The sequence below is a fragment of the Pteropus medius genome, unplaced genomic scaffold, assembly GCF_902729225.1.
Source record: "Pteropus medius unplaced genomic scaffold, Ma_sr-lr_union100, whole genome shotgun sequence".
Taxonomy (NCBI): Eukaryota; Metazoa; Chordata; class Mammalia; order Chiroptera; family Pteropodidae; genus Pteropus; species Pteropus medius.
The window spans coordinates 1,802,039-1,862,986 of record NW_024350924.1 but is presented as its reverse complement, the minus strand read 5'-3'; the positions used below and the strand labels follow the sequence as shown (position 1 = coordinate 1,862,986).

Sequence of the window (60,948 nt, the reverse complement as noted above, 5' to 3'; positions counted from 1 at the left end):
TCCCGGATTAATTGAGATATAATCGACATATAACACCGTTACTTTTGGGTGTCCCCCCCTTTAAAATTAATTGTTTTCTGATTTAATCTATTTCTTAGAATTCCCATCGCAGGTGTGCAACCACCCAACTCTCTCATTTTTGTGAATAAAAAACAGGCCCAGAGATGAGTAGTGTCTGTGGAGTCACAGGAAAAAGATATCTGTGTGAGATAAAGATCTGCCAGGCAAAGCCCGACCTGGAGCAATTTCCTGGCAGCGAGAACCACCTCCGGGGCAGTGAGCCAAGGCTCCGAGCTAGAAGGGAAGGGGGCTTGAAGTGAAGTAACCTGAGCTCAAACGGCCCCTGAGAGCTGACGCTGAAACCCACGGCTTGTGGGAGCAAGCTCCGCTATCCGCACCCCCTGACAGCCGGGACCGAGCAGCATTCTCAGCCCAGGGCCCACAGCCCTTCCCGAGACCCACCCGCAGCCCTTGCACTTCCTGCCCGCCCTCGGCCGCGCCAGGCCCGTCCCTCCCGCTTCTGGCGCAGGCCGGCGCGGGGCGAGCTCCTCCCCGAGCAGCAGCGGGCGCGGCCCCTCCCAGCGCGCCGAGCCGGGCTTGGGTGGGGTCTCGGCTCTGCCTCCTGTGCACCCCGAGCCCCTTCCAGGCAGGCCCGCGGCCGACGCGCGGCCCCCCGGTGTCTGCCCTCAGCTGGGCCGCCCCGCGCCGCCGGGACCATGCTGCGCTGGCTGCGGGGCTTCGTGCTGCCCGCGGCGGCCTGCGAGAGCGCGGAGCAGCCGACGCGCTACGAGACCCTCTTCCAGCAGCTGGACCGCAACCGCGACGGCGTGGTGGACATCCACGAGCTGCAGGAGGGGCTCAGGAACCTGGGCATCCCCCTGGGCCAGGACGCCGAGGAGGTGGGTCGCTGCTGGGCGCGGCCAGCACGCTGGGCGGCGGCCCGCGCGCCGCCAGGAGGAAGGAGGAACTGGGGCTCCCAGCCCGCGAATGCGCTCAGACGCTGCGGGGTGGGGCGCGCGGCCAGGTGTCCCCGTACCAAAGGCGCGTCAGGATCCGAAAGGCTACGGGTGTTTTTCCAGATGAAATTAGGGCAGTGAGCACTCTGGCCCATTGCACCACGATGCTTTTGGTCTGAACGCATCCCAGGTCCTTGACCCGCCTTTTTGCGCCTTTGCAAACATTTAATCAAACTTGAACGTTTTAGCTCTCGGATTTCAGTGGGCCCCAACCTCTGTAAAAAGGCTCACACTTTGTATCCCTTCGAAGCTGCTTGGTTACACCAGCTAGTTTTGTCTGTTTCAGATCTGTTTGAAAATCAATCTTACTTTTCTCTCAACTTCCTGTTGGGAGGAGACATGCCATTGATTAAGACAATCTCTATGCCCAAAGTACATAAATTGAACTCAAGGGTTGGCCTGTCGCTGAGCAATTTCAGCTTCTCTGAATCATTTCTTTGTGATCCTGAAGTTCAGCCTTTTTTAGCGGGGCCGAGGAACTTGGAACCTTTCCAATCCCACTGAAACGTAAGAGGACACTTCAGCATTCCCTATGCCAACAGGGAGTGTGATTCAGCCACAAGTGCCAACAACTGTTTTACAGTGAAGTATTTTAAGCTACCCATCCAGTGTCTTTAGTAGTGACCGCCCTCTTCAGTTTACTATTTCTTCTTGAGTCAGATTTAGTAAGTTACAGTTTTTAGGAAACTGCCCATTTTGTCCGAGGTTCATAATATTCACTGATGATTTAAAAAAGTTCTGATTGTATCTGTAGTTATGTTCTCTCTCATTCCTGATAGCTGTCTTCACCCCTCCCCCCCAACCCTTGTTGAATCTTGCCAAAGTTTTTTTTTCCTATTTATACTTTGAAAGAAGCCATTTTTGGTCTTTTTTGTTGATTGTCTGTCTTTTTTCTTAATTTCTGTTTATTTCCTTCTACTTTCTTTGGGTTTATTCATTTGCTTTTTCTAATTTCAGTGGAATGCTTGATTCATTAATTTTGAGCTACAATATGCCTTTAATCACTTCTTTAGTTGCATCCCACAAGTTTGTACTATTATTTAGTTCCAAGTATTTTCTAGTTTCCCATACGATTTCATCTTTGACCCATGAATTATTTAAATGTGTGCTTTAAATTTCCAAATATTTGCTTTTTTTTTTGGTTGGTTCTTTGAAAATATGAATAAAATAACCTCTGGCAAGATTAAGGAAAAGAGAGAATGCAAAATTAGGAAAAAAAATGTCTTTAGTTTTTAAAAATTTATATAAGAACAAATGATAAAGTAAGTTGTGTAAAACTGTGTTTGCAAACACATAGAACAGGATGGCATATGTTTATCACTATAATATATGTATTTTACACAAATACATAAAATATACCTTATATATACATATACACATATATAATGTGACTCCCTGTGCTCATTCCAGATGTTATTATTCCCAGCACTACTTTTTGACAGGTACATTCTTCAATAAAAGGTTAATATGGTTATTTCTGGGTGGTAGGAATTACTTTTCCACTTTTTTCTTTACAATTTTGTATTATTTCAGGTTTTTAAAAAAATAATGATACATTACATTTTTATTATTAGAGAAAAAAAGTCTTTTTTTTTTTTTTAAATAATCTCACCTCTTCTGGGATGAGCCTTTCTGGACTCCCCTTTACAGAAGAGCTGATCACACCCTACCTATGTGTAGGTTTTTTGTCTCACATGTCACAGCCATTATAATTTTCAGGTGGTATTATTTTTATTTGTTAACTGTGCCCTCCACCACGACCAAATATCTTGAGGATGAGGATCATGTCTTATTCATCTAAGCAAAGAGAAGAGAGAAAATTCCTGAGGAATATAAGAATATGGAATGACAGTAGAATGTAGTCTGAGGAACAAGGTTATAGAGGTCATTACTAACTTTCCCTTAACTAGTAGTCTTATCAGCTTTTTAGAGGATTTTCTGTCTCTTCCTTCTCTTCCTTCTTCCCCTCCTCTTCCTTGGTTGTTTTTCATCAAGGCCACTTTAGGACAGTCTAAAAGACAGTCCCAGTCCAGTGTTTGGGTGTCATTGGAGGTGCTCTGAGGAAAAAAAAATTCATGATAGTAGAGAGTAGAGGAAATAATGTGAATTTTAATTTACTGAACTAGAAATCATGAAAGTAAACTGATGGTGAAGAGTCGGCGGTTTTAGCTGGAAGTACGCTTATTTTGTTTCAGTTTGGGCTTGGAAGACTTTGGAATAGTTGTAGCCCCCTCCCTCAAATCTGAATTTAGAATTAAGGCAATAAAATAAAAACAGAGGATCTTGCCCAATAGGGTTTTACAAATATTTTTTCTTCCTTCTCGAATCTCAGCATCATTTAATGGCAACTCTTTTATTAATACACAGAGGAGAAAGGAGGACATTTTGTAGAGTGTGAAGCTATTTCTGCACCCAAGTTCAGGGCTAGCTGATTAACAAATGTGTTCAATTAGCCCGGGAAATTATAAGCAATTTTAAAACTAAGTTGTTTGCCCTATTTTCCCAGGCACAAACTCTTGCTGGAACTTTCGTAGGGGAGGCTTGGAATCGTAAGGGGCATTGCATTCTTGCAGCTGAGAGGGTTACTGAGAGCAAGAAGGGAAGCAGCTCAGAGTTCCATACTCGGTGCAAACTGACCATGTAACCTTGGTCAAGTCATTTTACCCCTTGCTTTACTTTCCTTATTTTTGAAATGCACACATCTACCCTGCCTCCTGGAGAGAGCTTTAGATCCCATGTGACTGGATACGAAAGATCATGTGAAATCACCCCTTTAAAATGTGATGCCACACGTACTACATGGCCAGCTCCTTGAGGGCCTTCTGCCCCCGTGGGTATCAGGCATATGCTGAATGATTCGGCAGTGTCAGAGGAGCAGTTAGACTGGGTGACCTGATTTAAGGGCTCTTCTAACTCATATTCTATGATTTTTTGATGCTCCGTCTTTAAATTTCATATTCACAACTACAGATGGAATAGGATCTCATACAAAAACAGTAGCTCAACACTGTTTATTACTTTGAATGGAATTTCTTTTTAGGGTTTCTCTCTGTGTAATAATTTCTCTGGTAAGAAGGAGGATTGTCAGAATTTCAGTTATCAGAAACTTTATTACCTAAGGAAATACAATACGGAAGTCACAGAGGTACATTTCTAAGGCATCGTAGCAGGGAGATTATGGTATAAGGAAAACAGCGGAACTCTAGCCACATTTATTTCAAATGTTCGGAAATGTAACATATATCTTTTGTACTTTCTCCTGACGTATATTCCAAAATCTGATGTTATCCCTTCTTTGAGGCTCTTTATTTTTGAAAAATAGGAAAAAAAAAAAAAAGGAAGAATTCCTTAGTAAGACATAAAATACTCTTTCCATTTTGGTGGCAGGCTACTCTTCAGTCTCCTTCCCAGACCCCTGACATCCTGTTCCCCCAACTGGGCCACAACTATGTACACTTACCTCTTTATTTTCTTCTCTATGCTTTTCATTAACCTCTCTCCCCCTTTTCTGCCTGGTAAGTTATTACCCATTGTTTAAGGCCTCAGTTCACATTTATAGTTTTACCCTAGCCCAGTCAGAATTCCTTCCTTGATCAGTATTCCAGTGAAGACGTTTAGAAATGAATACAGGACAGCATTCTGTAAGGGTGCTGCTTAACACCCCGAGTTCAAAAATCTTACCTTCTTAAGGGTCAGATAGAATCTACCAAGATACCTATATCTGAAAGATTTGTGGAAACTACAAAAAGATTTGTTGAGAAGGTTTGAAGCCTCACTCTGAAATGCTGACAGTGGTATTTTCTACACTAATTGGTGGTGTGTGTATAGTGGTTATTATTATGGGTTATGGAATCAATTAGACCGGTTTTTGCTGTTTGCTACTCTTGTGACCTTGAGTAAGCTATTCAATGCCTGGAAACCTCAAACGTAGACTAGAAATGGTAAGAGCTACCCAGTAGATTAGCACAAATATTAAAGTCATTCAGTTAATGTTTTCGAAGAGTGCCACACACACACTGTCCAATGAAGTGGAGGTATAGTGGTGAACAAGACAGGCAAGGTCCTTTAACTGTGTTCTCAAAATCTTCCCTGTAGGAATTCTGTGTGTGTTGTATGGGTGGGTGAGGGATAGTTAATCAGCCAGTAATGAACAGAGAATTTCAAAAAATGGAAAGATCGAGTCAACACACATAGCTGCCTTTTTATTAGATGAGACTGTCAACTATATTTTGCTCCCTCCTGTCAGTTCTGTGAAATACTGTCAGTCTGTACCTTATTACCCTGGCCATGACCTCTGTCTCTTCTACGTGGTCCTGTGGACTCTTGTGTCCTGCCTGGGTGTCTGTCTTCTATGACTCTTTGTGACTACTTGCATTCTCTGCAGTGTACAGGGAAGGACCATTCCCTTTGGACTGTAAAATTCTCTTTTGTGGGAGAATTTGTTCTTGACTGGGCCACAGCACATCTTGTGAAACAGCATTAGACATTTGCCGCTGCTCAACAGCTCTGGGGGAAGTGTTTATTGTGAAGCCTGCAGTAGGACTTATGACTAATCATGTACAAACTCTTCTTAAAGGCAAACCCATGGGCATTTCAAGGACATGTGATGGGCTTCTTTATGTTATCAATACTGGACACGATGAGTGAGTCGAGCAAGAACTAACACATAAGGGCTTAAATTTTCTTTATGAATTTTTAAAAAAGGATTTATTTTTTTGGAGCAGTTTTAGGTTCACAGCAAAATTAAGAGAAAGGGATAGAGATTTCCCATATCCTTCCTGTCCTGACACATGCGTAGCCTCCCCCATTATCAACACTGGCTCCATATTGGCACTTTTGTTACAATTGACGAACCTGCATTGACATCTCGTTATCACTCAAAGTCCATAGTTTACTTTAGGGTTCACTCTTGGGGTTGTACATTCTGTAAGGTTGGGCTGATGTATGATGACATGTATCAGTCCTATAGTATCATGCAGAGAAGTTTCACTGCCCTAAAAATCCTCTGTGCTCCGCCTATTCATCCTTCCACCGATTCCCCCAAATTCCTGGCAATCACTGATCTTCTTTATTGTCTCCATAGTTCTGCCTTTTCCAGAATGTCATATGGCTAGGATCATGCAGTATGTAGCCTTTTCATATCGGCTTCTTTCACTTAATAATATGCATTTACAGATTCTCTGTGTCTTTTAATGGCTCGATAGCTCATTTCTTTTTAGTGCTCAATGATATTCCATTTTCTGGATTTACCACAGTTTATTTGTCCATTCACCTGCTGAAAGTCATCTGTGTGCTTCCACGTTTTGGCAGTTATGAGTAAAGCTGCTGTAAACATTCGCGTGCAGGGTTTATGGACATAAGTTACATAAATTTTTAACTCCTTTGGGTACATACCAAGGAGTGTGATTGCTGGATTGTATGGTAAGAATGTGTTTAGTTTGGTAAGAAACTGCCAAACTGTCCTCCAAAGTGATTGTACCACTTTTCATTCCCACCAGCCATAAATGGGAGTTCTCGTTGCTTTACGTGAATTTCAATATTCAACCTTTTAAAGAGTGCTCCATGTTTAGGAAAATCAATTACATAAAAAGTGGTGTTTTTACTGTGAAACTGCACCTTCACAGTTCCAGTGGAGCAGGATGAGGGCCCTTCCTGTAGGTGTTAGGGGGCCAGAGCCCTCTGTGGCCCCAGAGAGTGGGGATAACAAGCCACCAACATTGTTTACGAGTTTCTCCTGACTTCTTTCTGGGACTTTTCAGTTGACTTCTGCCCACTTTGAGATTATCCTCCCAAGTGTACTGCCAACACCTGTAAGGACAGAGCTGGGGCCCTGGTTTTTCGAGCAGCCACTGCGATGCTGAGCGAAGATAAGGAACAGGGGGTGGGGGTGGGGCGTTGGGGCTCAGGGGAGACTCACAGAGGGAAAGGCCCAAGGGACAGATTTCCATTAGGTGCCCACTTCCCAGTCTTCACTACAACTCTTAAGTGACCCAACCTTAGAAGAAGAATTCCTTGAAAGGTGTGACCAAACAACTTAAAAAAATGTTGGATTTTACCACCAGTCATTGTGGCCCCACTATCCCAACACTCCCCTACCCACTTTTTTCTAAAAAAGAAGCTCTTCTTTTAGAGACAGTCGTGTGCAGTGAGTGGCCCTTCCGGAAGTTTTCGGAGGAACCAGGGCTCTGCCCCGCTGATCTGGGAGCGCAGCCGGAACGCCACCGCCACGCACTCCAGGGCCGGGCCCCCAGCGTGGCCTCCACTGAGGCTCCAGGGGCACCTCGCGCCTCCGTCCTGGAGCCGTTGCGATGCGCCATCCCCTTCCTGCGCTTTACCTGGCAGAGAGCCTTTGTCTTTCATGCCTCAGAGGACGCTGCTCTCTTAGATTTCTGCCAACTGGACGTGTGGTGGGCAGAGTGTCCCTTCCTCCCTCACTTCCACGTCTGGGAAACTCACGGGCCGCAGTGTGGACCACACCTGCCGCCAGGGACATCCTGGATGGACGCCTTCTACGAAGAGCTCATTCGGTACCTGGACCGTAACAAAGACGGGATCCTGGACATTCTTGAGATTCAGGAAGGCCTGGAGTCTCTAGCGGGCATTTCCTTACGGGATGAAACGAAGGTGGGCCTCAGTGGGGCCAGTCAGAGAGATGCTGGGGCCGGGAGTCCTGCGGGCCTTGGGCAGAGAGGGGTACGCCAGATTGACACCTGGGCCAGGGGCCTCACCACAGTCTTCAGGTCCATTACCCACGTTCCTGTGTTAAGAATAACTCCACACAACTAATACTCTCCCCCAATTTTTCTGTTTTCCCCCTGATAATAAGACTTCCAAATTCAAATTGCTCTCAAGATGCTGGCTGCAGCCTTGTTTTGGGGGTCATCTTGTTTAATGTGCTCACCTGTTATGAGTAGCCTAGATGAGTATCTAGGCCAAAGATGCTCTCTCTCCACTTCGGGGATGTCTTTTAACTTGTAATGTCCCAAATCATTATTGTTCACTAATATTTCTATTGACCACAATATAAATTTCTTAGATGAAACTCGGTACATAAATGGCACCCTGGAATGCTGCGACGTTTTCTCTTGGATTATGCAGATCTCGGTGTACATGCTGAGAAATCAGGAAATAATTTCTAGATGAAAATTATCTCCAATTTAATTTGTAATAGAGGTTGAATAGCAGTAATTATTTTCAGTGATAATACAGATATATTTGCTTTTGAAACTAAGTAAGAATCGATGGTATTTGAATGAAAGCTATTTAGGTTGCAGAAAAGAGAATGCTACTCACACTCGTTTTACAGAAAAGGCTAGAATTCTTTGTAGATGACTTTTATTAGATTAATGAAGCATCACTCCATTCTTGGTTTGCTAGAAGTTTTTAACCATGAAGGATGTTGAATCCATCAAATGTTTTTCTGTATTTATTTAGATGATCATATGACTTTTTTCTCTTAATGTGGTAAATAACAAGATTTTTAAAAAACATTAACCTAACCTGGCATAACTGGATTAATATATATACATATATATGCATACATGCATTCCATTTTATATGCTGCTATTCATTTTATATATTGTTTATCATATATATTATTTTATATTTAGTATTATCTGTTTTATATGCACTATTATCTATTTTATATATTGTTAGATTTGATCTGATTTGCTAACATTTTATTTAGGATATTTGCATCTATTTCACAAATGACATTGCTTATAATTTTCTTTCATGGGAATGTTTTTAAATTACAGATTAAATTTCTTTAATTCTTATAGGACTACTCAGATATTCTATCGACGATTCCATTTTTGATAAATTCTCTTTTTCTAGGCATTTTATCTCAATTTTCATACTTTTCGATGTAAAGTTGTTCATAATATCCTTAATGTCTATAGTATCTAGTGATTTTCATTGTTACTTTCTGACACTGATTATTTGCTCATTTCAGGGGTTTATCATTTTTTCGTTTTTTTCCAAGGAGCCATCTTTTGATATTGTTGATCTTTTCAATGGTATATTGTTTTCTTTTTGATTACTTTTTACTCTTTATTTCTTTCCTTCAACTTAAAAAATTTTTTTCTAATTGCTTAAGATTGAGATAAGTCTTAATGATGCTTCATTGATTTCTTCTTTTCTAATTATGCATTTGAAACCATCAATTTCCTTGTAAGCTTTTGTTGCATCTCACGAGTTTCAGGCCTTTTTCTCTCTGAATCCAGAGCTTAGAGGTCTGATTTTTGTATATCCTGCCACCGTGAGGCATTATTTTTCCAGAAGAGCAGGACTGTCAAACTAATAGAATTTGTAAGCTTCGAGTGGGTGATTGCAAGTGTCTTAACAGGCAGAAGGTTTATATTTTGGGTGGCAGCGGGAGAGGGCTTACATGGAATAACAGATACCATCATTTTTATTTCTTCCTCAAAGGCAATAGTTGAGATAGACAGTTTGATATGACAGCTTTTTAATAAGCATCATCTTTGGGGAAAGATTATTTAATTTTGGAAGTCGAAGGGAAGATACTATTTTAGATATTTAAATCCCATGCTAGGTCAAGTGTTTTTCTTCTATTTGGTATTAATAAAATACATGTCTTATGAGAAAACAGCCCATCTATTTGAAGTATATGTACAAATAATTTAGTATTTTAGCTCATATTAAAATCTCTCTTTTCTTTTTTTCATAGAAAATTTTTACTACTGGTGATATCAACAAAGATGGGAAGCTGGATTTTGAAGAATTTATGAAGTACCTCAAAGATCATGAGATAAAAATGAAATTGGCATTTAAGAGTTTGGACAAAAATAATGATGGTGTGTCTTTATTTTCTATTTGTCACCAGCTATGAAGAAACACTTCTCATACTTCCAAGAGTCTAAAACAATGTTCATTTAGTCTCTTTTTGTAGATGATAATTATTACAAGTGTTAATACGTGTTTTTCTTAGTAATGTGATTTTATATAGAATTCATGTTTTTAGTGAAGAAAACTTAGATAGCTGTGTCCATTAAATAAAAAAACCTGTGAGTTTTAGGACTGTTTCTAAAATGTTAACTATGGAACCTCTGCTGATTCAACTTAAAGGTCTGGGTTAAATATAATAGTTATGTTTCCTTGCTCTCTAGATAAGAGGGATTTATTTTTTTTCATTTATAGGCGTAAATATTATATATTCTAATATTTAAAGAACTTTCAGATTATCTTCTAGTTGATAGTTTTTTCGAAAGAAATAATTTAGAGCAGACACTCTCGGATCCTGAAAATTAGAAAAAAAATAGCATATAGACATTTAAAGAAATATCTTCTGTCTGGAATTATGGTTTTTCTATTTAGATTAATTGCTTGGAGTTAGAGTCCCAGTTGTGTAGAGCAAAAAGCAAGGGCCACAGCAGGAGAAAGAGAAGACTCATGGAACTCTTATTACCAGAAGCCATTCTTTGATAGGAAGAAGGAATTTATTTTAAAAAATTAAAATGCAGCTTCCAACGCCTCCCTATATATGAGTAATCAGGACCATTTTATTCATAGACTTATTGTTCAAAAAGAAGTTAAACCAATAGATTGAGAGAAAATATGGTTCAAATCAGGGGTTGGTAAACTTTTTTGATAAAAGGACAGATAGTAAATATTGTAGCTTTGTGGGCCATACGATCTCAATTGCAGCTCTTCATCTTTGCTGTAACAGCACAGAAACATCTATAGACAATATAATGAATGGGCATGGCTGTGTTTCAGTAAGACTTTATTTACAAAAGCAAGCAACAGGCCTTCTTTGGTCAGTGTGTTATAGTATACCGGCCCCTAGTTTACACGGAACATTAAGTTCAGTTACATTCAAGGCAGGTCCCTTCAAACAAACAAACAAACAACTAAAGCCTTTGAATGGTTTTGAAGACTATACAAGTCTGTGACTGTCAGCCAGGAACAGCTGACTTTGTGGTGGAAAATAGTGCAGTTATAAAGGAGAATATGCAGAGCCGCATTTAAGGAATTTCTTTGCTAGCAGATGGATCTCTCTGATGGTCTTTAACTTGCGCAGATTCTCATGCTGCTTCTTTGCTCTCCTCAGGAGAATTCTCTCCAAACCCTATCATTTCTTCAAAGTCCTTCCCTTAAATGAAGCCTTTCTTTTCACTACTAACAGTAGTTTTTGTTTTCCTCTTTTCCTAGAGAACATTGCTATTAATACTGGTTCAGCATCAAATCCTCTCCTACTCTGTTGTTTCGTCCTGTTGCATGCTACTAGTCTTAGAATCCTCACGAGTCCATGAGCTGCTTGTGGGAAATACAGTATTACATTTATTGCTTATATTTTTCTTTTTGTCTTCTGATTCTCCTCCTTCTGTGTACAAACATGCTCTAATTTCTCTAGTAGTGATAATTTTCCCCTTCCTGTCATCCTGCTATTTCTGCTCTTTATTTTTATTGCCAGATTTCTCAAAAAAAAAAATAGTCCAAGTTCATTTAGTCATTTTTTACTTCCTTTTAACCCAATGTAATCTATTTTTATGCATAATAAATGCCTAGTTCTTTATTAAAATGTAGATACGTATACTTGTAAAATAAATAGATCCTAGCTTAATTGAATGTACCTCAAAATCAGGGTATCTTGATTTGGATCTCAGTTTTGTTGCTTATTAATGTTGTTTCTTGGTAAACCCGCTTAAAGTCTTCTCCTTGAGATGGAATATCATTATTTAACTACAAACAGGTTGTGATTTCTGAATGAAAATTTGTGTGTGTACTTGTTTAGTGTATTTGTTAAATTTTGAGTTGGTGTTGCACTATGTATTTAAGCAAACCTAATACCTAAATTCGTAATTTTACCTTAATCAGTTCAAAGCTTTCCCTTATAAAATGAGGCATTTGAAATTCATGATTTCTAAGGCTCTTACTGGTTCTGAGTCTGAGTTTGTGCTCTTTTTATTTTTAAAGGAAAAATTGAGGCTTCTGAAATTGTCCAGTCTCTCCAGATACTAGGTTTGACTATTTCTGAACAACAAGCAGAGTTGATTCTTCGAAGGTAAAGTCTTCAGCTGATTGACAGTTGGTTTTTTTTGACTTTCATTTTCATAGACTGCATGAGAGCGCTGTGTTTGCAAGTGTGGCTTAAAGCGACTCCCTGCGCCTCGCCATTCCTCACTGTGTGTGTGCAATCTTTCTTCCCTTTCCCTCCCTTTTCATTCTGCATACACACATGCATCCAAAGTGCAGGAGTGAGAAACAGAAGTGCACCCAAGACTCTTTCTTGCAAGGCCTCAGGGGGCCTTGGAATGGCAGTGGAGCGTTATATCCACAGAGAAGGCTTAAGAGTTTCAGTGCTGCCATCTTTCCCTTTGGGTGTCGAATGGGACAGTGGAACTCATTGTTTCAAGATAAGGAGTCTGGTGGATTCCTTGTATTATTTAACTTGTATGTGGCTGGATGAGAGGGAAATTTCAAAGCTCCCTCTGCTGACTGACAGAGAAACGTCACGGATTTAAAACTGCAGAAAACAGAGGTGCCAATTTGAACAGTTCAGCTATTTCATAGGTCAGACCTTTACAGAGTTAATGTTTTATTCACAGGATAGAGCAATAATCTCTGAAGTCTTATGTGTCCTTGTAGACTCTTTTGTTATAGACGCGTCACAGGGACTATTTTTAAGATGATAACAGAAAACAGAAAAGGGCGGTTACCTTACATTAATATTCTTGTGACTGTTTTCAGTCTTCAACATTATCTAAAAAGTTTCTTCTAAATGGCTTTGTTGTTGAATTTATCTCCTTCTAAATGCACCAGGAGCATTTTCCTCCTTTCTGTCTGTTCACAATTTATAAGCAGCTGCTCTGTAGGGAGGCCCCGCGTCTCAGAGCTCGGATGGTGTCACTCGTGTTAGCATCGGGAGAGAAGGGCTTTCCTGAGGAAGTGAAAAGCTGGAACAGCCGAAGGAGATAAACGGCATTCTGACAGTGGGATGCGGACTGTGTCAAATTCTACTTCTAAAGTCACATTCTTCAAGGAAGGCTTTTTGTTTTGGGGGTTTTTATTTTGTTTGTTTTTCTTTGTTTTTGTTTTGGTTCTTAGGCCGGAAGTCCTATTTCTAGATTCCTTTCGATAGCTTTAAGGATAATGCAGATTCTAAGCCCAAGCTCTAGAATAGACCATGGGTAATGACAACTTTATCGATATGTAATTCCCATACCATAAAATTCACTTTTTAAAAGTATGCAATTCAGTGATTTTTAGTCTGTTCATAGAGTTGTGCCACCATCACCACTGTCTAATTTTGAACATTTTCATTGTCCCAAAAAGTGACTCTGAACCCATCAGCAGTCATTCCGGACTCAGCCCCCAAATGCCCACGGCAACCACTGATTTACTTTCTGTCTCTATGGATTTGTCTATTCTAGACATTTCATATAAATGATTTCATATACTATGTGACCTGTTGTGTCTGGCTTTTTTTCACTTAGCTGTGGTGGCTCAATTAATATCAGATAAGATTATGAAGTAAAAACATGAATTTTTGTCAGAAGACAGAGATTGTCAGATGAAAGAAAAAGTAAAATGAAATCCTATTAACTAAAAATAAAGCTGGGGTAGCTAAATTAATATCAGATAAGATTATAAGGTAAAAATTATAATTTCACATGAATGAAAATAGAGTCATTGCATCTTAAAATTTGCCACAAAGACATAAAATTCTTAAGCTAGCTGATAAAATTAGCTAGGAATAAATTGAGAAATCTGTCATAGTTGTGAGAGATTTTAACATACTTTTTCTGTATTTGATAGGTCCAGCAGAGAAAAAATTTGGTCAAGACAGAAATGATTTAAATAAATGAGAAGCTTGATTTAATGGGCACATGATAGAACCTTGCACTAAAAAATTAGAAAAAAAATATTTTTTTCCTTAGGTGCATATGGAACATGTATAAAAATAGATTTTACAGTAGGCCATAAATCCAGGCTCAACACATTTTAAAAAATTGGTATCACAAAGACCACTTTCTTTGATCACTCTGCGTTAATTTAGAAGTCAATAACAGAAATAAGTTGTAAAAATTTCAGTGGTTTTTGAAATGATATACACTTCTCAAAACTTATGGGTCAAAGAAGAAATTATACATGGACATCGAAAAGTACTTTGACTGAAAAAATGAAAACATTACATATAAAAGGGTAAAGGGTGTCAATATATACGGTGACAGAAGGAAACTCGACTTTGGATGGTGAATGTACAATGCAATATATAGATGATGTGTTATAGAATTATATACTTGAAATCTATACAATTTTATTAACCAATACACCCCAATAAATTTAATTAAAAAAACTTGTGAGATATAGCTAAGATGGTATTTAGGGAGAATTATATAACCTTAAAAGTTGTATTGGAAAAGAATTAGGGTAGAAAATTAATGTGCTAAGTTAAGGGGAGAAACCTCATAAAAGGTAGAAAGAAGGAGATAATAAAGACAGCAGTGGAAATAAAAAGCAAAGACACAGTAATAGGATCAACAGAGACAAATGTTGGAAAAGACAAACTTCTGGAGAGATTGATGAAGAAAAAAGAGAAACGAGTTGTAAATAAATTATGTCTGATCATACACAGACACACACACAGACATTTTTAAAAGATAATAAAATGTTATGAATAATTTTGTGCCAATACATTTGAAAACATATGAAATAGAATTTCTAGAAAAATATAATTTGCCAAAACTAAATCAAGAAGAAATAGGCAATAGTACTTAAATAAAGAAAACTTTGACCGCAGATGGTTCTTACAAACTGTCAAAGATCAGATCTACAGATATTTGTAGAATATATAGAAGTACCCTGTCCAGTACATTCTGTGAGGCCATGATAACCATTATAGTAAAGGTACATAGTTAACGAAAGAGGGAAATTGCAGGCTAATCTCATTTATGACATAAATGTAAATATTTTAAAGAAAATATTAGCAACCTGAATTAGCTGTAAAGAAACATAATACATCACAATCAATACTTTTCTAAGAGCCACTTCAAAAATTTCATTAGCAGGTGTTAAAGAAGACTCAGTATGGAAAAGATGTACCTTCTCTCCAAAGTGATAATGGTTCAGCGCCATTTAAAAAACATGTCAAAGTCTATGGCTACGCCACCTTGAACAAGCCTGATCCTGTCTGATCTTGGAAGCTAAGCAGGGTCTGTCCTGGTTAGTACTTGGATGGGAGACCACCTAGGAAGACCAGGTGCTATAGGTGTTAAAAAAAAAAAAAAAAGGACTGTAAGCTGACAAGGTCCTTGCAATCTGTGAGGTCAACCAAGGGTTGCCTCGCCTAAAAATAAATAAATAAATAAATAAATAAATAAATAAAATAGAGGGGGGGAAAAAAAACACGTGTTAAGCTGTCTCAAACTTAGATTGATGAGCAAAGGCCCGAGAATAACCAAGACAGTCTTGAATGGCTGTCAGGATCTGGGGGCCTGCCCTATCGTGTATCCAGGGTAATTATTAAGCTGTAATTATGACAGTGGTAATGCTATACCAACTGACAAATGGAACATAATATCCCAGAAACAGAGCCATCCACACTTGGGTTTTGTGACAAGAGAGAAGTAGCTTTACAAATCACTGGGAAAAGGAGGGACTGTTTAATAAATGGTGCTGGTGCCCATGGTTATCTATGCAGACAAAAATGAAATTGGATACTTATGCTATACACAAAAATTCACCTAAATGTGAAAGTTAAACTATAATACTTTTAGGAGGAAAAAAAGGAAGTGTCTTTATGTCAATATAAAGAAGAATTTTTTTTAAGTCCACAAAAGACAGTGACCATAATGAAAAGATTGATAAATTCAGCTACATTAAAACTAACAGCATCTATTCATGGACACTGTAAACGAAATGAAAAGACAAGGAGAAGGTATTTGCTAATTTGTAACTTGAAGGATTAGAATCAAGTATGTAAAGAACTATACATATATAAGAAAAAGACACACAATCCATTAAAAAAATGGGCAAAAGTCATGAACAGGCATTTCGCACAGAAGGAAAAATGGGTAACAAATGAATAATGGTAAGAGATGCTCAAGCTCATTAATAATCTGAAAAAAAATACAATATAAACCCACAATGAGGCCATCTTATTTAAGAAGTTTGTCGGTACTAAGTGTTGTGTGGCTTTAAGGTACAGAATTTAGTATTCATTTATTCAATAAATATTTATTCTGTTCAGGCACTGTTCTAGGTAATATCAGTGAACAAAATTTACAAAAAACCTTGCCATCTTTGTTCATAACTTTTCACACAAATTATAGAATAAAGTCTGGAGGCAACACCAAAACTTTTTTTTCAGAGACATTTATTAATTGAAGAAATGAGTACCTTCTTTATATGCCAGCCACTTTAGGTGCTGGGCATATAGTCAAAATCCTGGTACAATTCAGAGTTACTCTTAGGAAGAAGCAGGTACAAATGGCATTAGTGCCAAGAAGCTTATAAAACAAAAAAGTTAGATGAAAAATATCTAAGGCCATAATATATTAATTTTAAAAGTTGAAGATGAGGTGCCAGGATTTCTTGACTCAACAGAACCAATCACCAAGTTTGATTTTTTTTTTTATCATCACTACTTATTTTATTAGCTTAGAGAAATTTGGAGAAGGAAATTAATAGCATATTTTGAGTATATTGCAAAATCACATTCAGATGTTACAACAGAACGTTTTCTTGCACTGACTCAGTGCAAGAAAAAACGGATCATGAACCATTCATTACTACCTTTTAATATTTTATCTTCCAGGTTTTGTGTTTGATAGCTCATTGACTTAAAATTTGACAGTGTGCCAAAAGTAGTCTTAGTGAGATCTCTCTGATTTTGGGATCCATTTTATCTAAATGATTGAAACCATCTAACAGGCCATCAAATGCTTGCAGCCATTTCCAACCATCTATTATTGTGAGTTGGAATTTTAACTTGATAAGAATATTAAGTTGGAAAAGAAACTGTCATTCTGCAAAATAGCCAGTAATGTTAGTTTTATTTGTAAATTTTGTTTCGTTCCTTAATTAGCTTTTTTTTTCCTTCTTAGCATTGATGCCGATGGGACTATGACTGTGGACTGGAATGAATGGAGGGACTACTTCTTATTTAATCCCGTTACAGACATCGAAGAAATCATTCGTTTCTGGAAGCGTTCTACTGTAAGTATACTTTATGTATTAATTTATACACATTTGGAGCTGTAAGCCAGAGGTGTAGTTGTCACCTGAGAACATTCTGTAATATTTATAGCTTAGGGTGCCCAACCAAAGGATAAGCTGCCCAGCTTTTATTGGCATTTAATTATTCTGCCATTGGGAGTATAAAAGTCATAGGCTTTTACATTTTACAGATACTATATTGCCTAAATAATTAGCACCTCATGGTTGCTGAGCATCTATGTCCTTGCCCATTGATGATGGCCGAAGATCCCTTCTGAAACCTTTGCTTCTTTAGTCAACTGCCTGGGTTTATCTCTGGCATAGGCACTTAATAATCATTGAAGGTTAAAAAAAATCTTTTTGGTTTATCCACTCAGCATTTCACTCCTGTCTGTCTTTATTCCGCAAAACTTGCGAATTTTAATTAATTAAATTTTATTAACATTCTGCTAACATAGTGGTGTAAACAGAGTTCAAATTATTGTGCAGTCCACTCCTGAAACCAAGAAGAATTTTTTTTTTTTTCCCCCATGGGCTTGACATCTATACTATTCATGGATTTCGGTAAATTTTGTATGCACTAAATGAAGTCTCCAGTTCATGCTGCCACTGATAACTATGCCTAAACTTACAGAGTGTTGTAGAAATATTGGTGATTAATGCCTTTCAACAACAAGTATAATATAATACGATATAAATAGTTAGCTGCCGAGGTAAATTTTATACTTATGTGAAATCGTATTTACATGTTCATATTCTTACTGTATCTTTGGAGATATTTGATAACAGTATCCAATTTACTGACAGTAAAATGAGGAAAGAGAAGGTTATTACTGTCAATCTATGAACATCCAACCCCGTAGAGAATTGTTATAAAAATTTGTTTGAGCCGAACAGAAGATAAGACATGGAGCAAGATCTCAACAAAGGGAGATAAATGCTTTGGGTGGTAACAGTTTGCAGTTTAGATTAGGGAGGGAACGTAAGGAAGATTACGTGGAGGTGGACAGAAGCAAGGATGGATGGGATTACGGGATAGGTAAATTTATGCGCTCTTTTGAGGGGCCTCAAAGGGGGCATTTCAAAGGTGTGTTAACCTGGGTGAACAGAAATAATGGACACTGCTCGCTTGAGGCAAAAATAAGACTTTAAGTTAAAGGAATCGTATGCCTAGGGAGTGACAACCCACCATGACCTACCCAGTTAGGAATTTATGATCAGGTCAGCCTGTGAGGTTACTTTCCACAGAACCCCGTTTTTCATCTACACTACTATGGATCCGTACCCTTATACTCTTACCTATAAAATCTTTTGTACCAAAATTATTTAGAAACTAAAGCTGTAAAAATATTATCATTATAGAACTTTGTTTTTTTCAAACTATTTTTGTAATCTGTAATGATGTTTAGAATAGATTAGGGGGAAGATCACTCTAAGTACCTCCTGTTAGCTAAATTTTGTGTAGAATCTATGGCATGCTTTAAATGACAAATCAGGTTTATAAAAATATTTATAGACAATATATTTATGAAATCAATGTAGGGGTATTTGTATACACAGTTGTACTTAATTTTATTTATATATAAAGTATATGTTATAGTATAAGGTATAATATGGATATAATTTTGACATCAGGGGAGTATCTTAGAAGCACTGACCAACTCATTTCTTTCTCTAGCTGTATTTACTACATGTAATTAAACGCTGCCCTTTCATTTTGACTTAGACCCGGAGGAGAGAAGTTACTCTGAATCTATTAAGAAAGAAAGTGGTAATTGATGGTTTTGTAAACGTGTAATTATTGTTAATTTTTATTTCTTTATGAACTGATAATGCACTTCGTTTAGTGTGAACTGGGTATTTATGATCGTTTATATGCTTAAATTGGTTCAGTATACTTTCTAAGGCATGAAGTTGATCTTAACTGTAAAATAACACACGATTCTTCTCTAAACCATACTTTCTGGGATAATCTATTTTTAATTGAAGGAGCCTGGGTTTCCTTTTTCCCCCCATTTTAACAGGGTATTGACATAGGAGATAGTTTAACTATTCCGGATGAGTTCACGGAGGACGAAAGGCAGTCGGGACAGTGGTGGCGGCAGCTTTTGGCCGGAGGCGTTGCTGGCGCCATCTCGCGGACGAGCACGGCCCCTTTGGATCGCCTAAAAGTCATGATGCAGGTGAACTTCATGATCTTGTGTCCAAGTTTGTTCCAAATACCCTAAAACAATGGAAAATAAGGTGCTTCGAAGAAAAAGTTTCAAAATTCTAAGTAATCGTCTTTCACAGCTTTAAAAAACATCTCTCTCTTTTATTGCTATTAACCTTAAATTCAGCCCATGGAAGTAGCTTAGTGTTTTCTACCAAACCTTAAATTGTTGATATGTGACCTTTGTGATCTTTGGTGTTCTATGACTGTGGAAATGTTTAATTTAAAATAAGTCTCCAGTTATTATTGTAGTGTTCTTAAATTATTTATATTTTCCTTTCTATTTTATGTACTTTCTCAAAAGTGGGGTTTTTCTGAAATATAGAATCTTGGAACAAGGGAAAAATGGGGGAATTAAAAAATTATTCTAAAGCTGGGGTTAGCAGAAAAAGACCTGGATTTATAGACTGACTTTGCTATTTACTGCAGTGTAGCGTTGGCTGGTCAGACCAGAAAGAAAGAGGCAAAGGAAAGGAATTGTTATTTACCTGATGGTCATCATGGTGACCCATCCAATCCTCCTAGTAACTCAGTGAGGTAGGCATTTTATCCTCGTATGACCTGTGGGGAATCTGAGGCTCAGAGAATTAAATAGCGTTTCCCCTACAACGAGTTAGAGGAGGGATGAAGTATTTCACAGTTCTTACACCGCCTGAAACCCCTGAGGTCTCATTTGCTTTCATTCTGGAATGGGGAGAAGAATATCTAAAAAAGGGTGTTTGTAAGAATTAAATACCATAAGGTATATCAAAATGCCTGATACAGTGGAACACCCCACTGGAATATAGTAGTTGCTTAAAATATATTTTTTAGAAGCTGAGTTTGTTATACCTATGGTCAACCCTTTTTGTATTTGTCCTTGTGTTTCTGTACAAAACTATTTCTGACAGTATTTTAAACCAGCATCCATACAGAATGTACCTAATCTCAAAATGGATTTAGAGGTAAAGATAATGATTTAAAGAAAAAAGAGAGAGAATCGGTGTGTGTGTGTTTCTTTAGGAATATTAGTAAATTGAGAGAGCTTGAATAAGCATTCATCTTTTCCTTGGTCATATTTTATTGTGAAGTTTATTTAAAATAAAGTGACTATCTCTGGACTTTAGTTTCTGTAGGTTCAGGGGGCTGCCTAACTACCTTCAGATTCAATAATTCAGGACTCATTGAACTGTTATGATTTATTATAAGGAAAAGATACAGATTGAAATAAGCCAAAGAAAGAAGAACCGTAGGGCTGATCCTGAGGAAGTACCAAACGCAGAGCTTCTGTTTTCCTCTCCCTGGAAAGTCATGATGTGTCACCTTCCTGGCATCCACGTGTGACAATATGCAGAGAGTGTTGCCCACCAACCAAGAAAGCTCACCCGAGTCTTTGGTGTCCAGAGTTTTTGTTGTGGCTCTGTCATGTACTTTCCTCATCACTGACCTTTGGACTTCAGCCCCTCCCCTCTTTTATTTATTTATTTTTTTTAGTGGAAGTCACTCATTTTGTGTAAGCTAAAACAATCAGAAGAATAGCTGGTTTCTTTAATTATTTTTGATTTATTAGATTTAATCAGTTTTTAGATAGAGGCAGTTATAAGGTCTAGTATAATAACTATCACATCTATAGTATAAGCAAAATAATTCATCAGTACTCACTGGGTTAGGTGGTTGGTACATATCGTCTGAATTTGTTGCCTAGGGAGACCTCGAGACAAGCCGTAGAAGGTTTTTATTTTTATTTTTGGTGTCAGACTGTGTGCATTCCAGTGTCTTTGGCTCTGATGTACATACTATCCAAATTGTTTTCAGACACATTTATATTTCATGTTGGTATTACTTCTTGGGAGAGATAATATATTACCCGCAGTACATATTTTTGTTTTTCTTAAACTGAACTTTTTCACATTCCAAAGGATGTTCTATAGCCTAATACATAATTTAGTTCATGTTTTCCTATAAATGTTGATCATAACTTTAATTTTGATCATGTTCTCTCTGCCTTTTCACACTGAGGATACCAATTTTTTTTTTTTTTTTTTTTTAGTTTTAGATTCAGAGTCAGGCTTCTAAAATGGAGGTAATAACTTTTCCCATTATTATGTATTTTCTCAACCTATATTTTATTTTCAAGTACATCTTCTTGCATTAATAAACAGCATCGGAGAAAAGATTACGGTTTGTATGGTTACTCCAGAAGTAGTAATAATAACATGCCACCAGTATTTTATGTATTTTGCTTTCATTTTTAGGTCCATGGCTCCACGTCAGACAAAATGAACATATATGATGGCTTTCGACAGATGGTGAAAGAAGGAGGCTTCCGCTCCCTTTGGAGAGGAAATGGTACAAATGTCATGAAAATTGCTCCTGAGACAGCTATAAAGTTCTGGGCGTATGAACAGGTAATTGCTATTACTATATTGTTAGTGAAGGTATAATTCTATGTAGTAGCTACACAAACTGTTTTTCTAAGTCGTTTGGTTAATATTTCTTTGTCACCCATTAGTTTTATTTGTACCAGTGAAAATAAACTCATCTTACAAAAAGGAAAACTATGGGGTTAGGGTTAGAGAAAGAGAAAGAGAGAAAGAAAACTCTTTAGTGTCTCTTCTGATCAGGACACTGATCCTGTCACGAGGGCAAGGCCCTGATGACCTCATCTAACCCTAATTCCCTCCAAAGACCCCATCTCCAAATCCCACCACCTTGCTGGTTGCAGCTTCAACATCTGAATGTGTGTGTGGAGGGTGGGGGGACACAATTCTGTCTATAGCAGGTATTAAAGTGCATTTAAAAATTTATTTATACAGTACAAGAAGTTGCTTACCGAGGAAGGACAAAAAATAGGAACCTCTGAGAGATTTATTTCTGGTTCCATGGCTGGAGCAACTGCACAGACTTTTATTTATCCTATGGAGGTAAGTACCATTGCGGAGTCTGACTGTATTAACGGTGTTTGTATTAATTATCTATTGCTGTGTAGTAAGTTACCCCAAAATCGACAGCTTAAAACAATAAGCATTTATTATCTCACAGTTTCTGTGGATCAAGAATCTGAGTAGCTTTAGTTGGGTGCCTCTGGTTCAAGGTTTCTCACAGCCTATAGTCAAGGTATCAGCCAAGGCTACGGTCACAGCAAGGTTCACCTGGGGGTGGACGTACTTCCGGCTCACCTGTTTCCCTGGCTCTTGGCTGGAGACATCAGTTTCTTATTACATGGCCTCTCCATAGACTGCTTGAGTTTCTTCACAGCATGGTAGCTTGTTTTCCCCAAGTCAGTGATCAGAGATAGAGAGAGGGAGAGAGTGTAAGCACCCAGGATGGAAGCTACAGTCTTTTGTCACCTCTGCTGCATTCTGTTGGTCACACAGACCACCCACGGTAGAATGTGGGAGGGGACTACACAGGGTGTGAATACCAAGAGGGAGGGGTAGCTGGGGGCTGTGTTGGAGGCCGGCCCCAGTGTTGCTAAGCATGATGACACCCGTTCCTCTCCAAAGAGTTCTGGCACCAAAAGTTTTATAAGGGAACCTCAGGATTTGACATGGTGATGGTTGACCTGCCTTGATATTCTTCCATTCGAGCGTGGTTGGCAAATCATGAACCTGTGGACTATTTTATACAGTCCTCGAGCTAAGAATAGTTTATACATTTTTAAAAGGTGGTTAAAAGGAAAAAAAAAAAAAACCCAAACCAACATACTACAGAGACCTGATATTTTAGATTTGCAAATATATGCTATTTGGCCTTTACCGAAAAAGTTTTCTAACTCCCACCTTAGAGCAGAAATGATATTGTAGATGTGGGCATCTTTATTGATATGAAAAAGGGGTTTTCAATAACTTATAAGATCTAGGGAAGGTATGCCCTTAATTTTCACATTTGTGGTATGCACATCGCTATAGCTTTCCTTGCAAGCATCTTAATATGATTGTTCATATTACTCCATACATCCCTCAAAAAAGTGTCCTAACTCAATACCGAGTCGTCCTCTTACATCGTTCATTTCAGGAAATAATAGCATCACCTTTCCACCTCCCTGTTGCCCTCATCCCATGCTCCAAGCTAGATGCACCGGAATCATCTTTTATACTCCGTATCTAACTGGTCACCAGTCAATTTTGTTAAGACATCAATAGCTTGTCTTTTCTCTGTTTCCTCTGCTACCGCCCTCGCTCAGATCCTCTTTGCGATAAATGGGTCCTCTTGGCTCTCTCCTTAACCCCTCAATAGTGATGATATGTGAGGGAGAACACACCAACTAACGGGACAGTCACGTGGGTGACGATATGTGCTAGGTAGTTGTTTTCTGCAAAATCGCTTCCTTTAAATGTGGCGATAGAGTTAATATGAGCATTAGTGTTTTGTTATATTCTTTCTTAACCCAGGTTATGAAAACCAGGCTGGCCGTGGGCAAAACCGGACAGTACTCTGGACTATTCGATTGTGCCAAGAAGATTGTGAAACATGAAGGCCTGGGAGCTTTTTACAAAGGTTATATTCCTAATCTATTAGGCATCATACCTTATGCAGGTATAGATCTTGCTGTATATGAGGTGAGTGTGTAGCAATTTTTTGAATTTGAAAGTATAGTTAAATAGTTCTTATTGTTCGAATGTGACTTTGTATAAAGAAGTACAAATATACCAGGGAACAGTTTGTGATCAAAAGGGAATTCAAGGATGTGTTATTTGATCTTTTCAAGTACCTTGCCTATGAGACCCCATACACCTGTGGTCAGTTTTGTATTAGATTTCCCTGTGAATTATTTTTATTAATGAAGATAGTAGACTTACATTCAGATATAGTTGTTCAGCTTAGAGGATGGTACTGGGGATTTTTTTGAGGGGAGAGAAAGTAAGCAAAAATGGCACATTTTCTCTGATCTGCTCCAATCTGACACTGATAAAGTATGTGGGTAGCTCAGAATTATCCCTGGTAGTGATGAGGTGACTCAGACTGCAAATCTTGAATCGGCCTCGCCATTTAAGCCATTTGATAATTTATGAATCTGGCAAACGTTTCTTGGACACACATTGTGTGCAAGCCACGGGGTTAGACACTGGATGTAAGAGGTCGAACGAAGGACGTGGTGTCTGCCTTTAAAAACCTGAAGATCTGGTGTTTGGGAGAGACAAGCAAACAGCTAATGCACAGTGTGGTCAGGTGTCCCTCGTCAGCCAGTAGCTGGGGGCCGGGGAGTGGGTGGAGTGTGTAATGAAAGCTTTTTGGAGGACTCTACTTTTTAAAAAACAGCTTTATTAAGCTATAATTCACATGCCATATATTTCACTCGTTTAAAGTGGACAATTCAGTAGCTTTTGGTATGTTACATCATTATTTTTTTTTAATTGTGGTAAAATATATATAACAGAATTTGCCATTTTAACCATTTTTAAGGGCACAGTGCAGGGGCATTAGTTACACACATTGTATGCAATGTGCGTAATGTTTGTCCTTTTTTTTACCCCTGGCTTATTTCACCTGGCATAATGTTTTTAGGGTTAATCCATGTTGTAGCATATATTGGAACTTCATACCTTTTTATGGCTGAGTAATATTCCACTGTATGTTATACCACATTTTGTTTATTTATCTGTTGTGGACACTTGAGTTGTTTTTCCCTTTTGGCTGTTATGAATACTGCTGTAATGAAAATTGGATACAAGTATTTGTTCCAGTCTCTGCATTCAGTTCCTTTGGTTACATACCTAGGGGTAGAATCATTGGATTATATGGTGATGCTGTATTAAGCTTTTTGAGGAGCAGTCAAACTTTTTTCCATAGCAGCTGCATCCTTTTCCACTCCTACTAATAGTACACAAGAATTCTAATTTCTCTACATCCTTATTAACACTCATTAGTTTCTGAGTTTTTTTTTTTTCCTTTGAGGGGGGTGGAGTGGAGGTTATGTTGTTGTTGCTTTTTTTTGTTTGTTTGTTTTTGGAATAGTAGCCATACCAGGAGGTGTGAGGCAGTATCTCATCGTTCTTTTGATTTGCATTTCTCTGATGATGACTGATGTTCATCATCTTTTCTATGCTTGTCGTCCATGTATACATCCTCTTTGTACTAATGTCTAGCCAAGTCCTTTGCCCATTTTTAATTTTTTTTATTGTTGTTGTTGACTTGTAGCAATTCTTTAAATATTTTGAATATTAACCAGATATATGGCTTGCAAATATATTCTCCCGTTCCATAGACTGCCTTTTCGCTCTGTTGATTGTTTCCTTGGCTGCACAGAATTTTTTAAGTTGAGGAAGTCCATTTTTCTATTTTTGCTTTTGTTTTGCTTATGCTTTTGGTGTCATATCTAAGAAATTATGCCAAATCCAATGTCTTGAAGCTCTTAGCCTGTTTTCTCTGAGGAGTTTTATAGTATTAGGTCTTATGTTTAGGTCTTTAATCCATTTTGCATTGATTTTTGTATATAGTGTAAAGTAAGGGTCCAACTTTATTCTTTTGCATGTGGATAGCCAATTTTCCCAGCATCATTTGATAAAGAAACTTCTTCCCGCAGTGTGTAGTCTTGGCATCCTTGTTGAAGGTCATTTGGCTGTATGTTCAAGTTTATTCCTAAGCTTTCTGTTTTGTTTCATTGATCTATGTATCTGTCATTATATCGCTACTACACTGTCTTGATGACTGTTGCTTTACAGTATGTATTGAAATCAGGCAGTGTAAGGCCTCCACATTTACTCTTCCAAAGTTATTTTAGCTACTTGGGGTCCCTTGAGAGTCTATATAAATTTTAGAATGTTTTTCTGTTTCCTCAAAAAAAACGTCATTTGATTAGGGATTGTGTTGAATTTGTGGATTGTTTTGGGTGGTTTATGAGTATTCTTGGGCTACAATAATGAAGTATAAAATTTCCCACATATTAGCATACATTTTTATACTTAAAATATTTTACATTTAAAAAGATTAGCATACGTATTTTATACATCTTCTCTCAATTATTGCCTTCTAAAGGAAATGCAGGAACCTAGAATAACAGGGAAAAAAGCATGGCCCGGGGGGATCAGTATACGTGATTTTGTACCGTTGTTAAAAAAAAAAACTGCCGAGACTAATTTTCCTCATTTCTAAAATCAGAAGAATGGCTCCACTTCAGAGCTTTGTAAAAGGACCCAATGACATAACATGTGTAAAGTACAAATTTAGATACAATTAGTTGTATTACATTATTTATATTAACACGATAGGAAATGTTCTTTATGTCCTACATTCCGTGTGCTATCGTTCTTGCTGTTTATTTGGAAGAAGATGAGCAACCAGTGCAAACCTCACGTGTTCTGAATCCCCAGCCACTTCCCCACCTCTTTACAGAGCTGCCGCCCCCCTACAGTGGCTGCCAGGCCTGGGAGTGTGCCGCCCCATCTTGCAGAAAGGTGGCCTGTCTCCCGTAAGAACGAGAGTAGCCGTGAAAATGTTCGTGTTGACTGAAAGCAGTCCGAAAGTTAGTCATTCACTGTTCTTCTTCTCATTCACTGTTCTTCTTCTTTTCTGTTTCTCTGGCAGCTCTTGAAGTCTCATTGGCTGGATAATTTTGCCAAAGACTCTGTAAACCCCGGCGTCCTGGTGCTGCTGGGATGTGGCGCCTTATCCAGCACCTGCGGGCAGCTGGCCAGCTACCCGTTGGCTTTGGTGAGAACGCGCATGCAGGCTCAAGGTCAGTTTTTAATGAAAGGATGCCGCTGATAACAAGTCCCGCAGCACTAACGTGGTTTTGAAACTTCAAGTTCTATTGAGACAGCAGGATGTGGTCTTAAGATGGTATCTCTCGACCTTTTTTTCATTATCGCCTCTCTAAAGACCCTTTTTACAAATTATTTCCTTAATCACTCTTCATAAAGTTTTCCTACCACAGACAACTGCATATGTATGTGTATCTGTGCTTTAGGCATAAGCAGAGTAAGAATTTTTTTTGGCCTATGCCGAGAACGCATGTTTTAAGAATCTAGAAGCTTTCGTGTCTAGATGGACTCGAGTTCAGATTCTTGTGCCGAACCTCTTCGGGTTTTCATTTTCTCGTCTGTAAATAGGAATGAAAACGGTACAGTGTTGTAAGAATTAGTAACAATCTATCTAAAGCACCTGGCATTTGTCAGATCCTTGATAAATGGTGGCTGGACTTGTTTATTATAATGACCCTGCAGCTTTTAAATGCGATCCCTCTCCACCTTGACTTTGGTGACACGGCGCCCTCCTGGCTCTTCTGCCATCTCATGGATTATTCTCTTATGGTTTGCTGGCTTTTATTGCTCTATGAAAGCATGCATTCTATGCCTTTCTTTTTTACTCTTTCCCTGGCCAATCTTCCCGCTCTCATTTTTTTGAATAGTACACTCTGCATCTCTACAGCTCCATCCACATCCTCTCTTCCAAGTACCAATCACCCCTCCTTCAGCCAAACAGTCAATCGTTAACAAATACTTCCTGAGCCACTGTTGGGTGCTGGATGCCCTGCCAGATTCTGGGGTTAGAGCAGTCCCCAGGTCAGATGTGGTCCCTGCCAAGTAAAGCGCAGAGGACACACATTCAGCAAATAACCTCATTAACCCACCTCTCCTTTGTGAGGGGGCCACAGAGTAAGGGTCTCTAACCTAACTTGGGAGCCAGAGTGTTGTCGTTCAAGCTGAGCCTCGAAGGACAAGTGAGACAACTGGGCGAAGGTGGATGGGGCGGAAAGGAGCATCCGGCCTGAGGGCAAGTGCACGTGAAGGCACTGAGGAAACAGGCACCTTTGAGGAGCCGAAAGAAGACCATGTGGCTGGAGAGAAAAATGCCAAGTAGTAAACGAAACGTTTCACATGTATTCTGTCATTTGACCTTCATGACCATCTTTGGAGGGAGGATACTAATATTATCTCCATTTTGCAGACGAGTAACTAGGGCCAGAAGAGATTAAGTAACTTCCACAAATTTATACCTTTAGTAAATAGTGGAGGGAGACTTCAGACCAGGCTGCCCCCGATTCACAGCATCACTTACCAAGTCTCCCCTCCGATCTGCCAACTCCAGTTCGGTCCCTTGCATGGCTGGCAGGTTTGTTTCTAAAGGCAAGATCTGATCATTCGAGTCCTGCTCAGAAATCTTTGTGACTGACTCTTCGGTCTCTTCAGAATAAATTCCAAAGTCCTTAGCGGGAATTCTAAAGCCCATAATAATCTGGCACCACTTAATTTTTCGCTTCATCTCCATTTCCCCACCGCCACCTCGCCCACCTCTGGCGGCTACATGCCACCCGTGAGGAGCCCCACCCAGCAATCCCTGGCGTTCCCATGGCATTCCCTTCCTCCCTTTCTTGTCTCTTGAGATCATTTTCAAGGCCCAGGGACCCTATGTTTTCCTAAGCTCCCCAAAGTGTTCCCCACATTCCCCTTACTTCCCAAGAGTGGACCGTTCTCTGACTGGTGCTTGGTTAATGAGGAGGACGGGTGAGTGGCAGAAAGTGCGTGAGCTTTGGAGTCGGAAGCAGCATTAGCTCTCAACTCTCCCGTTTGCTAGCTAAGTGTATTAGGACCGGTTCCTCCATCGTTCCGAGCCTCCAATTCCTCACTTATGAATGGGTCTAATAATACTTATGTTGAGGGATTGGCATATAAAGTAATTAACTCTATATCTAGCACATAGTAATCAACTCAGTAAATAGCTTATCACCATTATTATGACCGGGGCACTCACTACAAAGTGCTCTACAAGGAGAATTATATAAAGGGGCACTTTCTTGGGCCCCTTGGAATAAATTTTACCCTTCATTGTATTCTAGAATATCATCTGAACAACAATTGTGTATAGTAATAATAACAAAACATGCTTGACTATTAAATGGACCTGGTTTCTTTTTTGTTTGTCTGTCTCCCAGCCATGGTGGAGGGGAACCCGCAGCTGAATATGGTTGGCCTCTTCCGGCGAATAATTTCCAAGGAAGGAGTACCAGGACTTTACCGGGGCATCACCCCAAACTTCATGAAGGTGCTCCCTGCCGTAGGCATCAGTTACGTGGTTTATGAAAACATGAAACAAACTCTAGGAGTAACCCAGAAATGACATGTTGAATTTTTTGCTTTAGTGTGATTATTGAAAGTTTTGATAATCCCTAGAGTGACTTTTTCTCCTGAAATTGCAAGTCTATGGCAAAAGGGGTCACTTTTTTTTTTTTCCACAAAAGGGAAGAGCATATCAATGATCACTTTAAACACTTGGGCTCAATTTTATATATACAGAAATGTTGAAAATCATAGTTTTGATAAGCTCATACAATTTTGAAAAGGCCACTGTATTTGATCTTTTCTTGTTAGTTCTTTCTACAAATCTCTGCCTCGAATCCTAAATCTGAAACATATACTTGCTTGAACTAAATTTGTTTTGTGTCATAGAATTATAAATCAGTCATCTTTATTTTGGGTGGTTCAAGTTTATGCCGGTTTCTTTATACTTAATAGTCTTTTTCTTAAAAACAAGATGATCAGAAAACCTTAAAATTTAAATTGTTTTATATATTTCTAATGTCTTTATAGATGACTTAAAATTGTCTTGTGGAGCCATTAATAGAAAATCATTGCATAAAAACATACCTTACAGCAGCCAAATAAGTATAGGGTTTATATCCTTATCTTTCTTGAAGCTGAATAAGAATGAATATAAGTGGCAGAATTTCAAGGCATGTGAACACCTTAGTCCATTCATATCACTATTTGTATAAGGCGGAGCGATGAAATACCTATTTCAGTGAGTCTTTTTACATTTTCTCTGCACCGTTATTCGGTTCCTGAGAGGACACACTGATTGTCAGTATATTACTGTTGCGTTATCAACACGAAGCAATTTATCTGAAAGATTCTGTTTATTCTGTCATTGCTTCGAAAAGCACCAGGAAACAAAACCTTTTTACTTATATCAGCTTTTACAGAGCATCTCTCTTTTCTTTGTCCTTTGTTTCCTACTTGAATCAGATTTTGTTTTCACCAGGAAGGCTTCTGGGGACCATTCTTGGTAATCTGAAATTTCTTAATTATATAGATTGGGTTGATCATGGGCGAATGACATTCTCATTTCCTCCTCACTATTGAATTTCTTCGAATTCTCAATTTGGGCAGAGCAAACCTAAGAGAATAGTACATCTTATTAGTACCATATATTAACCTTATATATTAGGTACCTATATTTAAATGAAAGGCCCAATTTGTAAACACATACATTCATATTCTCTTTTGCCCCGAGTTTTAGGAACATGCTATCATATAGAAAACTTAATTTATGATATCGATAGCATGTTTTCAATTTACTAAAACCATTTTTGTCTTTCCTGATTTTCAGTAATTTCTGTTATAAATCGCCAACATTTTAAGGAAAATCTAGTGACATACTAGGCGTTTAGTTTATTTGAACCTACCTCTTATTTTCTGAACAGAAGAGAAATGTTGGACTTGTCTTTGTGAAATATATCCTAAAATATATTTTCCATTATATTACTTTTGCCTGATAAATGTCTCAGAATTTTTATAAAACATGGTAAGCATGGGATTCTATCTGCAGGGCTGTTTATACTTTTGAATAGTACATAAATGACAATATTAAGGTACATGACCAGCTGTTTTTTTTTTTTTAACTCATAAAAATTATGGAATGAACAACTGAAATTTCAAGCTACTGAAAAATCGTCATTGTTCAGTATGAGTTTAAATGGTTTGCTATTTAACATTTGTAAGGTATGAATGTGATTTATCTGTACGTCTTGTATCTTTTGAAAAAATGATCTTGTATTTTTTGAAAAGAGCCTGGAGTTGAAGGTAGATTATTTCTGGCATTGCTGCATGTTTACTTCCCATTTATATTAAAAACACACACGTATGTATATATATTTGTTTTTTGAATGACTTGTTTCCTCATTTTTAGAAAATGGTGTAAATAACCAAGGCAGGAAAAAATGGCGGCGGCGCACAGCGTGTATCACTGGCAGTGGCTTGAATAATACTTTTCATATCTGACTCCATATAGTCTTGACAAATATTTTGGCCTTTCCCGAAGAGCCACAGAAGTTGTTGTCTCCGTTATACACTTTGACATAAGATGATGTTTTTCGTGATGTCCACATTCCCCATTTTGGTGACATCCATAACCCACATTTAGGGTTATACCTCTGGGGATTCATGGTGCCAAGGAGAATCCAAAATCGCAGGATTCCTTGCCACATTTTGATGGAATATCAGTTTATCTTGAAGTCATGGGAAATAAGAGCTAAGTAAGTTTACTGATAAGTAATATCTAAAAGTTTTATAATTCAGATTATAAGTAAGTAGAAAATTTCATTTTAAAAAATAAGATGAAACAAGACATACGACTGCAAAGAAATTTCTGTCTTCCAACTCGAGTGCCACCTGGATTCCAAGATAACATATCGGCCCCTCTCTGCTCTCAGGAACCCTTCGTTAGAGAAATGCTGCCGGATTGATTCTTCGCCTCTTGGTCTTGTGTCCACATCAAGGGGATAAGCTTCATGTGAGCAGAGATCGATCACTATTCCATTCTTTGAGATTTAAATCAGATCACGTGTCGAAAAGCGTGGCATGATTTCCTTATCCCCAAGTTGGAATTTTCCCAGCCCTTCTGTTCTCATGTAATTTCTTTCTTTCCTTTTCTTCCTTCCTTCCTTCTTTCCTTCCTTCCTCCCCTCCCTCTCCCTCCCCTTCCTCTCCTCCCTGACACTTCCCATCTCTATCACCAAAGGAGTAATGCTATTTGCGGAGGTGGGCAACCAACAACCGTCCTCTCCCTCCGTTTTCATATTCCCTTGGGACGAGTGTGGCGTGGACTGAACTCGTTCAGACCACTTTCTAGGACAGCACGCCCTGCGGCGTTCCATCTGCCCTTCCCGGTCCTTGCAGGACAGAGCTGTGCTGAAGTCCAAGCTGCCTGGGCCTGGCCTGGTCCTGCGGCTGCTGGCTGAGCACAGTGCACTTGAAGATGCCTGTTCTCCGTCCTCTGGTGGGTGTTAGGAGTTTTTATTTTGTTTCGTTTTGTTTTTAGCAGGTATGCAAGTGGGCCCCATAGCTCCGTACTTCAATGTTCAGCCACAGCCACTGCAGCATTGTTTGCTGCAAAAGCAGAAGCCTGGGCCACTAGGACATTTATTCCATAAACATTCGCACATACTTATTGTTCTTTCAATGAGTGTTTATTAAACACCTACTGTGTGCCAGATACTTTTAGGGGCTGAGGACACAGCATTGAATAAAAGACACAGGACCTTTCACGTGGAGATTATCTAGTGGGGAGAGACAATAAACACTGAATAAAATATGTACTATGTCGGATGGTGGTGAGTGTGGAAGGTGGTGCTGGGGCTGGGTTGCACTGCACATAGAGAGGCCTCGCTGAGTAAAGACCTGGAGGAGGTCCGAGAATGGGCCCCACGGGTGTCTGGGAAGGGCGGTGCGAGCAGAGGGCATGCAGTTAAAGGCTGCGGGTGGAGGGAACATCCAGGAAGCTGGTGTGGCTGGAGCGGAGTGAGCAAGAGGGAGGGTAGTGAGCCTTGAAGCCAGAGAGGGCTGTGAGGGAGGCTCATGGGCTGAGCATCTCCCGCTTTCTCCGTCCCCCGTACCGCAACGGCAGCAGTTTGTTGGTGATGTTTCCTAACCAAGATTCAGGAGTCTCTCCTCTGGGGTTGGGGATTTCATGACTGGAAACTATTGGAAAATGCCCGCAGTTTCTGGGCTCTGTCATGTCCATCACACGCAGAATAGTTTTCCCTGCTGCTGTCCCAACATACTGGCCCTGTCCCCAGATGACACGTCTGTTGGCTACTCTATGCCTATGCCTCTCCCTCTCCAGGGAAATTCTGATTTTCTAAAAGAGATATTAACTTAGAGACCTTAAAATCTTACTCGATATTTTCCTAGGAACTTTAATCTTAAACTAACAAGGCTATTGTTGTCCTCACTTCCTTCTCTGACCACCTTGTGTCCACCCAGGATTTGTTTATCTGTTTGTTTATTGTTTATATAGATTACAAAGTATTGGAAGTGATCCTTTTATTTATGTATGTTTTGTTTGTTGATACCTTCCTGCTTTGAATTCACTTCCACAAAGTCCAGATCACAGTAGCAAGTAATTTGTCTCTTGTTACTCTTGACAGAGGTGCTTTTGACCATGGCTTCTAGAACATTCTAAAGTACTCTTTCACACCTAAACTTACATCAGGCCCTTGGTATTCGCTAATCCGCTTTGCTTTCCCAGAGTTTACACTCATCTCTACACCAGTCCTGACCATGGGCTCCGGATGAATTAATGTAAATTCCAGCATTTATGATCTGTTGGCTGCATTTATACATCTCTTAGTCCCCACAGGAATTCCCCACATGAATCTCGGTGCACCAACTGGGATGTGCAAAAAACATGACATTTTCTCACTTTCCATAAATCAACTTAAATTCAGCTGGAAGCGCCTGCAGCACTTGGTGATGGTTTACCAGTTAACTGCCCATGCTCCCTGGGATTCGCTGGGTGGCTGTGCCCTGACGCTGGGCCTGGGAGTCGCTGGGAAGCCTGGGCTCTGGCCTTCTTGTCTGGAAGGGGCGGAGAGTCGAACGCGAATCTCTCTTAACCTTTGTCTCCTTCCCGGCCTCTGGGTTTTTGGCCTTTTTCTTTCTGAGGTTAAAATCACTCCTCTCCTCTTCCCCGGGATCCCTGGCACCCTCTCTCATGTGCTTTTTCTTCTTTTTGCCACCAGTTTTGACAAAAACTGAGTTTATGGGTGTATAGGTATGTCAAAACTTACGTAATATAGGTTTCATCTTGGTGAAGTGTCTTTTGAGATCTTTTGATCATTTTTGGGAGTTGTTTGCTTATTATGGAGCAGCGAGAGTTCTCTCTATTCTGCATGAATATACAGAGAGTCCTTTATCAGGAATATACTTTCCACGTATTTTCTCCTGCTCTGGTGTTTTGTCTTTTCATCCTCTCAGTGTGTCTTTGAAGAGCAGTATTACATTTTGACGTAGTCCAATTGATCCGTGTGTTCTTTATGAATCATGGCTTTGTATGTAAGAAACCTTTGCTTGAACTAAGGTCACAGAAAATTTCTCCTATGTTTTCTTCTAGAAGTTTTGTAGTTTCAAGGCCTTACATTTAGGTCCCTTATCTGCTTTGAGTTAATTTTTGTCTGTGGTGCAAGGTGTGGGTTGAAGTTCAAGCCTTAGCATATGGTTATTCAGTTGTTCTTGTACCATTTGTTAAAAGGACTATTCTTTCTCTACTGAAATCACCTTTGCACCTTTGTTGAAAGTCTATTGCTGGTCTCTGTTCTGTCCTGTTGATCCATTTGTGTATTTCAGGTTAATGCCACGCTCTCTTCATTACTGTGGCTTAGTAAGTCTTGAAATTAAATACTATAAGTCATCTAACTTTGTTCTTTTTAAAAGTCGTTTTGGCTATTCTAGATTCTTTGCATTTTCATATGAATTTTGGAATCAGCTTGTCAGTGTCTACAGTAAAGCCTGTTGGAAATTTGATTGGGATTACATTGAATTATAGACTAATTTGGGGAGAAATGTCATCTTTTGACTCATGAAGAAGGTACTTATTTATTACCCATTTATTAATAAAAAAATTTTCTCTCAGTAGTGTGTTGTAGTTTCATAGCGATATGTATGAATCTGACAAAAACCTATAATATCAAGTGAAAAATACAAGTTGCAGAAAAATACTTAATGCTTGTCACCTTTCATACAAAGTAAAAAAAATAAAAACCCACTACAATTAGTTACCCATACAGTATTTAAAAATATGGTTTAAAATACAGTTTTAAGAAAAGCAACATTTGGATTAGTGGTTACTGTTCGGTGGGAGAGGTTATGATTTAGGGAGCATTCTGGATACTTCGGTAATACTATGATATCTTAGACTGGGTAATAGAGACATAATCATCAAATTTGTGTGTGTGTGTGTGTGTGTATGTGTGTGTGTGTGTGTTATTATGTATGCATATGGACTGTTTCACTGAAATATTTAAGAGTCAAAACCATAAGACTAGAAATAGCTGTATTATTTCTAATCTATTCAAAGAAAACAGAGAACGTGAAAACTTAACCAGCCTAACGGAATTTAGCAAAGGGGATGTAAATGATGAAACTGCATGACGGAGAGATATTGCACATACGTGTGTTTATGAAGCTCGTAGGCACAGAGCTAAGGCTCTGCACGAGACGCGCAGAGCAGCGCTATTCTCTGGCAGGAGCAATCATGGGTGGGGTGTGCACGAGGACATCCACTTTTCAGTGTAGACCTACATATTTTAAAAGTGTCTACGACTAGTATGTCTTTCTTTTATAATCTTGAAAACCATAAAAAGCAAAATGAGATTATCCTCTCTATGACATTATCCCTTAACTGTGCTGGTCCTGGGCTTGTCTGCTCTCAGATCCATTCCTTGCCCTTCCCCTTCTCTGCTCTGTATTCTGGGTTGTGTTTCCCAGGTACCCAGGTTGTGTTTCCCAGGTACCCAGGTTGCTGCCCCCAGCTGGAGCTGGCCAATGGGAGGTACTAGCAGGAGGGTATTTCTCCCCCACCTCGGCCTTTGGAAGAAACTCTGGCAGCTGCTGCCCAGCACAATAAATAAAAAAAAAGACACATACGTCTAGACCCACCCTTGCAAAAACTCCAGAACACCAAAGATTAAGAGAAAAGATCTTAAGAGCTTCTGAAGTAGAGGGGGAAACGCAGACCATCTGCAAAGGACTAGGAATCAAAATGCATCAGATTTTACAGCTGTATCCCTAGACAGTAGAAAAGTGATTTTCTTTCAATCCAGAATTAAAAGGAATCAAACTATTTACTAAGTTAAAGATACGAGAAATAAATTTACAAAGTGAAAGGAAATTTACTTCCCACACACGATTTCTTAGGGTCTATTCAAGTGAAAGCAGGAAGTAAATATACCAGGAAAAAAAGGGGGAACAGGATACAGGCAAAAGGGGATCCAACCTAGGATAGCAGTGTCAGAAAATCTCAGGATGACAACAGATGCAGAGAGTCATCCAGATTGGAGCAATACAGTGGGGTGCGCTGGAAAGAAGCTACAGAGAAAAGGAGGCTCAACAGAACACCTGATCCCTCATTGGGAGGAGAGCTTAGGGGAAAGTATGAAATAAAGGCAAGAAATACAAGAACATTAGAAGACAAGCTTCGGAAAACATTAAAAAGCTCGAAGTCAAAAGAGATGTGATTATAGTGAACACTAGCTCTGCTGTGAAAAATACTGTGCAGGCACATCAAGGCGCTTTTAGAATGAAACTATAGGCCGAACACCCTGGACTTAAGTATAGCTATAGAATAGTGTAAGTGGGAAAGCAAACATAATCAGAAGTTGAGAGGGAGGAGAGGGGAGGAGAAGCTAAAGGGAAGTGTGGGGGATTTCGTCTTAGGTTTCCAAAGGACTAAAAATAATGGTCTTAGGAGGCTGGGAAGGGGAGGTGCACTGTGTGCTAGCGACTTGCTTGTCTCGGTGAGACAGCTGTAATAGGTGTCCGGCTCAGACCCCTGCCCCTGAGCAATGGCTCTGTGTCCAATTGCCAGCTTTTGCATTTCTCTGCTTCAGTTTCTCCTGATGCTGGAGTTCCCTTGGCTGCCTGTGTGACAGGAGCAGCACTGAACCCGTGATCCTGGGCTCCGTGTTCCACAGACTCCCGTTTCTGCACTGGGGTCTGGCTCCAGGTGCCCAGAGTGGCAGCTGCTTTGATGATGTGCCCTTTCCTGGCTGCCCGCCCCTCCTCATCTTACTTCCCCATCTTGCCCTTGAATCCTTGTCTCATGGTTGGCTTCTGAGAGATCCCAAACTAAGGCAGCCCACCACCAACAGACCTAGATATAGCAGCAGAAGCGTTTTCTTGAGAGGTTATGGAGGAAAGTACCAAAAGGCTAACAGACCTATGCGTAGTTACCTCCAGGGAACAAAACTGGAGGAGGGAAGGGAGGCTGATGCCTTCAAATAGATCCCTACACATGTGCTACTTTAATAAAAATTAAAAGCAATCATTTAAAACATAAAGCTGGCTGGAATAATGTGACCAGCAAAGGGGAGAGCACGAGCAGAGCCTGGACTGGCCCGCGCTCCATCTTCCAATCTCCCAACTTGAACACGTCAACGATTTTCGAATGACAGCCGTCAGTGGAGACAGATGTAAACAGGTGAAAATGATTCTCTGTACGGACATTTTGAAAGTACAACTTTAATCATTATAATGGGCGACAAATATACTTCCACTTTGTGTTTTCACCATTGTATAGAAGAAGACACACCGAACACACGGGTGATCATTGTAGAAATGAGATGGCATTCGTTAAATAAAATACTTAGTACTTTATGCAGCACTACTTCACGAAGAGGTAATTTACATAGGGCACTACCGTGTGGTCTTCATTTACAGGAAGAAACACTTTGTGTCTTGGGTTTGAATATTGCTTGCTGTCGCCGAGTGTCCTCTTGATAGCACAGCACCTGGCAAGGGGAAGCGACCGCCCAGCATCTGCTGTGGGAGCAGGTCCCGATGCCCGTGAGGCCCTGGCACCATTCTGCGCGTCCCCTGCCGTTTCGATTACCCGCCGTCGACCTCGGTCTGAAAATATTAAATAATATTAAAAATATTAAATGGAATAGTCCAGAAACAAACCATCCCTAAGTTTTAAACTGCACGCCGTCCCGCGCAGCGTGATGAAGTCTCGCGCAGCGTGATGAAGTCTCGCGCCTTCTCTCGCGGGAGGAGAATCACCCTCGTCAGCGTGTCCCTGCCGTATGGCTGGCCGCCCGCCCGTCAGCTGCGTAGCAGCCATCTGATTATCAGACCGACTGCCCTGGGACGGCCCCACTGGTGTTCAAGTCACTTTTATTTTATTTGATAACGGTCCCAAAGTGCAAGAGTTGGTGATGCCAGCGATTCGGACACGGCAGAGACAAGCCGTAAAGCGCTTCCTCTAAGTGAAAAGGTGAAAGTTCTCCACTCGTCTCACATTGTCATCATCATCATGAGAAGGGTAAGTGCACCACAATAAGATATTTTGAGGGAGAACGTATTTACGTAGCTTGTTTTATAGTATATCGTTATAATTTTTTTATTATTAGTTATTGTTGTTAATTTCTTACTGCGCCTAATCTAAATTAAATACTACTATAGGTAAGTATGAATAGGAAAAATATAGTATAGATGTGGAGTTTGGTGCTATTCAAGGTTTCCAGCATCTACTGGGGGTCTTGGAACGGATCCCCTGTGGATAAGGAGTAACTGGCCATGGCCTCCATCTACCACCAGGGGGCAGTCTTCTCCCAGGCACCTGGGAGAGAAGTACAGCGCCTCTTAGCTCTCTCTGCCTTCTCCCTTTGCCTAGGTTAGGAAAATCACTGAACAGCATTGAACCAGATTTAGATTTCCTGCGCAAAGCCTCATTACCTTGGTTAGAGGAGTGAAGTGGGGTCAGCCTGTTACCATGAGTAGAGAAGGTGACAAAGAGAGTCCTTTATACGTGCTACTGAAGAGAAAGGCTTGTTCTTATTTTTTTTAGACTTCTCAAAAATAGAAAAATTCCATATTTACAAGCCAAATTAGACATGATTGAGAAAATAAATATTACCTGTCAAATACAGAGTTATAGTTAAATGTTCAGATATGAATATTGTGACCATAGATATTTTGAGATATTTGTTTTTTATAGTGTAGTGAACGTTTTTTAATTTGCTTAAAATATTTTGAGAACTGTAGTCATAATTCAAGCCTGAAGTACAAGGGTGGCAAGACGAGTGTAAAAATGAAATAAGACAAACAAGTAAAATGCACCTCAAATTTAGTTTGCTCCGTTCTCTTTTAGAGGTTTTTTTTTTTACAAGAAGTTGTTTTCATTGATTTGTGTGGTGCTCTAGTTGACATTTTTTAAAAAATATATAATTTAGGTTTCAGATTAAGCTTTGGTACACCCTTGAAATAATAAGTATCAGAGGAAGACTTTTATAGGGAAATCAGGCAACTCAATTTGTAGTTTTGGATTAAGCTGGAGGACCCTTTAATTCCAGTAAATGGGTTTTTGTTTTTTTTAGTGCTAAATTTTAATTTTACTGTTATGCTACTGCATAAGTACAAATATTCAATATAGAAGTATGACATCCATAGGGAATTTCTTGAGAAATAAGACTAAACAGTTTAATTGCACAGATCCTAACAAACTTACAAATTTCAATGAATTTCAATTAGAGAAAAATAGAAATGGGATGGGAAAGAGAAATGTTAGGTCGTGATGTGCGGATGGGCCCCCTCCGAGGGCTCACCAGCTGTCTGCGCGCTTGCCCGACTCCCTCCCATAACGGACGCTGAGAAGGGGCGCCTGGCCCTCGCCTCCTTCGCCCCTTCTTTTCTCCTTCCTCCTACCACCGCTCCTGGAGAGTTTTTTTTTAGCAATGATTTTTTACTTTCAAGTTGTCTCTTTCCCATTATTTGTTAACTTATTTAAAAACTGCAAACCGGTCGCCTGTATACCACAGCCTGAATGCCTTTGGAGGAAAAAAATGCAAAAATAGAAAAAGAAAAGGTGTTAAAACTGACCTTTCAAAATTGTTAAAACTCCCTCAACCCTGCTGAGACAAGCTTTTCAGCTCATTTCCCTCAGAATTTGCAGAAAAATGTCTGTGCTTGAAAAGAAAACACAGAAAGGATCTAGAGCTGAGATCTCGTGGTGTTTCGGCCAATTTTTAGCCTGTGGAAAGATTTCCTCACCAGATAATCAGTATTTTAAACTAATAAAAAAAATCTTATAAAAATGAGAAGTGAAAGAATATAAAAGTAAAGATTGGAATTATAAGGCTCAAAGGGAATAGAGCATATTCATATAGTTTCCCGCTATTAATTATTACAGTATATTTTAATTTGGGGGGTACTGTTTTAGTGTGTGACACTGATTCTGAAATCTACTTGACACAAACACTGGTAAATACTAATGCTTTTCACCAGGTGTCTGTCTGTCTGTCTGTCTCTCTCTCTATTTTAAACCCTAACACAGTGACTTGCAAATGTGGCTGCACTTTAGAACTGCCTGAGTAGGGGCCAGGAGCTGCTATTTAAAATCTCAGGTCATATTCCCAGGCCAATTAAGTAAGAATCTTGGGGTGGAACAGGGCACTAGGATATTGTAAAACTTTCCGCCCCCCTCTGCCTGTCAGGCGAACCCAATGTGCAGCCAAGGTTGAGAACCATTGCAGACTGGTTTCCTTCTGTCCACTGCACAGAAATGACGTGATGAATGGTTGAGATGGAAGGACTGTGAAGCGAGGGCAGTGTTCTCCAGCCTTCTCTGATGTAGAGGAGACCGGGATGGAGAGCCGACAGGATTTGTTGACAGATGAGAGGTTTAAAAGAGATTGCTGAGTCAAGGGTGACTCTAAGTTTTTGATCCAAGAAAGAATAGCAGAGTTGCCTTTTATCGAGATGGGAAGACTGCATGAATCCCAAAAAAGGTGGGGCTGAGTGGGGAGGTAGAGAATGGGGTTTGGGACATATGGACTTTGAGATGCCTGTGAGATAACAAGGCACAATTTCAAGAAGGCAAATCTGGAATTCGGGAGAGAGGTCCAGGCTGGACGCATATGCGCATTTGGGAGCCATCAGCATCTGGATGGTATTCAAAGCCAGATCAGATGATTATCTTAGGAGTGAGTGTAGACAAGGAGGAGAAGACCAGGGATGGAGCCCGAAGCTGGTGCATCCCCACCGCTCCCAGTTCGGGGTCAGAGGAGGGAGGAGGAAGCAGTAGAAGTGATGAGAAGAAGCCACGGTGACATTGGAAAACCTGAAACACGGGATGTGTCGGAAGCCACATCCGGTAAGGTGAGGACTGAGCGTGGAGAGCAGACCATTGGCTTTCACTCTGTGGAGGTCACTGGGGGAAGGAGAGGAAGAGAAAAAATAAACTGGCAGGAGGGGAAATCCTGCCGCGCCGCACCTGGTTTTCCCCAGCAGTGTTTAACATCCCCGACGTACGCCCAGGGACAGTAGGTGGCTTGATTCACCAGAGTTTCACTGGGCAGGCTCTGGGAAAGCACAGAGAGGAAAGAAAACTGTGAATCCTGGAGAGGAGAGGTTTGACGTGAGGACCTCGGAGTTAGAGTTAGAACAAGAGGGAAAGGAGGAGGCAGGTGCCCGGAGAAGGGTGTGGATTGATGGGCCAGCGGTCCCAAAGAATTTGAAGAACAAGGGTGGCAAATAAATTGGAAGGAGAGAGTTGGGCCAGACCGATTTTGAGTCATAAATCTGACAGAGAAGCGGTCTGGGGTGATAACAACTTCTAGTGACCCAGCTGCCTAAAGTCTTTAATGAAGGAGAGGCAATGACCAGGAACTCGGGGAAAAAATGTTGAAAACCAGGGTAATGAGGGGTCGGATGGCAGGCCCCTGGTGGAGCAGGGGTTTGATAAGAGGATACCTGTAAGGGATGGTGCAGGAGGATGAGTGAGGAGCACACACATCCCACCACCCACCCTGTGGGGGGCAAGGAGTGTCCCCACAGGAGAGGTGGGCTTTAGTAGGCAAGTGGGGAATGAGAGAGGCCAGGGAGAACAGACCTTCATGAAGCTAAGCTTTGAGGGAAGCTGATGGGAGGGAGCGTTTAAAATGTACGGAGCTGACCTGTGGGCAGCATCGAAGCCTGTCAGTCTCCCTCTCTTGTCAGGCTGGAGCGCCTTATAGCTTGTGCTATAACTTGTGCTATAACCCCCATGGGGGTTTCTCTGTGGCCTGAGGCAGGGCACTGCTTGCTGTGTTGCAGGGGGGATCGGGAAGGGCGATCTAGGAAGTTCCATCCTGGAGGGACTGGAAGTCCAAACTAATCATCGATCCATGTTACTGAGAAAGTATGGGGGCCACGGTACAAACCCCAAATGTGAGAGTGGGGAGAAGCCTAGAAGCTGTGTGGGAGAAAAAGTGGGATGGGCAAGCAGGAGGGGGCCTGGGAGTGTCCCCGAGGCAGAGTGTTGACCTGCTCCTTTGTGGGGTGACTTCTTAATTCAGTCCCAATGATGGCTAGCGTGGGTGGGAGTGGTCCGTTTACAGGGGCAGGCAAAGGATGAGCGGAAGGCACAGTTTTCAAAGAGGGAGATGTAATTACCACACAATGACAAAATTAGAAAAAAAATGAAAGGAAATTAAACATTGTAAAATATAGAGGCTGTGCCTTTTGAATCAAGAATAGCCAATTAAGCTGTTTTATTATATAATTTCTCATTCATTAGTCATTGAATTACCTCTGGCTGTATGTACTGTTTCCATGAAGCTAATTTTTATTCCATTATGAAAGAATAAATCAAATCCAGCAAAAGGAAATCTGTCCTCATTGCTATCTACAGGAGGAGGGGCTCGAACCCCAAGTCTCTTTGTGGTTTAATATTCTTGGTTTCAGCTTAATAAAGAAGAGGAGCCTGAGGGATAAGAAAAGAGGTCAGGTTTTGCCTTTTCCACTTGAACTACATAAAAGAACGAAAAGAAATAGTGAGATGCAGACAATTGAAAAGAACAAGAAATCAACCCAGAACGTACTAAATGTAGATGGGAAGCACCAGCGAAGTATTCACGGTACCACTGAAAACAGAGTAATCAATTCCACAAGTGTTTGTTGGTGCTCGCTGACTACACACCAGCGCCTTTCCTGGGCACTAGATGCGGATAAAAATAAATAATAGGTAGTTTTTGTCCTCAGAGCTCACAGTCTATTGGAAAGACTGACGCAAAAAACAATTTCAACATAAAGCGATAAGTGCCATTGCCTGAGTTTGTTCACTGTACTGTGGCAACAGCACATGGGACCTAGACAAGGGGTCACAGAGGAGATGACATTTTTGTTTGGTCTTTGAAGGAAGAGGAGAACTTTGCCTCACAAAGAAGGATTTGCAGAGACTTGCTAAACCCTTCCAGAAGGTAGACGGGCTGGAGAGGAGCAAACTGGAGGTGGGTACAGACTGAAGGCAGAGAGGTGATGTGTCTGTATCCTCAGGGTCAAGTACATCATTTGGCATGTGGTCGGTGCTCAATAAATATTTGTTGAATGAATAAATGAAGGGAGGAAAAACAAGACTCCTGAATAGGGGTGACGGATGCAGGATGTTGGGAGGAGCCACATCTGGGGACGACTGTGCTCCCTTCTGCCCCTTGCCGCACGGCCTGGCTGACTCATCAAAGCAGAGTGTCGTTAGGGAGACCGAGAAGGAAGGAAGCACGGAAGAGATGGCATCACAGAGGCCGAGGGTGGTAGAGTTTCAAAAAGGAAGGAATGGCAACACCATCACGCAGAGCGGGGACATCTAGCAAGGAGAGGGCCCTCGGCGTTGGCAGGTGTGAGACCTTGAATGACCGCAGTGAGCAGAGTTCCCTGGAGTGGCAGCAGCAGGCTCCAGAGGGCAGTGGGCTGAGGAACGCCTGCGCGGGGTGGGGAAGGGAAGGAAGAGGGGACCGGAGGGCAGACATTCTTTCAGAAAGTTGGGCTATGAAGGGAAGAGGGGGAGGAGGTAGCCCGAGGGGGAGGCAGGATCAAAGGCATGATAAACTTTAGGAACCCAGCAGAGGAGGTTATCAAGTCAGTAGGTAGAGAAAGAATAAAGGAGGTGGGTTTGATATATTTGACAATTGAATTTTAAACTAGGTGCCAGTAAGGGAAAGAGTACAGGGTAGAGCAGAGAATGCCGGATGGGGATCAGAATCCTGGGTTCTATTTCTTGCTCTGTGACCAACCACTTCATGAACTTCACCTAGACGTCGATCTGCCTGAGCCTTCATTTCACCCCTACGAGACGTGAAATTCTGTGGAATGGTCTACGAGACGTGAAATTCTGTGGAATCATAAAACTCTATGATTCAAAGTGTTATAAGTTTGGTAATAGAAATATGTAAAAATAAGAGTTTTCCCAAAGTAAGGTTTGCCTCAAGTATAACTTATCTACTTTGGTTTTGGCATTTTCACTTCGTATGGTCTTTACGATGAAAAGAGATAGTATGTGAGAAAGAGCTCTGGGGACTTAGGAAGTAAAACAGCCAAACTTCTATTTATTAAAAATCAGGCTAATATTCTTGACCTGGAGACCTCGCATGTTTTCCCTTGTTTTGTTTATATTACCCCAGAGTATGAAATCTTAGCAGGAGAGGAACCAAAATTAAATTAGCTCCTTGTCTAAAATTTAGTTGCTCTGGTACAGACCTCTCAAGGATAATAAACTAATCATTTCCCTGCGGATGGTGAAATTATGGCTTGTATAATTATTTTCTCATGACTTAATTGAAGATATTAAAGATTAAGCACATAGATATGAAGGACGCTAATATAGGATAACACATTTCCATCTTTTGTCTCTGCAGCACTTGTAGCCTGTAGGGCTGAAATGAAAATAGAAATGCTTGAGAAAGACATAGCTGAGTTTAGATGTGGAGTTGGGCCATTTTAGGCCAGCGGTCCCCAACCTTTCTGTCATCAGGGACCGGTGCTCCTATGAGAATCCAATGCCTGATGCTCTGAGGGGGAGATGAGGCGGTGATGCTAGCCCTGGGGATCGGCTGCAAATGCAGATGAGGCTTCACTCACTAGCTTGCTGCTCACCTCCTGCCCAGTTTCTAACAGGCCATGGGCTGGTCCTGGTTCGGGGCTCGGGAGTTGGGGACCCCTGTTCTAGAGCGTATTTAAGCACTTGACCACTGGCCAGAAGGTGGATGCCATTTTTCAGGTTTCTATGGAAGGTATAGGTCAGCAATTGCCTTTTCCCACCTCCAACTTATTCCTATTCCTGTCCACAAGCATCACCCTACAGGATGTCACCCAACATTCACACCCTCAGACCTGGCAGCACAGGAATTGGATGGCTTTATGAATGGAACCACTACACAGCTCTCTCCTCCAGTCTGGAGGGTGGCCCCACCTCCCAAACTCGGTACATTTCAGAGATAGACAGCCTAACCTGCCCCCGTGTGCAACGCGTCATCTCTTGCTTTGGATATTGCCACCCGATAGCAATATCTGGGTCCCCATTGCTATGCTCATTGCTCTAACATCATCACGAGTCCCCTCCCATGTCTCCTGCTTCCCAGCCATGCTCCCTTCCCATCCGCCCCCCAGGCTGCTGCCAGGTTCTCCAGCGTGGCATCCAGGGCCCCTCCCGTGTCGGCCTCTGAGGCCTCTCGTCTTTATCTCTCACCCCTTCTACTCTCACGTTTTTAACATCACCTCCCTTCGGAAGACTTCCTCTTCCAAAGCTCTCCAACGAACCCTGGAAAAGACTGCCACTTTTGCTTCCCTGCTCCTCTTGCTGCATAGGTCAGAGGTTCTTCGTTGAATTTAGAGGCTTAGTTTCATCCGTCTCCAGTTAGACTCTGCGCTTCTTAAGGGCGAGGGGCTAGGTCTTGCTCATCTTTGTATCTTAGTGTCTAGCACACAATAGGTGCTTGGTATATGCATGTTAAGTGGAACTGAATTGTGTTTTATTTTTTCCTTCTTTACCAGCTATGCAACTCTTTCATTTTTTATTTTCAAAAATATATTTTCAGTGGAATAGAGAGCTCTTCTTTTGCTTCTCACACGCATGTCCTAATAACAACAATAATAAAAGTGCTTCCATTTACTCAGTGCTTTCCAAGTATCGGACACCCTTATAAGAATTTTACACATTTTATCTTCTTTATTCTTCAAAATAGTCATGTTAGAGAAATATTGTTGTCTTTATTTTATGCATGAAGAAACAGCCTCAGAGATGAAGCAGCTTGACCAGGGTACAGCAGACTTTGGAGCACGTCCGCAGACGTGGGTCTCCTGAGAGCAAAGCGTATACACCTGCCTCTTACTAATAGTGGTTCTGATCTGTTGAGTGTGCTTGGGCAACATGATCTCAGCCAGTTGCTTTAAAAAGACATTTAAAAAAATGCGTAGATGGGACTCATGGAGGCTCGAGGGGAACACAACTAGGAATGGTGGTGGAGTCAAAGCCCCAGCAGGCAGACTTCTATCCAGAAAGAGAAGAGGGGAAGGGGAAACCAGCATTTAGATTCCTTACCCATCCCCCTCCCACAGACTTTCAAGACTCTGGTTTTGTATGAGACCAGGCAATGAGCTGTGTTGGTTGCAGGGCTGTGGCCAGCTCAGCGATTCGCATCCATGCATTCGCTCTCCCTCCTTCCCACAATGCAGTTAGCACAAAGGCATTTCCTCAGGTCTAAAGTTGGAATCTCACTTTAATCAATTTTTCTAATAGCTTTTATGAAACTCTGTTTTTTGCTTTTCACCTTGGGGATGATTTTGGCTGCAAGTAACCAAAATTACAACGGAAATTAGAAGGGCTAGGACTATGGTCAAGTATCTGAGGGACTTGCCTTGGGTACAAACTTCGGGAAGGAGCACCAAAAAAACTTAATCTTTATTAAGATTAATACCATTTTAATGCAATTTAAAAAATCAAGGTTAGTGCGAAAAATCCATATTGAACAAAATATTGAAATTTTAAATAAAAACAGAATCTGTACTTGCTTAACTCCTCACTTTATTTTAATCCTGGCCCTTACACAATATGAAATCCCTATATTGCATAATGAGAAATCTATAGGGAGGAAAGGGCAGGCTCCTGGAATCTTATAATCTTCAGCTCAATTATATCATCAAGGACCCAGCTTCCTTTCGTCTTCTGTTCTGCTATCTTCAGGATCAGTTTCAGCCCAAGGCTAGTTTCTTATGGAATTGTTATTTGCTGTAGCATTCCAGGAATTACATTCAGAGCTGATCACTGCAGAGGCAAAGAGGGCCCACAACTTCTGCTGAAATTCTACTAAGTTGTGTTTTGGACAAAAAAAAAAAAGGTGCCTTTGTGTAAATTAATTCAATGAGATGTTTTCTTCTTAATATCTAGCTTAGCTTTCCTCAGGGAGATTGAGTTTTTGGGATAGGAATAACGATGGGAAAAATGGAGACTTAAGTTCGAGATTTTTGGGGGGCACTTCAGGGAAGGCAGGTCTGGGTGGGCTCTGGGAAGCCAGAGGGAATGAAGGACAAGCGCACCGGGGACTTTGGGTGGGAGACCAGGTGCCAGAGAAAGGGAGGGAAATGAGAGAGGGGCTCAAGAAAAGCGGGCTGAGCGATGACAGCTGGATCTGCCCAGGTCTCTCCCCACTCTTCAGGGACCTTTGATGAGAATCCCATTTCCAGACAAGACTAAGCTGTCATCTGACCTTCAGGATGTGGCAACTGAGCCGCTCCCTTGCCATTACAAGGGAACCGGGGGACACTTCGCAAGCTGGCTGGGCAAGGTCCCGGGAGCTGCGTTAGAGCTGGGCAGGTGTCTGTGCATGTGTCTGTCTTTTGGTCTCTGATGGCACTGCAGCGGCCCAGGCCAGGTCTGGGAGGCCCTCTCTAGGTCACCTGTCACACTGAGTCGGGCTGGCCCTTTGTGTGAGTTCAGTATCATGACCTCAGTTCAGGGCTTACCGGACCCTCACTGACTGCTGATCTGACAGAAGTGGGTCTTTCCAGGACAAGACGATGCATCTGGCCTTGCTCTTAATCCGTCATCAGCTCTTTCCACCCCGTGAATGGGCTGCGGCAGGAGGCAATTTATTTGATTGACTTTGGGAGGAGCTGAACATGTGTGGCTCAGCCAGCGCCCTCTTCCGCGTTTTACTTTTTCGGACTCACCTGAACATAGAACAGGCTCATTTTGATCTGCTTTCTGTTAAATATCATGTGGCCTGACCCAGTCAGGGAGGCTTCTGATTGTTCCGCTGGGGGTGAGGGGTGAGTGCCGCTAAGTCCGTCTACTCTGGGGTGTTAGGGAGTCTATTGTAGTCACACGTCTAGGCCACATGCTTCAGTTTAGTTATATCAGTGATAAAGCTTGCTGATCCTTAGCCCCGCCCTCTTTCTGAATGGTTCTGAACTTTTGGCCCCTAAAATCCTAACCTAACAACAGAGTTTATTCCCAAGGAAGGAGGACGTAAAAAAAAAATCTCTTTCTAAAAACAAAACAAAACAAAACAAACTAAACCCCTTCCACTGGAAACTTTAAATTCACCCATTTATTCAACACATATGTAAGTGCATACTAAGTAGACAGAATGGTGCTAAGTGTTGGACAAGTTTTGGTGACTCAGTCCAGCATAATGGAGGTAGTAATCTAATGTGTGTGTGTGTGTGTGTGTGTGTGTGTGCACTGGCATGCGCATGCCTAGCAGGGCAGGGGGGTTAGTAAACAGATAATCCCCCAATTACTTTATTACAACTGTTAAGGAGTTTTACTATGAAGGAAAAGGGCTACTTCTCCTTTTGTTAATGCTCAGCCAGATCAGCCTCAAAGAGCCTCAGAGATGCCCTCCCACCTCCCGTTTCCCACAAGGCACAGGGGCCACGCGCAAAGTGAACCCTGGCCCTAAATCCCCTTATTCGTCCCCAGGGTCGATATGCAAGTTACACTCACAGTGGTTCTGGGTTGCAGAAGTATCTTTAATGACAGATGTTAAATCGCCAAATTAAGAGGGAAAAACTGCCAAAAAAAAAAAAAAAAGTCGGAGAGAGTTGCATCAAGGAAATAATTGCTTAATAACCTCATGCTGTTCTACTCTTTTTAAAATATGAATAGAAACTCTTTTCGGTCTCTGAGGATTCAGAGCAGGCGTCATCCGGCTTCTCTCTGGAGTCAGGAGCAGGTCTCAGGCTGTGCTCCAAAGCGTGTGGATAGGGAGAGAAGAGGCAGGGAGAGCCTCCCGTCCAAGGGTATCTTTCCAACGTTCCCAGTAATTAGAAACTGTCCTTGGTTAACAGATAACCTGTTGTTAGGGTTAAATCTGTTAATAACTTATTTCTTAGTATAAATTAAGGTTCTCAGCATTGGGATACTAGGAATTTGAGTTGAGGAAGTGAGGAAGTAATAATAATGACTACTGTTTACTGAGGACCAAACTGACTCATATCTGTGAATTACCTGACAAGGATCTTTTGAGGTTGGTACTGTTATTCCAGTGGGTTTCAAGAAGGTAAGTGACTTGCCTAAGGTTGTACCTCTATTAATTGGCAGACAAGAGCCTGCTGACGCCTGCTCTGAATCCTCAGAGACCGGGGTTAGAACACAGGACATTCTGACTTCAGAGTCAAGGTTTGGCCTCACTGAGCCCTTCCGGGAAGGAAGTGAGAGAGGGAAATGGAATAATAATGATAATACTGATACACGTAGCTAGCGTTTATTGGGTACCCACTCTGTACAACCCATCTTATTTTATGTCATATCACTAACCCTCTCAACAACTCTAGAAAGAGGGTCGGGCGATCCCCATTTCACAGAGGAGAAAAGGGAGGTGGAGAGAGCCTGCATGATATGCTCAAAGTTACACGTCTTCAGGATACAGGACGCTGCTTGGATTGCCAGGCAAAGTGATGCCACCTGAATTCCATCACTAGGACCATAAACTGCTGGTGCTGTTTAGAGGAGGACATGCTGTTAGGGACAGGAAGTAGCCTCAACTTCACGATTGTAGCATAACCTACCTTGGGAAGCAATTGAGGTACAAGAACTACAATTCTATTAACGTTTATTTTTCTGAATTTGGTGTATTTCTATATCTAATTAGCTCAGAATCACATGTATAATTTAATCTGCATTTCTTCCCTGGGGAGTTTTGGGCCGATTCAGGAACTCAGTTTACACAGGTAGCCCAGGACCCTGGAGGGGAGGGCTGGGAGGAGTCTCTGATGGAGTCAGGTGGTCTCTGTGGCTGCCTGAGAGGAGACGAATGTGTGTCAACTTTGCCTCATCTTACTCAGACCCCCAGTTTCTCCTGAAACAGCATGGAAATCTCTTAATTGCTTGGGGTTACTATATCCAGGTCACTGGAAGACACCCCATTCCAAAGCCACTCATGAACATGAGCCCCTGGGAATTATGGGGTGAGGGGTGGTACCATATATGTCTTTTTAAAAAAATGCAATACCCTCCTGGGGAGAAATAATCTGTGCAATGGCAGCTTTTTGTGGGGACTGAGCTCAGAGCCCTGAGTCTCAGGGTAGGCTCAGGAGTTTGCTGCCAGGCACCGAAGCATATGGACTGCCGATGTCTGAGCCCAGTCTTCTGTGATGCTCCAACCACCACCTCAATTCCTTCTTCATGGACGCCCCCTCCTGCTCCTCAAGAAATCCCCAGGTATGCTATTCAAGTCCCAGGGAAGGGATCAGGTTCCCCAATTTCTCTTGGCAGGTGAATGCAAACTAAATGCCAAGAGTGATGCCGGGCCACACTCACAGATTTGGTAGTTTAATTAACAGTGTTTTCTGGAAATAGAATTAGGCATGCTAATGAGACCTTAAGTGAACACAGGCCGGGCTGTCTGATGAGAAGGGGCTTTGCTGACAACTTCATTAACTATATATGAGGAAGTGAGTCAAGCATTTCAGCAGGGAGGAAATTCAATAGACAGTGGGCAGGCAATAAAGGAACACCGGCCGGGCTTAGAGCTATGTGAACACCAAGCACAGTCCTGAGGATGAGCATAATTGGCTTTGGCGTGGATGCATGCCGTTCTAGAGAATTAACGAGGCTTTTTAAAATTTGCTCATTAAAAAAATATTTATGGAGCTATTTTTTCCATCCCAGGTACTGCACTAGCCAGTGGAAAATTGGATGAAGAACAAGATCGAGTCCGACCCTCCTGGTACTTACCAAGTCTAGTAGTTTAACATTATCGGGAGGGTTTTTTTTTTTTAGAGAACTATAACCAATGGACAATTTGGGCAAATTACTAATATTCTTCCCCCCCATCTGTATTTTGAAAAAAAAATATCTATTTTTAGTCAAAAGTGTAAAAAAATTGCAAATGTACAGTTTAGTGAAACATTGTAAAAATTCCGGCTGATTTAGGTCTTGGTTTAAGGAACAGAATCCTGTCAAAACCTCAGAAGCCTCCTGTGAACTCCTTCCCTATTTTATTCTCTTTTCGGCTCCACCCAAAGTTAACTGCCCTGAAATTTGTATCAACTATTCTCTTCCTAGTTGTTTTTCTTCTGTATGTTTCTCTGAATAATATTTTGGAAATCTGAAAAGTATATAAGTGAATCTCAAGATCATTTTGGTGAGAATTTTCATTATGATATTAAATCTTTCCCAGAATATGGCATATTTCTCCATTTGTTTAGGTCTTTCACCGTCTTGTAATAAAGTGTTCTTTCTGTAAAAGGCTTTACATCTTTTGTTAGTTGTTTTTCCCTAGCTAAATGTGTTTTTTTTTTTAAAGTACCTTAAACTGCATTTTTTAAAAAATTTTGATTTCTTACTGTTCGTTGAGGTGTAGACCATTGCAACTGACATTGTCAAATGGACTTTGTAAATAGCAACTGCTATATTGTTGCTAACTCTGCTAATTTGTAGCTGTTTATAAATTTATATGTAGATACTCATGCTATGCAAATATTGACATATATGTCCCTTTCAGTTCCTTTTTTTGGTATATTTTTATTGTCTTGCTGTGCAGGCTAAAATTTCACTACAACGTTAAACAGAAGCTGCGATAAGTAGATATTCATGTCTTGTGCCAGACAGTGCTTGACAGAGAAATGCTGGAAGCACTGCATTTAAGTATGGTTTGCTATTGGCTATTTTAAAATCTTCAGTGTTAGAAACTTTCTATTTTGTGGTTCTTAAGGCTTTTTTTTTTTTTTAAATCATGAATGGATATTGAATTTTATTGAATGCTTTTCTTACATCTATTGAAATAATCATTTAGATTAATCGATGTTTAATTTTAAGCCAAACTTTTATTCCTGAGAAGAAAAACCAATGTGATCATCTATATTATCATTTTGCGCATTTTGGGATTCAAGGTATAATATTTTTCTCAGGATATGTTCTTGAGTAGAGTCCGACTTAGGTGATTAATTTCCCTTTTTGTGCTGTGTTTGTCTGGGTTGGGTATGGAATTGTGACAGCCTGAGAATAGGAGCTGGGGCATGTTTCTTCTTTTTATGTTATCTGGAAGAGTTTATATAGATTAGAGTTATTTTTTACTTGAATATTTGGTGGAATTTGCCTACGAGGCTCTCTGGATTTAGTTTTCTTTATGAGAAGGTTTTGAAATGTCGATTATATTGAATGGTTATAGAAATAGTTGGCTTTTTTATTTCTTCAGTTATTGTCCACCACTGCCCCAAGAATTGATATATTTCATCTGTTTTTCAAATGTACAAAAAATTCATTAGATCCTCTTTTCAGCTTCTGTGTTTTAATAAAATAGCCCTAAATCCCAGTTAAACGCAATTTATTTTCCCTGAGCCGTTTTTCCAAAGAAAGGATTTATTGGTTGCCACACTGCTAGTTCAACCTCTAGTCCCCACCACCTTCATCATTTGGAAGGTATTGATCTCTGAATTCAGGTGTCCATGGCTTGACCAGATATTTGCCCTGAAGCTGATTTTAACTGGCTCTTGCTGTACCAAAACTTTCTCAGCGTTTCCTGCCCTCCTCAGTTCTGAATGATTCCATTCCACAGAGCCTCCCTGGCGACTCTCGTGGCAGCAGGTACTTGCTCTCAGCGTGGCCTTGCACAGTGACTGTCTTTGTCCCTTTCCAGCCTTCCTCCCGTTATTGATGACAGCATCCCTTTGAGACAGTAAAGTGTTTAATTCTCATTTTCCCTGGAAAAAAACAAACAGGAGTATTTTAGGTTACGATGAGTCTCGCAGGTACATGTCTGAAAGGAAGCCACACGATTGGGTGGGGTGTTGGACCTGGGCGGCTCCCGGGGTGGGGGAAGGATTGGTTTCTTGACTAAGAAAGCTCTTGTCTGCTCCTGGGAGTGGATGACCTTATGTAGGTTGAGGGGAAAAAAATCCAATCATCATTGCCCAGTTATGTTTACCATTTAATTAATGCATGAAACCTCCTCCCCTTTAAAAAAAAGTCAATAATAAAATGAAATATTGAAGATAGAAAAATTCGGATTTCAGACATGAGACAATCATCCATAGCCATGGAATAATGGCATGTTAAGTTGAAAGTGACCTCGGCAGCTGTTGAATCATTGGGAGAAATCTCCTTTTACATCATCCTCAAGAAGGTTAATCTTTCATGAAACATGCCAGCAAAGGGGTGATCACCACATCATTAGAATATTTGAACTCAATAGTTCCCCAAATGTGTTCCAATTTGGGAAGCGATAATTTAAAGAAAAAGGTTCCGAGGTCAACTATATTAGGGGAATATTTTACAAAGTTGTCCCCTCTTGGAGAGTCATTGTATAAATTTTCATAATAATAGCTCTGCAAAAAACCAGGAGGGGAGGAATTTTACATTTTGTTTAACCCAGAATTTTCCAAACATTTGGCCAAGGAATGTTTTCCCCTCTTCCGAGAACAGTTGGGGCAGTGCTGCGATAATTATAAAGCTCTTTACACTGAGAGACATTTCTGTTTTTGTACCTTCTCTCGCTCTTACGCCAGTTAGTCTTAACTGTGACCCGGAGCCAGAGGAAAAATTGTAGTCTCCTCTCCACATAAAAACCTGATGAACAGTGGTCCACTGGAGATGGGGAGCAGGTGAGGGGCCGAAGGTGTGGGTGGAAAGAGAGAGCATCAAGAAGGATAGAAAAAAGGAGTCAGTCTATCAATTTGTCTTTCTGTTGGGTTTGTGACGCTCCACATATTGGCCCAATTCCTTCCTCACTTTGCCCTAGAAGGGGACCTTTCTAATGCTACCATGTTATTCCCTTTGAAACTTCAGTGCTTCCCATGATGGAATGGAAAATTCCAGCTTCCTTGATAAGGCATACAAGGTGCTGCAGAATCCAGTCTTTGCTTCTTGCAATTTTTTTTGGTTGACACTTTCTTTCCCCGTTTTATTTGCAGTGGTGACTTACTCATAATTTTTGGAATGACAGTGCCATTTCATATCTTTCAGGTTTTGCACGGATTGGCCCCTGTGCCTGGAAGAGTATTCTCTCATTCCCCATCTCACTTTGTCCAATGGCCTCACGTAGCCATTGTCCATGCCCCAAACCAATATCGCTGTATCTGTGAGGTCTCACCTGAACTCTCCCCAACCTAGATCCTTAGTAGAGTTAACCACTACTGGTTACTACCCTTGAATGTTGTATATAGCGTTATTTTTTTGGCCTTATCATTACATGTTGTAAATATCTGTTCGCTTGTTTGTCTCTTATTACACTATGGGTTTCTGATGATGGGGATTATATTAGTTTCCTAAGGCTGCAATAATAAAGTACTAAAAACTAGGTGGCTTGAAAACAACAGAAATTTATTGTCTTGCAGTTCTGGAGGCTAGCAGTATGAAGTCAAGGTGTCAGCAGAGCCATGCTCCCTCCAAAATCTGAGGGGATCCTGCTTTGCTTCTTCCTAGCTTCTGTGGTAGAATGCAATGAGATACAGTCCCTGTTATGGGTTGAATTATACCCTTCATAAAGATAGGTCGAATTCCTAAACCCCAGCACAGTAGTGGCTGTCAGTCCTAGGTGTTCTTCCTTTGCAGGTGCGTCGCTTCATCTCTGCCTCTGTGGTTACATGGCATCGTGTCTCTCTCTCTCCTCTGCTTCTAAGGACACCAGTCGTATTGGATCAGAACCCCCTCTACTCCATTATGACCTCATCTTTACTAGTTACATCTGTGACTGCCCTAGTTCCTAGGTACTGGGGTTTAGGACTTCAACATACCATTTTAGAGGATACAATTCAACCCATAACAGGGACTATATCTTAGGGAATATATCTCATTTGTCCTTTACTACACAGTAGATGCTTAATAAATGTATGTTTGAGACTCACGTTTAAAGTTAGACATTTTGGCTGTCTGAACTTCCCCACCCCCTATTATTTAAAATATTGCTATAAATATCTTTGTGCATCCATTTTTCTTTGCCTATGGAGAATATACTTTAAAATATTTTGAATAAATGAGTGAAACACATTAAAATTTCTGGCACTTAGTAGGTATACAACAAAGATTAATTCTTAACTTCCTTTCACTGTCCTTTTTCACATTGGTGAGTGTATCATGCAGAGGCTGGGGAGAGAAGAAGGAGAGAGACTTCAGATACAGAAGTGGTTTAAAATTAATTTCTACATAAACACAAAAGTATCTGGGTTCTCCCATCCTCCCAGCTGCCTCGCTGGGTCACTGCTCAGCTATCTGATGAAAGGAGGGTGCACCTTGCCCCTCACTATCCCTGGAAAGAGCTTTGATTTCATTCCAATCTTGCATTCTCTTCCTACAGGAACACACTCTCATTTCCTTAAGGTGAAATGTGTGTGGTAGGCATTGAATACCATCAAATGCAGTTCATTTATCTGTTGATTTATTCTGTCTTAAATTCTTGGTTTTTCGAAACTTCCTGAGTTTAGTAGTCACACAGATGCAGAGGAACCCAGACTATCAAGGGAAGAGCATGCGGTTCTCTTAGGCAAGGGAGCTGGGACTCATGCTGGCTGATGTACTCCCAAGTGCAACACCCAGGCGATGGGTTGTGGTCGTTAGCACTTGACCTTGCACTGCTCCAAAATGATTCCTTGGAGTCCTATTTGTTGACCGACCTTTGGGCCTTGCTATTTGCTAAAGTGAAAAATAGTTTAAGTTGTTTCTCATGATGTCAGTGCCCTGGGTTCCTAATGTTACCTGGGAAAGTCTTCCTGCCTGTCACCATCTGTGGAGGGTTCACACACGTCTCGGTGTGCTGATATCCAAAATCATCCCTTCATTCTCAGATGAGTTAGTCTACTAGGAACTGCTCACTGTGAAAGGCACAAGAACTTCCTTTGTACTATTTGGCCATCAAGTTTGGCATGGTCCTAAGTGGAATGTAACACCTTTTGGAATAAGAATATTTCTGATCTCAGGACAAGAACAGAGGGTTTGTCTGTGCTTCAAAGCAGTGGAAGGGTTTGGAATGGTGCCAGGCTAGGAGATTGGAGACCAGAGTTATAGCTTTGTCCTTTTATTTAATAAAAGACTCCAAGTTACATTTTTAAAACACTTTCTGGATAAAACTTTATTGAACTGATAACATTCGAAGAGAGAGTCTTCATTCACTTTAAGAACCATTGCTTCTTTGCTCAGGTGTGCATCTATTTCCCAACACATTTGAAACTAGGAAGCAACATTTAGAGAATGGGGGGCTCACTGAGATATTAGTGTATAATTAATTGCCAAATCTGACATTTTTATGGAGAAAGTAATGTTATTTATTTCTAAACTGTTTTGATAAAAGATTCTGAATAAAACTTGTTCTGAAATATCAATGACTAAGAATTATCATGACTAGAATATATAAAGACAATGAATTTTGGTTTTAAATATCACATGTCTCTAAGTTTTAAAGACAATTCTTTCTCTGATTCTTACCTTTTATTTTGTCATTATGCTTGCATATTTTTAGATAGTTGTAATAACAGTGCACAGACCATTTTGTATTTTGCCTTTGTTTTGGCAATAGGAGGTAAATAACAAGAATCATAATCAAAACAGAATTCTTTTGAATATAACTAACTAAAAACATTATTCATGAAATCGCACAAGTTGGAGGAAAAAGAAAGAAAACAGTCTCTTATTTGTAGAGCCTGTATTTACCAAGCCATGTCAGCACTCTATTTTAAAATTTACTCCCCTTGCTATTTCTGAATTTCCATGGTTTGGAAGAAGCTTACATCTGTTTATGGAGCCCTTGGGATGTCTCACAGGCGTTTAGGAACCCAGCAAGCTCGGCTGCCTCGTCTCCTGTCTTAGTCCATTCAGCTGCCATTACAACATTCCCTAGACTGGGTGGTGTAAAAACAACAGAAATTTATTTCTCACAATTCTGGAGGCTGAGAATCCAAGATCAAGGTGCTAGCAGATTCCGTGTTTGGTGAGAGCCCATTTCTTTGTTCATAGAGTGTCGTCTTTCGCCTGTGTCCTCATGGTGGAAGCGGATAGGGAGCTCTGTGGGGTCTCTTTTATCAGGATACTAATCCCATTCATGAGGGCTCTGCCCTCATGACCTAATCACCTCCCAAAGACCCCCACCTCCTAATACCATCACACTGGGGATTAGATTTTCAACATGTTTTTAGGGACACAAACGTTCAGTCTATAGCAGCAGTCTCCAAACTTTTTGGCACCAGGGACCGGTGCTCCTATGAGAATCTAACGTCTGATGATCTGAGGTGGGGCTGAGGCGGTGATGCTAGTGCTGCTGGGGAGTGGCTGCAAACACAGATGAAGCTTCACTCATTGGCCTGCCTCTCACTTCCTGCTGTGTGGCCCAGTCCCTGGTCTATAGCACTCTCTATGCCATTTTCTTCTTCTATGCTGGATCTAACTCCCCAGGGTGCCATCTGCTACCCAGGCTGCAGTTGGCCAGCAAGCCCAGGGCAGGTACTTCCTTGTTGCTGCGATGCTGCTTTCCACTGCCAGCCGTCATTCTCCCTGTGACTATGCTTTGTTGTGCTAAGGCCATTCACATGTCATCAATGAGGCAACAATTCAGCTTGTCTAAAGCAATTTTAAGACTCTAGTTTTCTTTGAGTTTCTGAAAACAGCTATTTCACCTTTTACCTGAGGTGTGTTCTGTCATTTCCTAGTAATATCTAGTTTGACACTGGTAATAAGTTCATACATTAGGGGACTGTGAACATTCATAAACAGAGAAGCACTCCATAAACACATTCCTGACTTTCAAATGTACTTAGGCAGCAGGAAGTTTAATTTAGAATGAGTGTGTTGAGTTTCAGTCTTGGATAGACCACATGGCAAAAACCTTGGGCTTCTTCTCTTTTGAATCACCTGGATAAATCATAGCTTCTAACCCTTAGAAATGGCGCAGAGTTGTGAAAAAGATTTGGCGGAGGATGTGTCAGCAAATGCAAGCCCATTAACTCATGGAGTTTGCCAAGGCCTTGAATGCATGCTCACAAATCTTCCCACAGAGCTTCTAGGAGATCTGGGGCAATAAGGTCTCTCTAAGAGTTCCTGTCCTTGGGTTGTCCCTTTTATCTGCCTTTCCAGAGTAGTGCCACTGTTCTGACTTGGTCACTTCAACTCAGACCACTAAACTTGAAGAAAGTTTTTAAATCTTTATCATTGATGGACCTGGGCTGACAGCAATGGCACAGAGATTTTCATCACTGCTGAAATTCTATATGTCCTACATGTTCTTAAACTGAGGATCTACCTAGCAGGGTTGGTATTTGTCAAGGTCTAACTGTAAGCCCGTATCTCCCAGATGGAGAGCAATTATGTTCATGATTCTTTAAGGTCTTGCCAAATAAAAGTAGGTCATATAAACAAACTTTCATATAATTTGTTTTTAATCATTTTACCGTCAATTTCTAGAGAACAGCAGTAGCTCCAAGATCCCTTGGGACATCCTTTCAAATTGGACACTTATATAACAGAAGAATACTATCTTTTCTTTATCCTGATTAGTCCCACGCATTTGATCATATGCACGTCTTAAAACAGTCGCTGAAAACAACTGGCTTCTAGCATTGAGTGTGGAATATACTGGACTCGTGGCTTTGGTATATGGATCTATTTTGGTGCATCTATTCAGAGTGCAGTAGTTCATATTACCTCTAAAGTTTGCCTTGATTTTCTGCAATAACCCAATAGAAACATATGGACTATAACACTTAGAATCAAAAACCAAAAAATATTTTGGTTGGCCTAAGACAATCTTGGGTTTTTTTTTCAATTACAGTTGGCATACAATATTATATTAGTTTCAGGTATACAACTTAGTGATTAGACATTTATATAACTTAAGAAATGATCACCCCAATAAATCTAGTACTCATCTGACACTATACAATATTATTGACTATATTCCTTATGCTGCACATCCCTAAGACTATTTTGTAACTACCAATTTGTACTTCTTAATCCTGTCCCATTTTTCACCCACTCCTCAACACTCCTCCCATGTGGCAACCAACAAAATGTTATCTGTATCTCTGAGTTTGTTTTTCTTTTTTATTGTTGTTGTTGTTTATTTTGTTCTTTAGATTTCACATTTATGTAAAATCATATGACATTTGTCTTTCTGTCTGACTTACTCCACTCAGCACCATACACTCTAGATCCATCCACATTGTTGCAGATGGCAAGATTTCATTCTTTTTTATGGCTGAGTAATATTCCACTGTATATATGTACCACTCTTCTTTATCCATACATCTATTGATGGACACCTAGGTTGTCTCCATAACTTGGCTATTGTAAATAATGCTGCAATGAACATATGGATGTACACATCCCTTCAAAGTAGTGTTTTGGGTTTCTTTGAATAAATACCCAGAGGTGGGATTACTGGATCCTTTTTGTCTCTTGTTATAGACTTTGTTTTAAAGTCTATTTTGTCTGGTGTGAGTATTACTATCCCAGCTTTTTTGTTTGTTTGTTTGTTTCCATTTTTATAAAATATCTTTTTCCATCCCTTTACATTCAGTTTCTGTGTCTTTTGATCTGAAGTTAGTCTCTTGTAGGCAGTATATGTAATGGTCTTGTTTTCTTATTCATTCAGCCACTCTATCTTTTGATTGGAGCATTTAATCCACTTACATTTAAAGTAATTATTGATAATTATATAGTTATTTTATTATTCATATTTTTGATATATTTTTCTTCTTCTTCTTCTTAAACAAGTCCCTTTACCATTTCTTGAAATACTAGCTTAGTGTTGATGAACTCCTTTCGCTTTTTCTGGTCTGGGAAGCTCTTTATCTGTCCTTTGATTCTAAATGATAGCTTTGCTAGGTAATCTTGGTTGTAAGTCCTTGCTTTTCATCACTTTGAATAGTTCACTTTGAATAGCCAAACCCTTCTGGCCTGCAAAGTTTCTGTTGAGAAATCAGCCGATAGTCTTATGGGAGCTCTCTTGTAGGTAATTAACTGCTTTCCTTTTGCTGCTTTTAAGATTCTCTACTTGTCTTTAACCTTTGGCATTTTAATTATAATGTGTCTGGCATGGGCCTCTTTGGGTTTATTTTGTTTGGGACTCTCTGCACTTCCTGAGCTTGTATTTCTATTTCTTTCTCCAGGTTAGGGAAGTTTTCCATCATTATTTCTTCATATAGGCTTTCAATTCCTTGCTCTCTCTCTTCTCCTTCTGGTACCCCTATGACACGAATGTTGGCATGCTTGATGTTGTCCCAGAGGACCCTTAAAATATTCTCTTTTTTTTTTGGATTCTTTGTTCTTGTTGGCTGTTCTGATTGAATGTTTTCTGCTACCTAATCTTCTAAATTGCTGATTCAGTTATCTGCCTCATCTAATCTACTGTTGATTCCCTCTAATGCAGAGGTCCTTAATACCTGGGCTGCAGACCAGTACCAGTTCATGGCCTGTTAGGAACCAGGCTTCACAGTAGGTGAGTGGCAAGTGAGTGAAGCATCATCTGTATTTGCAGCCGCTCCCCAGCACTAGCATCACTGCTTCAGCTCCACCTCAGATCATCAAGCATTAGATTCTCATAGGAGCACTGGACCATGATGCCAAAAAGTTTGGGGATCACTACTCTAGTGTATTCTTCATTTCTGA

General features: G+C 40.5%; 1 protein-coding gene and 1 pseudogene across 1 annotated transcript; both read left to right on the top strand.

Moving 5' to 3' along the window:
- The first annotated feature begins 330 nt into the window (after positions 1–330).
- On the top strand, positions 331–31,257 carry SLC25A24 (solute carrier family 25 member 24). Its single transcript, XM_039841028.1, has 10 exons — positions 331–899; positions 9,706–9,832; positions 11,955–12,042; positions 17,087–17,198; positions 19,223–19,381; positions 21,645–21,797; positions 22,206–22,313; positions 23,784–23,951; positions 26,917–27,067; positions 29,264–31,257. The coding sequence occupies exons 1-10, from the start codon at positions 717–719 to the stop codon at positions 29,446–29,448; spliced, it is 1,434 nt and encodes a 477-aa protein (XP_039696962.1). The 5' UTR covers positions 331–716; the 3' UTR covers positions 29,449–31,257.
- Positions 15,134–15,252, top strand: LOC120585297 (uncharacterized; annotated as a pseudogene).
- Positions 31,258–60,948: the final 29,691 nt, after the last annotated feature.

Excerpts from the sequence above, each read along its gene's own strand:
- SLC25A24 (XM_039841028.1), top strand. The coding sequence starts at position 717 with ATGCTGCGCTGGCTGCGGGGCTTCGTGCTGCCCGCGGCGGCCTGCGAG. Across the intron at positions 12,043-17,086 it reads GCAGAGTTGATTCTTCGAAG|CATTGATGCCGATGGGACTA; the intron begins GTAAAGTCTTCA and ends TTTCCTTCTTAG. Across the intron at positions 27,068-29,263 it reads AACGCGCATGCAGGCTCAAG|CCATGGTGGAGGGGAACCCG; the intron begins GTCAGTTTTTAA and ends TCTGTCTCCCAG.